At 41.2% G+C, this 72,089-nt stretch overlaps 1 protein-coding gene across 1 annotated transcript; it reads left to right on the top strand.

Moving 5' to 3' along the window:
• The first annotated feature begins 20,959 nt into the window (after positions 1–20,959).
• LOC124006460 (zinc finger and BTB domain-containing protein 20-like) lies at positions 20,960–67,927 on the top strand. The gene is made up of 5 exons (XM_046316487.1): positions 20,960–21,124; positions 23,800–23,906; positions 57,272–57,447; positions 59,350–60,894; positions 62,055–67,927. Exons 4-5 carry the CDS (start codon positions 59,370–59,372, stop codon positions 62,582–62,584), a joined length of 2,055 nt encoding a protein of 684 aa, XP_046172443.1. The 5' UTR covers positions 20,960–21,124; positions 23,800–23,906; positions 57,272–57,447; positions 59,350–59,369; the 3' UTR covers positions 62,585–67,927.
• The last annotated feature ends 4,162 nt before the right edge of the window (positions 67,928–72,089 follow it).

The raw sequence follows: 72,089 nt of genomic DNA, 5'->3' as shown, positions 1-72,089 counted from the left end.
TTGACTGTTCCTATAGAAGCCATAGGAACTGCAATATGGGAGGTAATTCCTTTGAATCTCCCATAAACAAGCATTTGAATGGGCTGTGACCTCAAAAAAAAATTTCCGGATAGATTCTCCTCGGGTTTTCGCCTGCCATATCAGTTCTGTTATACTCACAGACATTATTTTAACAGTTTTAGAAACTTCAGAGTGTTTTCTATCCAATACTACCATGCATATCCTAGATTCAGGGCCTGAGTAACTGGCAGTTTACTTTGGGCACGTCATTCATCAGAATTTCTGAATACTGCCCGCTAGCCCTAAAAAGTAAAAGAAAAACACAGAGTCCACCTAGCTTGGCAAGTGTTCAACCTCTTGGCTTCTTGAACGGAGACCAAGTTCTTATGGACCGTCCAGACTACGAAATGATTAGGTGACTCCTCCAACCAGTGTCTCCACCCCTCAAGAGCCCACTTAAATGCTAAGAGTTCCCGATTGCCTATATCATAGTTGTGTTCCACTGGCGAGAACCGCTTGGAGAGAAAGGTGCATGGGTGCCGTTTCTTGTCCTCCTCGTTCCGCTGTGAAAGGACTGCCCCTGCTCCGGTGTCCGAGGCGTCCAACTCCAAAACAAAGAGATGAGTCGGATCAGGATGAACGAGGATGGGTCCAGAGGTGAAACATCCCTTGAGCTCCATGATTGCCCTGTCACTCTCGGGATCCAGCCAAAAAATGGGTCTGGGTTTGGACCGTGAGAGGCGCTGCCACCACACCAAAGTTAAGTATATAACGCCTGTCAAAATGGGCAAACCTGAGGAACCGCTGGACTTACTTGTGGGACGGGGCCAGTCGGCGACTGCCTCAATCTTTACAGGGACAATTTGGATGCCTGTGGTAGAGATAATGTGACTCAGGAAGGAAACCTGGGATTATGTGGAACTCACACTTCTCTATCTTGACATATACCTGACTTTGCAGAAGCGTCTCAGGACTTGGCGGACGTGCAGTATGTGTTCTGGAAGGGTCTTGGAGAAGATCAAGATGTCGTTGAGGTAAATAAAGATGAACCGATTCAACATATCCCTCAGGGTGTCACTGACCAATGCTTGAAAAACTACCGGTGAGTTCAATAATCCAAAGGGCATGACTAAATACTCATTGTGGCCATTAGGGGTGTTAATGTGTGTTACCCATTAAGAAGAAGCCTGTACCAGCAGGGGATGTAGAGTGGCGAATGAAACCTGCCTTCAGCGACTCCTGGAAGTAACTGTCCATGACTTCTGCGTCAGTGGTCGAAAGGGAATACAGATGACCCGGGGAGGTGTGGCGCCAGGTAGGAGTTCTAAGGCACAGTCGTAAAGACGATGAAGGGGCAGGGTGGTGGCCTACCTCTTACTGAAGGCATCCCAGAAGTCGAAGCATTCGGGAGGGAGAGCAGAAAAGTCTTGGTCTTCAAGGGATGCAGGAGGTCATGGCAAGGCTCTTGGTGAGGGTCTTAGAGATTTAGTCTGGCAGTCCCTACCCCAGTCTAGTAGGTGTCCCGTGGACCAAGAAACTAGTGGGTTATGTAGCGCTAGCCAAGGGTACCCTAGGATAAGGGGGTTCTCGGGAGTCTCACATGGAACCCAAATTGGCTGTGCGAGTGCGCCATCGTGCGCCATCATGCATACATTTATTTTGTCCCCCCACACCAAACGTGATCACGACACGCAGGCTAATATATCAAAACAAACTCTGAACCAATTACATTAATTTGGGGACAGGTCAAAAAGCATTAAACATTCATGGCAATTTAGCTAGCTAGCTTGCACTTGCTAACTAATTTGTCCTATTTAGATAGCTTGCTGTTGCTAGCTAATTTATCCTGGGATATAAACATTGAGTTGTTATTTTACCTGAAATGCACAAGGTCCTCTACTCCGACAATTAATCCACACATAAAACGGTCAACCGAATAGTTTTTAGTCATCTCTCCTGCTTCCAGGCCTTTTCTTCTCTGGACTTTATATTGCGATTGGCAATTCATAAATTAGGTCTATTACAGCCACTGACCTCGTTCGTCTTTCAGTCACCCACGTGGGTATAACCAATGAGGAGATGGCATGTGGGTACCTGCTTCTATAAACCAATGAGGAGATGAGGAGACAGGACTTGCAGCGAGATCTGCGTCACGAATAGAACTGACTTCTTCTATTTTAGCCCTTGGCAATGCAGACAGACGCTCGTTGGCGCATGCGGTGTAGTCATCCTGTCAGAGTGGTTCACCCCAACCTGCAGTAGAATGATCTTGGTCTGATATTCCACCTGACCGGAGGGTTTGAATCTGCAGAGGGGTGGTACATTTCATGCAGGGGATCTGTAGCTCTGGCGAAGTCTTAATCAATGAAATTATCAGCGGCCCCAGAGTCCACAAAGGCTTGAATATGGTGCTGACGGATGTCACAGTGGAGGGTTGAGATGGTGACTGGGTCGCCGGGAGGTAACTGCACAGCTCATCAGGGTCTCCACCTGTCCTGGCGAGCCCTGGAATTTTCCGTAGGTAGCACGGAGATGGCCAAGACCTCCGCCGTAGCCTTCGTGCATGCGCATATCACTCTCCTGTGGACTCAGATGTGTGCAACCCACCTGCATGGGATCCTACATGCTGGGCCCAGTGGTCTTGGGGTGCTCAGGAAACCGTAATGCTGGAGTGGTGTCTCACTCGTTCCCGGATGTGGTTGTCGGTCCTGATTTTCCAGCATTATCAGGGACTCAAGGTCCTCTCCCAGTTCCTAACCGGCCAGTTCATCTTTCATGGAGTTAGACAGACCCTGGTGTAAAGCGGTCATCAGTGCCTCTGTATTCCACTCACTTTCGGGGGCGAGGGTACAGAACTCAATGGCGAAGTCAGCCGCTGGTCTGGCCCCTTGGCGAAGGTTGAACAGTCGGCTGACCACTTCTCGTCCACTGGGTGGTCGAAGACTCGTCGCAGCTCGTTGCAGACTTGTCGCAGCAGTAATATGGAGCTACAGGACGGTGGCCGCTGTTCCCACACCGCATTTGCCCATGTCAAGACCTTGCCCGAGAGTAGAGAGATGATGTAGGCAATTATGACCTGATCGGTGTGGAACGAAGAACCCCTTGAATCCTCCCGGGTAGCCGTCATGCCGTCATACCGCTCGGGGGCTGGGATCTTGGGTTCCCGGTGCAGGTTCCCGGGAGGAACCACTATGATGTCTGTAGCTCTGGACGCTGAGACCTGGGCATTGGCTCCTCCTGGGTTGGGGGCGTGCCGTGGTTGGAGGGACTCGGCAAGCACCAGAAGGGTCCTGGAGATTTGAGAGAGCTGTCCTTGCTGCCGTCCTAAGAGTGCTCCTTGATGGGCTACCACATTCCGGATCTGGATGATATATGCTGGGTTCATGTTGTGGCAGAAGCTTGCTGTAACGTGGTAAGGTTGGACTCAGGTGCAGAGAAGAGACCAGATGAAGAATCAGTGGTTAAGGATAAACATAATACTTTACTGAGAAACAGTAGTCATAGGATCGCAGTACACTTTAAAAAAAACACCAAGTCTCGAAAACTCACTCAGGAAACGCACACGGTATACAATTCAAGCTTCTTCAAAGGACCACAGAAAACACACCTCAAAACACAACAGGGACACAATCATGAAATAATAAGATACACCTGAGGCCTATAAAAGTCTCCATGACGGTCTCTGTCGCCCTCTGGTGTCATGAGGAACCATGACAGTCCCTATGAGTGACAGAACACGGAGCCAATCACAACACAACTAGAGAACATTACCAACCCCTACGCTCTATTTTCCAATGGCTTCCTCACCACCACAGAAAGCACTGAGCTGGGTTGAAACACCTGCATTTTGAAGCTACCTTACTCAATTAAGCAAAACAGAGACCATGTTTGTATGCAGCTTTATTAACTCAATGATTTGTATTTTTTTTTACATTGTTTGCAAACTGATTGTGACATGCAAAACAGGCATCCCCCCTCAAAAACAATAAAAATATATGTATGTACACTACCGTTCAAATGTTTGGGGTCACTTAGAAATGTCCTTGTTTTTGAAAGAAAAGCACATTTTTGGTCCATTAAAATAACATCAAATTGATCAGAAATACAGTGTAGACATGGTTAATGTTGTAAATGACTACTGTAGCTGGAAATGGCTGATTTTGAATGGAATATCTACATAGGCGTACAGAGGCCCATTATAAGCAACCTGATATCCAATGGCATGTTGTGTTAGCTAATCCAAGTTTATAATTTTAAAAGGCTAATTGGTCAATAGAAAACCCTTTTGCAATTATGTTAGCACAGCTGAAAACTGTTGTCCTGTTTAAAAATAAAAATAAAACTGGCCTTCTTTAGACTAGTTGAGTATCTGGAGCATCAGCATTTGTGGGTTCGATTACAGAATCAAAAGGCCCAGAAACAAAGTACTTTCTTCTGAAACTCGTCAGTCTATTCTTGTTCTGAGAAATGCGATAATTGCCAAGAAATTGAAGATCTCGTACAAAGCTGTGTACTACTCCCTTCACAGAACAGCACAAACTGGCTCTAACCAGAATAGAAAGAGGAGTGGGAGGCCCCGGTGCACAACTGAGCAAGATGACAAGTACATTAGAGTGTCAGGTTTGAGAAACAGATGCCTCACAAGTCCTCAACTGGCAGCTTCATTAAATAGTACCTGCAAACACCAGTCTCAACGTCAACAGTAAAGAGGCGACTCTGGGATGCTGGCCTTCTAGGCAGAGTTGCAAAGAAAAAGCCATATCTCAGACTGGCCAATAAAAAGAGAAGAATAAGATGGGCAAAAGAACACAGACACTGGACAGAGAAAGATTGGAATAAAGTGTTATGGACAGACAAATCTAAGTTTGAGGTGTTCGGATCACAAAGAAGAACATTCGTGGGACGCTGAAAAGATGATGGAGGAGTGCTTGACACCATCTGTCAAGCATGGTGGAGGCAATGTAATGGTCTGGGGGTGCTTTGGTGGTGGTAAAGTGGGAGATTTGTACAGGGTAAAAGGGATCTTGAAGAAGGAAGGCTATCACCCCATTTTGCAACGCCATGCCATACCCCGTGGAAGGCGTTAAATTGGAGCCAATTTCCTCCTACGAGAGGACAATGACCCAAAGTACAGCTCCAAACGATGCAAGAACTATTTAGGGAACAAGCAATCAGCTGGTATTGTGTCTATAATGGAGTGGCACGCACAGTCATCAGATTTCAAATCTATTGAGCTGTTGTGGGAGCAGCTTTACCATATGCTATGTAAGAAGGGCCCATCAAGCCAATCCAATTTGTGGGAGGTGCTTCAGGAAGCATGGGGTGAAATCTCTTCAGATTACCTCAGCAAATTGACAACTACAATGCCAAAGGTCTGCAAGGCTATAATTGCTGCAAATGGAGGATTCATTGACGAATGCAAAACAATCATTATTATTAACCTTGTCAAGGTCTTGACTATATTTCTATTCATCTTGCAACTAATTTCATGTATGTTTTCATGGAAAACAAGGATGTTTCTAAGTGACCCCAAACTTTTGAACGGTAGTGTATATATTTATTTATTTTGCCCTGAAAGGTTCTGCCCCACCTGCCCTGAATGACGGGTCACCACTGTAGTTACACCACAATACTAACCTAATTGTCAAAATAAAATGTTTCAAAATATGCATCCTGTTTGCAAACAAGGCCCTAAATACTGCAAAAAAAATGTGGCTAAGCAATTCACTTTTTGTCCTGAATACAAAGAGTTATGTTTAGGGCAAATTCAATACAACACATTACTGAGTCATGTTATGGGTATGCTTGTAATTGTTAAGGACTGAGGAGCTTTTCAGTATAAAAAAGAAACAGATTGGAGCTAACCGCAGGCAAAATCCTAGAGGAAAACCTGGTTCAGTCTGCTTTCCACCAAACACTGGAAGATGAAATCACCTTTCAGCAGGGCAATAACCTAAAACACAATGCCAAATCTACACTGGAGTTGGTTACCAAGAAGACAGTGAATGTTCCTGAGTGGCAGAGTTACAGTTTTGACTTAAATCTGCTTCAAAATCTATGCAAACTTAAAAATGGCTGTCTAGCAATAATCAACAACCAATTTTATCGAGCTTGAAGACTTTTCAAAAGAATAATGGGAAAATATTGTACCATCCAGCTCTTAGAGACTTACCAAGAAAGACTCACTGCTGTAATTGCTGCCAAATGTGACTCCTAACATGTATTGACTCAGGGGCGTGAATACTTATTTAAATGAGATATTTCTGTATTTAATTTTCAATAAAAATGTCAATAAACAGGTTTTCACTTAGTCATTAAGGTGTATTGTGTGAGAGATATGTTTTTTTTATCCGTTTTGATTTCAGGCTGTGGAACTGTCGGTTTCACCTTTGGGTCATAATAGGGGCTATACCAAATGTTTGATGTATTATAATAATTGCCTATGCTTATGTTGTATTAATATAAGGGGAGGGGTTATAAGACCCCTCCCTCCTTACATTTATAGGGTCCTAGACTACAGATTAACAATATATATATATTCATTACAAAGGTTTAGTATTGTTCCACAGTTTTTTCTATTCTCTGCCTCTTATAAAGAAACGGTCTGAGAAACGTGTGACTGTGAGACAGAATTCTGCAGGGGATTGTAAGTGATAAGAGACTAGTCAGACATTCCACTATAAATCAACTTGGGGAGTGGACATTTACTGCTGAGCTTTTAAATAACATTGAAACTCTTATTTCTATAGCTGTGTAGGCATGGGTTTGTTCTCATGAGTATAAGGTAATGACGTAGGCAGTGACATCACTAAGATATATGACTGTAGGCATAATAAAACACCTTGGACCCTTTTCTATTTTGCAGAACTCACTCGGAAAGATGCGTGCTATGTTCCTGTTGTCAACTTCTGTCTGCAATTGCATTAATAAAGGTTTTTGAATGATTTAATTAAAGATATTGTCTGAATGCTAATTTCACCAATAAGCCAATGATTGACAAGGAACGAACGAACCCCAACATAACGGAAATGCAGGGAGTCAGGAAGCAGGTGCAGATGGTGAGTTTAATAATAACGAACATGGAGCATTACAAAACAAGAGAAGTGTCTGGACATGAAAACAGAACCAATACTGCCTGACGACTGTCTTTTTCTTCGATAAGATTTAATGGTGGTTGGCATCCAATAAATGTTGTATTACCGCCACCTACTAGACTGGAGTACAACTCCATTATATTTTGCTTGGAAAAAAAAATTAATAAACAAATACGCTACCATCTAACACAACACAACACACACACACAAAAAACTTCTAATAATAAAAAAGAACACCACCCTCTCTCGCACAGGACATTTCTGATCCCCAGCCCCATGGGCAGCCCTACAATTAACACATACCACTACTTTCCCCAATGGTACACATTCCTTTGTCTCATGCCCTTCTGCACACATCTCACACCTAGGAGCCTTCCCCCAACACACTGCTGCCACATGCCCATAAGCTTGACACCTGTAACAATGTAATGTATTCGGGTCAAAGGCTCATACAGGATAACTTATATATCCTAACATCACTTTGTCGGGCAAAGAATCAACATTAAAATTCAAAAGAACAATGACTTTTCCTTTTCACCACTAACGCCGCCCCGTCTGCGTCACACCAAACGACGAGCATCACAAACACCAGGAATCTTCCCTTCAGTTGGTCAACTTTTACTGGTATCCCAGTAATCACTCCTTTCAATGGCACCCTTTTCTTGAGAACAAAACAATTCACATGTCTTGTCCCCATTTGTTTAACGCAGAGTGTGTCGTGGAGAATCATTTCAAAATATAACACTTACAAGAACTTGTGATTTCAATATAGGCTTTTAATACAAACATATCAGAAGCCTAGACGGTCCGCGGAACACACACTTTCCCAGAGCACTGGCTCTGTATTTATACACACACAGTATATGAGTCCATTCCATATGTTAATGAAGTTTCTTCCCTCAGGTCATCGGCCACCATTATCTTTCAGTCCAGGCTTCCTCCATGTTCATGCCTAATAACGCCTGTGTCCGCTCTTGATTAGATTACAATGGTGGCAGGACCCTCTCGTGTCCTAAAATTAATGTATATCTATTTTACCCTAAGCACTTATGGCCTTTAATCTAAGCACTTATGTCCTTTACCCTCTCTATCTAATCTTTATAATGATGTCCTGCTCCTTCCATAATAGATCATGTATTTAAGGGTCACCTCCTCCTCTGCTCTAAGCCCTTATGCACAGTAAAGCACGTATGGCTTCGGCCATTACACTTATGTCTGTTTAATCTTTGGTTTCCTGTCCGCTTTCTGTTTGTGGTCTAATGTATACCTATCTTTGCTCAATAGTGTCATATCTGTCTCTATATGTAACAATAACTACAACAAGTGCCTTCTCCCTCTGTCCAGCAGAGAAACAAACAATTATCACAAGACCACTTCTGGTTACCCTCACCGATTCCACAGCACCCAACTCTGTTTTCACCCACCCCGAATCCACAAATGGATCAGACAATAGGCAAGGGTCCACTTTTTCCAAAAACTTCACTCCTACTGTCACAGACTCCTGGCCGTCAGTGCAAGCCTTGGACTCTGAGAACTTCACCACACCTACCACCACCGATAGCTTTTCTTTAAAAAATAGAATATTAGGCATATAGTGCATTCAGAAAGTATTCAGATCCCTCACTTTTCCACATTTTGTTACGTTACAGCCTTATTTTTAAATGTATTAAATAATTTTTATTCCTCATCAATCCACATACAATACCCCATAACGACAAAGTGAAAACAGATTTTTTATTTTTTTATTTGGGAAAATGTATTTGAAAGAAACCCAGACATACCTTAGTTACACAAGTATTCAGACCCTTTGCTATGAGACTTGAAATTGAGCTCAGGTGTATCCTGTTTCCATTGATCATCCTTGAGATGGTTCTACAACTTGATTGGAGTCCACCTGTGGTAAATTCAACTGGACCCTGTTTAGAAAGGCACACACCTGCCTTTATAGGTCCCACAGTTGACAGTGCTTGTCAGAGCAAAAACCAAACTATGAGGTTTAAGGAATTGTCTGTAGAGCTCCGAGACAGGCTCAGATCTGGGGAAGATTACCAAAAAATTGCTACAGCATTGAAGGTCCTGAAGAACACAGTGGCCTCCATGATTCTTAAATGGAAGAAGTTTGGAACCACCAATACTCTTCCGAGAGCTAGCTGCCTGGCCAAACTGAGCAATTGGGGGAAAAGGGCTGTGGTCAGGAGGTGACCAAGAACCCGATGGTCATTCTGACAGTGCTCTAGAGTTCCTTCCAGAAGTATAACCATCTCTGCCGCACTCCACCATTCAGGCCTTTATGGTAGAGTGGCCAGATGGAAGCCACTCCTCATTAAAAGGCACATGACAGCCTGCACCTATAAACTCTCAGACCATGAGAAACAAGATTCACTGGTCTGATGAAACTAAGACTGAACTCTCTGGCCTGAATGCCTGTCATGCAGGTGAAAGAGGACCCAAAAGCGACTTAACAGAAACAGAGTTTATTCAAGTCCAAACAGGGAATAACAGAAATCCTCTAGTCTGTAGAGGGGAATAACAGGAGAAGCGGCCACAGACTGCAGGTCGCTTCGGGTAGGCGCAGGCCGTAGCAGACAGAGACACCTGCTCACACGCAGCATCTGATGAAGGCAAAAACACGACAGGACAGGGCGATACACAATCAAAGCACGGTGAATACTAAACAAGGAACCGACGGGACAGGAACGGAACACAAAGGAATAAATAGGGACTCCAATCAGGGAAAGGATCGGGAACAGGTGTGGGAAGACTAAATGATGATTAGGGGAATAGGAACAGCTGGGAGCAGGAACGGAACGATAGAGAGAAGAGAGAGCGAGAGAGTGAGAGAGGGAGGGGGAGAGAGAGGGATAGAAAGAGGGAAAGAACCTAATAAGACCAGCAGAGGGAAACGAATAGAATGGGGAGCACAGGGACAAGACATGATAATAAATGACAAACATGACAGTACCCCCCACTCACCGAGCGCCTCCTGGCGCACTCGAGGAGGAATCCTGGCGGCAACGGAGGAAATCATCGATGAGTGAACGGTCCAGCACGTCCCGAGACGGAACCCAACTCCTCTCCTCAGGACCGTAACCCTCCCAATCCACTAAGTATTGGTGACCCCGTCCCCGAGAACGCATGTCCATGATCTTATGTACCTTGTAAATAGGTGCGCTCTCGACAAGGACGGGAGGGGGAGGGAAGACGAACGGGGTGCGAAGAAAGGGCTTAACACAGGAGACATGGAAGACAGGATGGACGCGACGAAGATGTCGCGGAAGAAGCAGTCGCACAGCGACAGGATTGACGACCTGGGAGACACGGAACGGACCAATGAACCGCGGAGTCAACTTACGAGAAGCCGTCGTAAGAGGAAGGTTGCGAGTGGAAAGCCACACTCTCTGGCCGCAACAATACCTTGGACTCTTAATCCTGCGTTTATTGGCGGCTCTCACCGTCTGTGCCCTGTAACGGCAAAGTGCAGACCTCACCCTCCTCCAGGTGCGCTCACAACGTTGGACAAACGCTTGAGCGGAGGGAACGCTGGACTCGGCAAGCTGGGATGAGAACAGAGGAGGCTGGTAACCCAGACTACTCTGAAACGGAGATAACCCGGTAGCAGACGAAGGAAGCGAATTGTGAGCGTATTCTGCCCAGGGGAGCTGTTCTGCCCAAGACGCAGGGTTTCTGAAAGAAAGGCTGCGTAGTATGCGACCAATCGTCTGATTGGCCCTCTCTGCTTGACCGTTAGACTGGGGATGAAACCCGGAAGAGAGACTGACGGACGCACCAATCAAACGACAGAACTCCCTCCAAAACTGTGACGTGAATTGCGGGCCTCTGTCTGAAACGGCGTCTAACGGGAGGCCATGAATTCTGAATACATTCTCAATAATGATTTGTGCCGTCTCCTTAGCGGAAGGAAGTTTAGCGAGGGAATGAAATGTGCCGCCTTAGAGAACCTATCGACAACCGTAAGAATCACAGTCTTCCCCGCAGACAAAGGCAGACCGGTAATGAAGTCTAAGGCGATGTGAGACCATGGTCGAGAAGGAATGGGGAGCGGTCTGAGACGACCGGCAGGAGGAGAGTTACCCGACTTAGTCTGCGCGCAGTCCGAACAAGCAGCCACGAAACGGCGCGTGTCACGCTCCTGAGTCGGCCACCAAAAGCGCTGGCGAATAGACGCAAGAGTGCCTCGAACACCGGGATGACCAGCTAACTTGGCAGAGTGAGCCCACTGAAGAACAGCCAGACGAGTGGAAACAGGAACGAAAAGGAGGTTACTAGGACAAGCGCGCGGCGACGCAGTGTGCGTGAGTGCTTGCTTAACCTGTCTTTCAATTCCCAGACTGTTAACCCGACAACACGCCCATAAGGAAGAATCCCCTCGGGATCAGTAGAAGCCACAGAAGAACTAAACAGACGGGATAAGGCATCAGGCTTGGTGTTCTTGCTACCCGGACGGTAAGAAATCACAAACTCGAAACGAGCGAAAAACAACGCCCAACGAGCTTGACGGGCATTAAGTCGTTTGGCAGAACGGATGTACTCAAGGTTCTTATGGTCTGTCCAAACGACAAAAGGAACGGTCGCCCCCTCCAACCACTGTCGCCATTCGCCTAGGGCTAAGCGGATGGCGAGCAGTTCACGGTTACCCACATCATAGTTGCGCTCAGATGGCGACAGGCGATGAGAAAAATAAGCGCAAGGATGAACCTTATCGTCAGACTGGAAGCGCTGGGATAGAATGGCTCCCACGCCTACCTCTGAAGCGTCAACCTCGACAATGAATTGTCTAGTGACGTCAGAGTAACGAGGATAGGAGCGGACGTAAAACGTTCTTTAAGAAGATCAAAAGCTCCCTGGGCGGAACCGGACCACTTAAAACACGTCTTGACAGAAGTAAGAGCTGTGAGAGGGGCAGCAACTTGACCGAAATTACGAATGAAACGCCGATAGAAATTAGCGAAACCTAAAAAGCGCTGCAACTCGACACGTGACCTTGGAACGGGCCAATCACTGACAGCTTGGACCTTAGCGGAATCCATCTGAATGCCTTCAGCGGAAATAACGGAACCGAGAAAAGTAACGGAGGAGACATGAAAAGAGCACTTCTCAGCCTTTACGTAGAGACAATTCTCTAAAAGGCGCTGTAGAACACGTCGAACGTGCTGAACATGAATCTCGAGTGACGGAGAAAAAATCAGGATATCGTCAAGATAGACAAAAACAAAGATGTTCAGCATGTCTCTCAGAACATCATTAACTAATGCCTGAAAAACAGCTGGCGCATTGGCGAGACCGAACGGCAGAACCCGGTACTCAAAATGCCCTAACGGAGTGTTAAACGCCGTTTTCCACTCGTCCCCCTCTCTGATGCGCACGAGATGGTAAGCGTTACGAAGGTCCAACTTAGTAAAGCACCTGGCTCCCTGCAGAATCTCGAAGGCTGATGACATAAGGGGAAGCGGATAACGATTCTTAACCGTTATGTCATTCAGCCCTCGATAATCCACGCAGGGGCGCAGAGTACCGTCCTTCTTCTTAACAAAAAGAACCCCGCCCCGGCCGGAGAAGAAGAAGGCACTATGGTACCGGCGTCAAGAGACACAGACAAATAATCCTCGAGAGCCTTACGTTCGGGAGCCGACAGAGAGTATAGTCTACCTCGAGGAGGAGTGGTCCCCGGAAGGAGATCAATACTACAATCATACGACCGGTGAGGAGGAAGGGAGTTGGCTCGGGACCGACTGAAGACCGTGCGCAGATCATGATATTCCTCCGGCACTCCTGTCAAATCGCCAGGTTCCTCCTGAGAAGTAGGGACAGAAGAAACGGGAGGAATGGCAGACATTAAACACTTCACATGACAAGAAACGTTCCAGGATAGGATAGAATTACTAGACCAATTAATAGAAGGATTATGACATACTAGCCAGGGATGACCCAAAACAACAGGTGTAAACGGTGAACGGAAAATCAAAAAAGAAATAGTCTCACTGTGGTTACCAGATACAGTGAGAGTTAAAGGTAGTGTCTCAAATTTGATACTGGGAAGATGACTACCATCTAAGGCAAACATGGGCGTAGGCTTGTCTAACGGTCTGAAAGGAATGTTATGTTTCCGAACCCATGCTTCGTCCATGAAACAACCCTCAGCCCCAGAGTCAATCAAGGCACTGCATGTAGCACCCGAACCGGTCCAGCGTAGATGGACCGACATAGTAGTACAAGATCTAGATGAAGGGACCTGAGTAGTAGCGCTCACCAGTAGCCCTCCGCTTACTGATGGGCTCTGGCCTCTTACTGGACATGAATTAACAAAATGTCCAGCAACTCCGCAATAGAGGCACAGGCGGTTGGTGATCCTCCGTTCCCTCTCCTTAGTCGAGATGCGAATCCCTCCCAGCTGCATGGGCTCAGTCTCAAAGCCAGAGGAGGGAGATGGTTGCGATGCGGAGCAGGGAAACACCGTTGATGCGAGCTCTCTTCCACGAGCCCGGTGACGAAGATCTACCCGTCGTTCTATGCGGATGGCGAGAGCAATCAAAGAGTCCACATCTGATGGAACCTCCCGGGAGAGAATCTCATCCTTAACCACTGCGTGAGTCCCTCCAGAAAACGAGCGAGCAGCGCCGGCTCGTTCCACTTACTAGAGGCAGCAAGAGTGCGAAACTCAATAGAATAATCCGTTATGGACCGTTCACCTTGGCATAAGGAAGCCAGGGCCCTAGAAGCCTCCCTACCAAAAACTGAACGGTCAAAAACCCGAATCATCTCCTCTTTAAAGTTCTGGAACTTGTTAGAGCAAACAGCCCTTGCCTCCCAGATAGCTGTGCCCCATTCTCGAGCCCGGCCAGTAAGGAGTGAAATGACGTAAGCAACCCGAGCTCTCTCTCTAGAGTATGTGTTGGGTTGGAGAGAGAACACAATCTCACACTGCGTGAGAAAGGAGCGGCACTCAGTGGGCTGCCCGGAGTAGCAAGGTGGGTTATTAACCCTAGGTTCTGGAGGCTCGGCAGGCCAGGAAGTAACAGGTGGCACGAGACGTAGACTCTGGAACTGTCCAGAGAGGTCGGAAACCTGAGCGGCCAGGTTCTCCACGGCATGGCGAGCAGCAGACAATTCCTGCTCGTGTCTGCCGAGCATGGCTCCTTGGATCTCGACGGCAGTGTAACGAGCGTCTGAAGTCGCTGGGTCCATTCCTTGGTCGGTTCCTTCTGTCATGCAGGTGAAAGAGGACCCAAAAGCGACTTAACAGAAACAGAGTTTATTCAAGTCCAAACAGGGAATAACAGAAATCCTCTAGTCTGTAGAGGGGAATAACAGGAGAAGCGGCCACAGACTGCAGGTCGCTTCGGGTAGGCGCAGGCCGTAGCAGACAGAGACACCTGCTCACACGCAGCATCTGATGAAGGCAAAAACACGACAGGACAGGGCGATACACAATCAAAGCACGGTGAATACTAAACAAGGAACCGACGGGACAGGAACGGAACACAAAGGAATAAATAGGGACTCCAATCAGGGGAAAGGATCGGGAACAGGTGTGGGAAGACTAAATGATGATTAGGGGAATAGGAACAGCTGGGAGCAGGAACGGAACGATAGAGAGAAGAGAGAGCGAGAGAGTGAGAGAGGGAGGGGGAGAGAGAGGGATAGAAAGAGGGAAAGAACCTAATAAGACCAGCAGAGGGAAACGAATAGAATGGGGAGCACAGGGACAAGACATGATAATAAATGACAAACATGACAATGCCAAGCGTCACGTCTGGAGGAAACCTGGCACCATCCCTACGGTGAAGCATGGGGTTGGCAGCATCATTCTGTGGGGATGTTTTTCAGCAGCAAGGACTGGGAGACTAGTCAGGATCGAGGGAAAGATAAACGGAACAAAGTACAGAGAGATCCTTGATGAAAACCTGCTCCAGAGCACTCAGGACCTAACACTGGGGCGAAGGTTCACCTTCTAACAGGACAATGACCCTAAGCACACAGCCAAGACAATGCAGGAGTGGCTTCGGGACAAATCTATTAATGTCCTTGAGTGGCCCAGCCAGAGCCTTGAATTGAACCAGATCAAACATCTCTGGAGAGACATGAAAATAGCATTGCAACGAAGATCCCCATCCAACATGACAGAGCTTGAGAAGATCTGCTGAGAAGAATGGGAGAAACTCCCCAAATACAGGTGTGCCAAGCTTGTAGCATCATACCCAAGAAGATTCAAGCCTGTAATCGCTGCCAAAGGTGCTTCAACAAAGTACTGAGTTAAGGGTCTGAACAATTACGTAAATGTGATAGATCTTTTTTTTTTTAATACATTTTCTAAAAAACTGTTTTTGCTTTGTCATTATGCGGTATTGTGTGTAGATGGATGAGGGGAAAAAACAATTGAATACATTTTTGAATAAGGCTGTAACGTAACAGAATGTGGAATAAGTGAAGGGGTCTGAATACTTTCCGAATGCACTGCATGTGTTAATACACACAGGGTAAAAAAGAGTGATGAAAGGACTCAAGAAGGTTCAGATTACTGTGACAGTATTGTGGCCTTGATGCCCAGAAGCTAGGCGAAACATGCAATAGGCCTAGTTATTCTACCTGTATGGTCTCTAGGCCTATATCTAAAAACATAAAGGAGTCTAACCTGTTCTAACATGAACTGAAGTGGCTCCTCTGGCCTGTCAAAAAACAGGTTTTTAATCATCTCCTGTAGAGAGATCACAAAAAAAGACTGCAAACACTGCATGCCTATGTTTCATGATCACCAACTTTTGTTTCACCTCAGAAGGTGCTGAAAGATCTGAAGAAAGTTATGGCTTTCCATGTATTTTACAGAGCGCTCAGATAGGTTCATGTAGGATGGCACAGAATGAAAAGACAGATCAGCAGTATCGATTATAAGCACTTTGTTGTTTCTGGATCTGCCATCTGAGCAGAGAAGTTATTACATTTCCATTTTGCAATACTGCATATGACACTCCAAAAAGTGTATTGTTTACAGTGATGCAATTGGCATGAACAATGACCTCTGGGGAATGAAAGAGTAAAATGGTCTGGCAAATTGTCCATAACCTATTTTTCCACTGGTGGTCGATATGCATTTGAAAGTGACAGGTTCTGGAAGAAAAAAATAATAGGTCTATATTTTTGTCTTCTCTCATTAGCCTACCTGCCGAACACCTGCCCTCACCTTCCTTAACAGAACTGCAGGAAAACAGTGCCCGACAGGCGGGGGTGAAGGACACTGTCTACTGGTCACCCCCGCCTCCCACTAGCACAGTAGGCGGAAGGTTGGGGTGACACCATGTGCTAGCTAACTAGCGTGTTTGCGACACCGTGTCATGTTCTAGCTTGCTAGTTAACCTATACTACCGCTAGCACAGCAGGTGGAAGGAGGGGGGGAGCATGTGCTAGCTTGCTATTGTGCATTAACCCCACCTACAGTACTGGTGCGCCACTGCCTCCCGCCTGTCCTAACTTAAAAAGTTACAAATAGAATTATGAAGAGGGCTTCCCAAATTCAGGAATGTCCACATGCAGGATCTCCCCCGAATTGCACTCTTCGCGACACCTAGCAAGTGTGGGTAGCTGCAGCCCAACATGGCGACCAGAGTAAGAGTGAGTGGGTGTATCGAAAGGAGTGGGTTTATGAAAAGCGAATCAGCTAATTGGGCAAATTTGTTGGCACTCCAGACTATTTTGCGTGGCGGATTGGACTGCACAGGTCCACATGAAGTGCTTCCTACTCTCTATAACGGTCCTGTCACCGGCGGTAACTAACGTGGCATTTTTTCTCTCACATGATTTTATTTTGAGTAGGACAGCAGCCTACACAAGAAATAACTAATATTGATAACCATCTAGATGTCACCTTGATGCATACAGTACCAGTCAAATGTTTAGACACACCTACACATTCCTGGGTTTTTCTGCAGAATAATAGTGAAGACATCAAAACTACCAAAGGTATTAAACAAATCAAAATACAGTATATTTAATATTTTAGATTCTTCAAAGTAGCCACCCTTTGCCTTTGATGACAGCTTTGCACACTCTTGGCATTCTCTCAACACGCTTCATGAGGAATGCTTTCCGGCATATGCTGAGCACTTGTTGGCTGCTTTTCCTTCACTCTGCAGTCCAACTCATCCCAAACCATCTCAATTGCGTTGAGGTCGGGTGATTGTAGAGGCCAGGTCATCTGATGCAGCACTCCACCACTCCTTGGTCAAATATCTCTTACACAGCCTAGAGGTGGGTTTTGGGTCTTTGTCCTGTTGAAAAACACATGATAGTCCCACTAAGCAAAAACCAGATGAGATGGCGTATCGCTGCTGAATGTTGTGGTAACCATATGCTGGTTAAGTGTGCCTTGAGTTCTAAATAAATCACAGAGTGTCACCTGCAAAGCCCCATCACACCTCCTCCTCCATGCTTCATGGTGGGAACCATGCATGCAAAGATAATCCGTTCACCTACTCTCACAAAGACACGGAGGTTGGAACCAAAAATGTCACATTTGGACTCCACCGGTCTAATGTCCATTGTTTGTGTGTTTTGGCCCAGGCAAGTCTCTTCTTCTTATTGGTGTCCTTTATTCGTGGTTTCTTTGCGGCAATTAGACCATGAAGGCCTGATTCACACAGTCTCCTCTGAACAGTTGATGTTGAGATGTGTCTGTTACTTGAACTCTGTGAAGCATTTAATTGCGCTTCAGTCTGAGGTGCTCTAACTCTAATGAACTTATCCTCTGCAGCAGAGGTAACTCTGGGTCTTCCTTTCCTGTGGCGGTCCTCCTGAGAACCAGTTTCATCATAGCGCTTGATGGTTTTTACGACGGCACTTGAAGAAACTTTCAAAGTTGTTACCGAGTGACTGACCTTCATGTCTTAAAATAATGTTGAATTGTCATTTCTCTTTGCTTATTTGAGCTGTTCTTTTTTAACAAGGCACACCTGTTAATTGAAATGCATTCCAGGTGAATACCGCATGAAGCTGGTTGAGAGAATGACAAGAGTGTGCACAACTGTCATCGAGGCAAAGGGTGGCTACTTTGAAGAATCTAAAATGTAAAATATATTATGATTTGTTGAACACTTTTCTGGTTACTACATGATTCCATATGTGTTATTTAATAGTTTTGATGTCCTCCCTATTATTCTACAATGTAAAAATAAATAAAAACCCTTGAATGAGTAGGTTTGTCTAAACTTTTGACTGGTACTGTATATTTCGTCTACTACGCAATTGGGAGGGCATGAACAGCAACAAGAATGGGACACAGTGCCCTTAGCTCTGCATGACAAGCACTACTGTTCGGCCCTTGGGAAGTAGCTACCTAGTAACCAATATCAGGGTGACAGCTGCACACGCACAGAACGCATTAAGTACACCCGCCATCAATACTTTTAATAAAAAATAAACAATTGCCAGTTTTATAACTTAAAATGAACAATTATTTGTGTAAACCAAACAGTGAAATACGACTCAGACTCATCCTCTGGCTTAAAAAAAAAAGGTCCAAACTCTCACGGTAAGGTAGGGCAATGTATGGCAGTTGCATGGTAAGAAACTGAAGAAAAAAACACTGATCAATGAAAACCATCAAACCTATAGCAGAGCACTTTTGACTCACACACTTTTTTCCACACGCCCACTAATTTCCTTTCGACACACCCACTCGCCCATAATCCAGTTGCCATATTGGGATGCAGCATCCAAAGATGTTTATAACTAACCCAAGATACACCACAGCCTGTCGTTTCCAACGGGAACAAATGAGTCATAGTGGGCAGAACAAGCAAGAATTGAGGGAGGGGGGCAAGCACGAGCTAGCGAGATCCTATTGGCTTAGTTATATCATTGATATGCGTATTTCCGTTAGGGAACATCTACTCTGTGAGATGAACCCAATTCACCATTGCACTCCTGAACAACGCAATTTCTTAAAACTTTGGCAAAGGGTAAAATCTACAAAACCTAGTCCACTCGTGTTCGTATAAGAATGTAGTTTTGGGAACATTGTATTGAGATTAAACTTTTACTCGATTAGAAAATGTGCATGCTTTCGGCCAAAATCCATTTCGCTCTATCTTCTCCCACTGCCTCCCATATTTGTTGGTGAGCGGGAAAGCCCAACCCGATGCTTCACACGTAATACATCTGGTGAAATGTTTGGCTCATTGTTTTATCTGTGGCTACCCCTTCTCACGCCGCGGGTGTCCTCCCCTTAACCCGCAATGAAATTACATTTAAAAAAAAATATCCGCCAGATGGCGCTCATAATCAACCAAATGCACATGTCTCACAAAATCCGGAAATCTACAATTCGGGATGAAAGTTTTACCATGAGAAATGGCAATTGTTTGAGTACATTGTAGCTATGAGATGTGTCTTGCGGGACTAAGCAAAATAGGAAATACGCGTATTTAATGTTAATGAACTACGTTTGCTCAATGGTTCCCGTCATGTTGTCTTTCTTAGTCTAATTTCATAGTAGGCCGAAGCACGCGTATTATTTCGGCTACGAGTCACACCTAATTATCCTACAACAGAGCATTATGCATGAAACAGAACCCCCTGATAAGCATCATTCCAAGAGAGAACGTGATAGCCTACTTCGGGTTCTGCAGATATGTTCGACATCTCATGGTGTTGCCGATAACGAAAATCCCATGATGTTTAGAATATTTAATAAACATTAACTTCAGCTTTAATTAAGGCTGATTATTCAAGTCTAGACATCAGACAAGCGCGCTCGCACACACACACACACACACACACACACACACACACACACACACACACACACACACACACACACACACACACACACACACACACACACACACACACACACACACACACACACACACACACACACACACACACACACACACACACACACACACCTGTCATTGTCTAGACAGGGAGGGGGCATGAAGGCCGGAGGGGGGTGTGGGGACTTGAAAGATCCACACTATTGCTATATTTTATGCCAGTCAGAACATATCTGTGAACGCATTGGAGAACAAAACAATTTAATATTGCATTACTCAATCTGATTGGCCAGCTAAACCGTCAGCATTTTTAAAAAAAAATCTTGGCTTGAGGTCAGCTAGGGACGTTAAAAAATAAATAAATGAGAAAATAGAAATGCGTAGAAAGTAAAAGACACCGCAGCCAATCTAGCTTGTTGGTACTAAAAATGATAGGCAGCAACGTCATCCAATGTGAAGCTGCAAACCAATCGGTAGCAGTTACTGACAACGACTTTGTCCAATGCAAAGTACAGACACATGAGAGACATAGTTCTTCAAATGACTGCCCTTTTGATCAATGGAATATTGAAACTAGAGTTATTCTCTTTACATTATAAACCAAGCGTCCTGATTCCAATATAGGCCTATATAATTATATATATATAATTATTTTTTATAAAAGCGTGCAAGAGGAAATGAACCCTTGATGACTTGAATGAAAATTATTTCCTTAAATAACATTCTGCGAAGACGTACATTCTGCATGGATGAACATTTCAAGACACAGAGAGTGGAATTTCATTAAAACTACGGTCTTCGGTTGTTCATATTGGTTCAAACAACCCTGTCTGCGTAAGAGGACATGTACTATTTCGGAGCCACAATGCCATGGAGACAGTTTCACCGGCCCACTGCACTCCGTAGAGAGGGTGTACGGCTCAATGATTGGGGCAAAACCACGTTGACCGATTTATGTTCCAACCTACATCGCTCAAGAGAGGCTCTGTTCCAATCGTAAGTGAAAAGGCGTGCCTGTCCAAAATATTCAACGTATAGTTAAAAAATGGGAGGGCGCACTTGAACTCGTTGAAGTCCTTTATGAAGGTAGGCTGCAGCGTGTGTTTATTGATGAGATGAAAGAAGATGGAAGTGAGAAATGAAATAAAGTAAGGGAAAATATTAAACAATTCGAAGCCTTGCCGGGGAAAAACCGGGGAAGCTGTGAATCGCTGTCGCCATTGGAAAAAAAGCTTAGGACAGCAGGTAAGAAATAGGAAAAGTGAGTCAAGGGGCTGGTGTTAAAACGGTCTATGTTAGGCTATTTATAAGAATATATTACAGTTATTCCCTACATATGATATATACTAAACTTAAGTAAGTGAAGTAAGTGAATCTTAAAACATACAGACAATTTTACGCTTGGTTCCATTGCCTCCATTTCTGGATTTCCCAACCAGATTTACAGCAGAATCAGTAAAACTTTATTTCCTTCCAGCATTCCAGAGCCTCATTGAATTAGACCGTAAATGCAGAATGATATATGATATTTTGGGGTCTATTTTGATTACAGATAGTATGGATTTACAATAGTCAGTTTACGTTACACCCGACAAAAAAGACGCTCTGCTCACTTTCATGACGTCCTAGGTTGCCCATCTGTCATTATTCTCAACATCAATGCTTATTTCCTTAGTTTTACTCCTTCCTATTCTGGACAGAGCTAAGAATTGTGTTGACTGTTCTACTTCGGACCGTCACGTTATTATGAATGGGGCTCCATGGTTAAGACTGTATAACACAAATTAGACAACATAAGGATCATTTACAATGAACATCTGGAGTTTAGTGCATGCGGTGTGGTGCGTAAGGCGGAATAAACTGATATATAAGGGTCAATCATTTGGGAATGAGAAGGAGCAGGCATACAATTTAAAACCACTATGTTGTATCTCCGTCTGTTGGCTGTTTTCTCGGACTATGTCCAAATGTGTCCAGCCCCCTACCAAGTCAACACTTGTTGGACCGAACAATGGGCGAAATAGAACTAAAATTGCAATAAAGCCCTCAAATATTTTAGTTTGGCACATGCTGTACCCAAATTAAAACGAGGATGCAAGGTGTCAGACGTTTGTCAAATTAAATGATACATTAACATCTGCCTGACACAGAGAGGTAGCCTACATATTCAGCCACTATCCTAGGCTAAAACTATGAAAGACACTGCGGATTTAGTTTCACCGATAGAATAAAAACTGTCCATCTGCTCTGGATTTTGGTGCCATGTTTTACAAAATGAATGCCCTCTTTTATTGTCACGATCTTTGTTGCGCAATTCCAGCTATATTGACGTACATGACCGTATAGGAAATTAGAAGGATATCATATAGAAGAATATCATATAGAAATATGATATCATTAGGCATAGGTCTATAGTCCTATGGGAGACAGTCCGGTTAGTTTGATAAATGACGGCACAGGGGTGCTTGAAGCAGTGCATTGGCTCATCAAGATGTTGGTTTCTCCAACTTCAAACAGTTTCATTAGTTTTAACAATTTTATTGACGGTTGATTTGACAGTTGATCAGTGGGGCAAAACGTCCTATCCATCTCTCAAAGTTGTTGAGACTATTGCCTCTGCACCGCATGTTGGATGTCAGCACCAGATTTGGTCAACAAGGTTAGGAGTAGCCACAGCCTATATAGTCTATTAGAATGAAACATTGTACAAATGTTGCAGGTTGAAGAGATTTATGGGTGAATAACAAACTTTATTGAATCAGTCAGAGATGGTTCACAATGTCCTTTTCGGATAATTACATTTTTAAATATAACTGTTTCGGTTTGGCTTGTTTCCCATTCACCCCCCCCCTATAACAGTCTTCTAATGGTCATAGACTACTGTGGAGGCATGTCTGCCCTATATAGAATAGGCTTACTATATATAGCTGGAATATACCGGTAACTCCACAACAGAAACCTTGCTTGGCACTGTGAGTTGTAATGGATAACCAGCCGCACGTTTTTAAGCACATGTGCACTGGCTGCTGCAGGCATGAGTGTGTTGAGTTGCGCATCTTATCCTAAATGATCTCGTGAATCATAGGCTGTAGACATAATGAAGAATAGTGTTGAACTGTAGGATAGCGAACACGCATCGAAGAATCCACCCCCCCCCCCCCCCCAAATGCCTGTTGACAAGTAGCCTATGTTTACTGTTCAATACACATCTTGAGCTAAGATAAAACTCATAACTGAAATGCACATTATAAAGTTTATAGCCTACAAGTATGTTCCCTCCCATTTTTGATATCCATTTCCCTTTTGATGATGAGATTGAGATATGCAGTTTTATGTTAAGTACACTGGTTTGATATGGAAAGTTTTCATTTAACACATCCACCATTGTAGTGATTGAGGCTGTATGGAGAGTGGGCCTATGCTATGATGGATGAAATTATAATTATTGTAATGAGTGCAGTATCACACATGAAGTATTGCAATTCAAGCCTGTTGGTTGGACATTTAGGCCTAGTCTTTAGAGCGATTTTGGCATCCAACAGCCTTTTCTGCTCTTCGGTTTCAAGTTAAATCCAATTTTCTTACAGAGTTCATTAATTCAACCACAACACGTAGTAAACAGGCCCAGGTGTCCATAATTGTCACATTTTCATTGTAATCCCAATAATAGTGTAACTACATACACATCGTTACATAGTACTTACAACTATTACAACACATTTTCAGGTTGTGAAGAAAAACCTCACTGGTTATTCAGGCTACAATTCAGCAGAGTTGAAGGGGTTTGCAAGCAGAGTTGAAGGGGTTTGTTTGTTAACTACGTCTTACAAGAACTCTTCATATGAGCAATCACAAAACAAATATTTTAAATGCAAAAAATGTTTCGATTCATGATAATTGATTCAGTACTTTGTCCATAGCGATACGTCTGGATTGGCTCACGAAGACACTGCCAGGACATCAAATGTGATCTGTGATGTCATTGCAAGGTGGGGAGGTTTTGGAGGTGTCCAGTTTAAATTGAAAGGTAAGCCATGTGCCTATTTGTGCTCACAGAACAAAAGTTTGATGAAAATGTAATGGCATACCCTTCGGCTCTCAAGGGAACCACCTGATTGCTTTGTGTGGCTAATTCCATAATCATGCAATGGGTACCACATCTTGATTAGATATACATTTTTGAAAGAATTGTAACTATCACAAAGCCAGAGGAAGACATTGTATTTTCCGTTTTAATATTGCTTCCTGTCCTCTTTTGCTCAGGCACATAGTAGAATGGTTTCAGGCTCTCAGTTTTTGTAGTTCCAGCTTCCAACCAACTTAGGCCTGCTGTTCAATCAAAGCTGCCCCCTATGCAAATACTGTAGTATGTTCTACAGTGTTAGCAAGCCCAGCTGTCAGCTCTCTGGCAAATGGTCACTAAAATATTGACATATTGAGACATTTGTAAATGCATCCTCTCCACAGAATGCATCCACAGAAGGCCTCCCTTTCTCTTCAACACAGCAAGCTTTTAAACTGAAGACGTAGAAAACTGTAAATTAGCTAAGCAACAGCTGTGTTGTTCTCATTTGCTGAATAAATCAGTAAGTGGCAAACTAATGCTCCCTGACACATTATGTAATGATATTTTAGCATTGGGCTATACTCAGAAACATATATTGGTGTGGTATCTAGGGCACAGATTACAATATTGTGCATTTTTTGAAAGCCCATTAAAGGCTTTTCAGGAGCACGCTGTAAGATGTCCTGCTGCTAATAGCTCCTTTTAGCCCTGAAATATATCCTGAAAATGTGATGAAGAGTTCACATTACTATGTCATGTCCTCTAGTCTACATGGGGGGGGGGGGGCAAGCATAAGATATTCAGTAGTAATTGTCTGAGCATATATGTAACATGATTTAAGCTTAATAGTGCTGTTGTGCCCAAATTGTGTAACAGATTTCTCTTACAGCTTTGAAAGGGATACTTCGATATTTTGTTAATGAGGCTCTTTATCTACTTCCCCAGAGTCAGATGAACTCATTGATGCAATTTGTATGGCTCTGTGTCCAGTATGAAGGAAGTTAGAGCTAGCAGATACCCATAGACGTCCAGTCATTGTGCTAATGCTCGTTAGCATTGGTTCGTAAAAACAACTCTAACTTCCTTCATACTGGACACAGAGACATACAAATGGTATCCACAAGTTCATCATTGACAACATCTCAAAGTATCCATTTAAGGCCGAGCCTACATGCAGAAATGTGGTCACACTGTTACATATGAGTTTGTGGATTGTATATATGAGTTGTAATTATTTGGAAATTCATATTTTAGTATTTGCTGTTTAATATACTTCAACCTTACTTTGCGTATTGTAGCTACCTAGGCATTAGAAACCATTCATCGACTACTGCCAAGGACATATGCCTAGTAGGCCAAGGAAGTATTGAGGCCATGGAAAGAAAGTTGAGGAGGGGTAGAGTGCAGTGTGCCTTCCATTGCTAAGTGTACCACAATCACTGCTAAGAGGTGGGTTCTCTTTCAATTATTCGTTTTGACATCCCATTCACCAGAATTTCCTAAGTAACTCGAAGAACCAATCATACATGTCTGTCGGAGACAGACAGGTCGAGTGGCGAATGAAGGAGCCCCTCCCCTGATATTAAAGAGCCACTCGCCTGACCTCTGATCATTCTCACTTCTTTTCCTCACAGAAGACTTCTATTTAGTTTTCTTCAGCACAACTTGATCTGTTTTCCTGCTTAACTGTTCACCGGTGTGCAGTCAAGGTTGCACCATCCAGCACAGGGTTATCAGATCTCATCTTTTGTCCTGGGTGACTTTCCTGAAAGGATACTTTCTACTTCGGGTAAGAATTAGCTTCACCGCTTTTCTTCCTTCAAATCAAATCAAATCAAATGTATTTATATAGCCCTTCGTACATCAGCTGATATCTCAAAGTGCTGTACAGAAACCCAGCCTAAAACCCCAAACAGCAAGCAATGCAGGTGTAGAAGCACGGTGGCTAGGAAAAACTCCCTAGAAAGGCCAAAATCTAGCAAGAAACCTAGAGAGGAACCAGGCTATGTGGGGTGGCCAGTCCTCTTCTGGCTGTGCCGGGTGGAGATTATAACAGAACATGGCCAAGATGTTCAAATGTTCATAAATGACCAGCATGGTCGAATAATAATAAGGCAGAACAGTTGAAACTGGAGCAGCAGCACGGCCAAGTGGACTGGGGACAACAAGGAGTCATCATGTCAGGTAGTCCTGGGGCATGGTCCTAGGGCTCAGGTCCTTCGAGAGAGAGAAAGAAAGAGAGAAGGAGAGAATTAGAGAACACACACTCAGATTCACACAGGACACCGAATAGGACAGGAGAAGTACTCCAGATATAACAAACTGACCCTAGCCCCCCGACACATAAACTACTGCAGCATAAATACTGGAGGCTGAGACAGGAGGGGTCAGGAGACACTGTGGCCCCATCCGAGGACACCCCCGGACAGGGCCAAACATCTCCTGTTCTAGCTAGTGTCACACGGCTAGCTACGGAGACTTGGCTAGCTTAGCTGCAAGGCTTAGCTAACCTGGCTTTCTCACCGCAAGGCTAACTATCCTACCGACTAGGTTTTATACCTGCAATGGTAGAATTACTAGTTCGCTCTCTTGTTTAGTTTAACCCACTACCAGCTGTGACTAGATCGACCGTCCTGCTTATCAGTCGAGAAGCCATGCTTTTCTCTGTCGCAAGACGAACATAGCGCTAGCTTCATTTGGCTAACTTTGTGCTAATTAGTTAGGCTACTTGCCCACTTGGTGAACACTAGCTACGTTCACATTGTTATATGATTAGCTTCTCCGACCAGCACTGTGTTAACTAGGTAGGCTACTAGACCACACCTGTATTTGGGGAGTTTCTCCCATTCTTTTCTGCTGATCCTCACAAGCTCTGTCAGGTTGGATGAGGAGCATCGCTGCACAGCTATTTTAAGGTCTCTCCAGAGATGTTGGATCGGGTTCAAGTCGGGCTCTGGCTGGGCCACTCAAGGACTAGTCAGAGACATGTCACAAACACCACTCCTGCGTTGTCTTGGCTGTGTGCTTAGTGTCGTTGTCCGGTTGGAAGGTGAACCTTCGTCCCAGTCTAAGGTCCTGAGCACTCTGGAGCAGGTTTTCATCAAGAATCTCTGTACTTTGTACTTTTCTGTAATATCGGGTTCTTGTTCACCTCCTTGACCAAGGCTCTTCTCCCCCGATTGCGCAGTTTGGCCAGGCGGCCAGCTATAGGAAGAGGCTTGGTGGTTCCAAACTTATTCCACTTATTCCATTTTGGTACCCTTCCCCAGGTCTGTGCCTTGACACAATCCCGTCTCTGAGCTCTACAGACAATTCCTTTGACCTCATGACTTGGTTTCTGCTCTGACATGCACGGTCAACTGTGGGACCTTACAGTATATAGACAGGTTTGTGCCTTTCCAAATCATGTCCAATCAATTGAAAGTACCACAGGTGGACTCCAATCAAATTGTAGAAACATCTCAAGGATAATCAGTGGAAACAGGATGCACCTGTGCTCTATGGACAATTCCTTTGACCTCATGGCTTGATTTCTGCTCTGACATGCATTGTCAACTGTGGGACCTTATAGATAGGTTTGTGCCTTTCCAAATCATGTCCAATCAATTGAATTTACCACAGGTGGACTCCAATCAAGTTGTAAAAACATCTCAAGGATGATCAATGGAAACAGGATGCACCTGAGCTCAATTTCGAGTTTTAAAGCAAATGGTCTGAATACTTATGTAAATTTTTTAACTTCTTTTAATTTACCTTTATTTAACTAGGCAAGTCAGTTAAGAACACATTCTTATTTTCAATGAAGTCCTACCAGAAGGCATAAGGCCTCCTGTGGGGACAGAACAGTGGGTTAACTGCCTTGTTCAGGGGCAGAACAACAGATTTTTACCTTGTCAGCTCGGGCATTCGATCTTGCAATCTTTCAGTTACTAGTCCAACGCTCTAATTACTAGGCTACCCGCAGGGATTGCTTTTTTAAATACATTTGCAAAAATGTCTAAAAACCTGTTTTCACTTTGTCATTATGGTGGAATTGTGTATACATTAATGAGAATTGAAAAATATATATATTTTAAAGAAGACTGTAACGTAACAAAATGCACTGTATTCCCGGTTCTTTGATATTATCTCACCTAGGGTTGCACATTTTGGGGAATATTCAGAGGTGGAGTCTTTCCGTGGGAATTAACGGGAATACATGGGAATTAACAGGAATATATGGGAATTAATGGTAATATATGCACATTAATACAATTTAAATGTAGATGTTTTTTTGCATTGGATATGTTTACCATATCATATGGAGACAGAAATATAAACATTTTACCTTATCATAAGTAGACATAATTGCAAATGGTTAAATCCTTCCAATAGAAAAAAAAAAAACAATTTAGTTACGAATTGAACTTTAATTAAATTGGTTGACTCTTCACATGGGATGATTTCACTGAACAACAGAAGAAAGGGAATATTGAATTATCCCCAATGATCCATCGCATTTCCCAAAAACATTTTCAACATACATCTGTAAAAAGATAGTCTAGATACTAAAGCTTTGGCTGTCTCCCTCTCAGGCTTCCATGTCTTCTCCCTGGACCTCCTCAATGTCCACCTCTTGAACATCAGACTCTGAGGCCTCATCTTCACTGTCACTTTCCAACCTTGTTGAGGATGGCTCATTGTCAGGCTCAAAAAGCCTCAAATTTGCCTAGATGGCCACCATCTGCAAGCAGAGTCTGAATATCAGACAGGATGGCATTGTCTCCCTCAATACTTGCAATGGATACTGCTATAGGTTTCAGGAGTTTCGGGCTGCTTACCACTCTCTCCCAAAATATATCATCCAGGAGGATCCTCTTGATGGGGCTGTCCATATCGGCAGACTGTGAAATGGCCATTTCTTGGGAGAGACTCCTTCCCCTCCAGGAGACTGTCACACATGATGACAACATCACCCCCAATGGGTGTTGCTGGCAGCTTCAATGTGGTGCTCTTATTCTTCTCACTTTGCTTGGTGAGGTAGATTTATGCTATAACTTGATGACCCTTCACATACCTAACCATTTCTTGGCTCTCTTGTAGAGTGTATCCATTGTTTTCAGTGCAATGATGTCCTTGAGGAGCAGATTCAATGCATGAGCAGCACAACCAAATGGGTGTGATGTGAGGGTAGGACTCCTCCACTTTAGACCTTCATGTTTGCAGCATTGTCTGTCACCAGTGCAAATACCTTCTGTGGTCCAAGGTCATTGATGACTGCCTTCAGCTCATCTGCAATGTAGAGAGCGGTGTGTCTGTTGTCCCTTGTGTCTGTGCTTGTAGAATACTGGTTGAGGGGTGGAGATGATTTAGTTAATTATTCTTGCCCACGAACATTCGACCACCCATCAGAAATGATTGCAATAGGGTCTGCTTTCTCTATGATTTGCTTGACCTTCACTTGAACTCTGTTGAACTCTGAATCTTGCAAATGAGTAGATAAAGCATGTCTGGTTGGAGGGATGTATGCTGGGTGAAGAACATTCAGAAATCTCTTCCAATACACATTGCATTTGAGCATCAGAGGTGAACCAGTTGCATACACAGCTCGAGCAAGACATTCCTCAGCATTTCTATGACTACGTTCCTCCATTGAATCAACAAAAACATATGATTCCTGAAGGACCATGAGCTGTTGCTATTGATAAGGTGTCTGATTCATCATTTTCCCCTCGAATAGAAGTAGAGGGACTTTTATCAGAGGTTGCTTGTTGTGAGCGCTGAGGGAACTTTATGCACTTGGCCAGATGATTCCGCATCTTTGTTGCATTCTTCACATTTGGCACAGTATTTGCAAATGCACACAGCTTTTCCATCTACATTAGCTGCAGTGAAATGTCTCCACACAATTCAGATAGTGCCCGTGGCATTTTCCTGTAAAGAGTAAGAAGCACCCAAGTACAATTCCATGTATGTACAGATAAATAGTTAAGCAGTTAGATTAAACAACTCCTTTGTAAGATACATGTTTTAAAATGAAACATGTATGGAAACAGGTGAATTAACACTCCTCAGTTAGCAGGCTCAAGCAAGCTAAAACTCACATGGGTTAGTTAGAAATTATTTTAACACACTTTGCTGTAGGCTACTATTTACTAGTTAACAAAAAATCATGTATGTCATATAAAATATATTTACCCCACCCAGTATTGTAATCAAAACTTACCAGAAAGCATGTGGTCCTTGGCTCAGACAGTGTAGTAGTGTGGGCTCAATAGCATCTCATTAGTGTGCAATACCTTGAGAATCAGCTGTACATGTGATGGAATAATGCACTGTGCATGCAGAGGGTTGCAATTCCATTGAATTGGGGAAAGTTTAACCAAAATATGCCACAAGATCTAGAATTGCCTTATGTGTATCCCCCCCCCCAAAAAAAAATCACAAATCACTGTTATAAGCAAACTTTTAAAAAATGAATTTAAGAAATATTCCCGGGCTTAACTTCCCATGGAAAAGTTTTCCGGAAAGTTTCCGACCCTTTGCAATCCTAATCTTACCACATTCCCATACTCACAAGAATGTGAGGAAGTTTGGCATGCTTGAGAATGATCAGAGGGCAGGATCTTTAGTATGAGGGGAGGGTCTCACTCATTCGCCACTCTCTCACAGACAAACAGTGCATTCGGAAAGTATTCAGACCCCTTGACATTTTCCACAATTTGTTACATTACAGCCTAATTATAAAATGGATACACATTTTCTCCCCCTCATCAATCTGCACACAATACCCCATAATTACAAAGTGAAAACAGGCTTTTAGAAATGTTTGTAAATATTTAAAAAAAAAAATTTAAAAAACAGAAATACCTTATTTACATATGTATTCAGACTCTTTGCTGTGACACTCAAAATTGATGTCGGCTGCATCCTGTTTCCATTGATCATCCTTGAGATGTTTCTGCAAGTTGACTGGAGTCCACCTGTGGTACATTCAATTGATTGGACATGATTTGGAAAGGCACACACTTGGAAAGGCACACACATTCACAGTTGACAGTGAATGTTAGAGCAAAAACCAAGCCATGAAGTGGAGGGAATTTTCCGTAGAGCTCCGAGACAGGATTCTGTCGAGGCACAGATCTGGGGAAGAGTACCAAAACAGTTCTACAGCGTTGAAGGTCCCCAAGAACACAGTGGTCTCTATCATTCTTAAATGGAAGCAGTTTGGAACCACTAAGACTCTTCCTAGAGCTGGCTGCCGGTCCAAACTGAGCAATCGGTAGAGAAGGGCTTTGGTCAGGGAGGTGACCAAGAACCATATGGTCACTCTGACAGAGCTCAAGAGTTCCCCTGTGGAGATGGGAGAACCTTCCAGAAGGACAACCATTTCTGCAGCACTCCACCAATCAGGCCTTTATGGTAGAGTGGCCAGACAGAAGCCACTCCTCAGTAAAAGGCACATGACAGCCTGCACCTAAAAGACTCTCAGACTATGATAAACAAAATTCTCTGCTCTGATGAAACCAAGATTGAACTCTTTGGCCTGAATGCCAAGCATAACGTCTGTAGGAAACCTGGCACAATCACTATGGTGAAGCATATGCTGTGGGGATGTTTTTCAGCAGCAGGGACTGGGAGACTAGTCAGGATCGAGGGAAAGATGAACGGAGCAAAGTACAGCGAGATCCTTGATGAAAACCTGCTCCAGCGTGCTCAGGACCTCAGACTGGGGGAGAATGTTAACCTTCCAACATGACAATGACCGCAAGCACACAGCCAAGACAACGCACTAGTGCCTTCGGGACAAGTCTCTGAATATCCTTGAGTGGCCCAGCCAGAGCCCGGACTTGAACCCAATCGAACATCTCTGGAGAGACCTGAAAATAGCTGTGCATCGACTCTACTCATCCAACCTGACAGAGCTTGAGAGGATCACAGAGAAGAATGGGAGAAACTCCACAAATACAGTTGTGCCAAGCTTGTAGCATCATACCCAAGAAGACTTGAGGCTGTTATCGCTGCCTAAGGTGCTTCAACTTATTAAAGGGTATGAATACTTACTAAATGTGATATTTCTGTTTATAATTGTTTATACATTTGTAAAAATGTATAAAAAACATTTTTTTACTTTGTCATTATGGGGTATTGTGTGTAGATTGACAAGGGGGGGAAACAATTTCATCCATTTTAGAATAAGGCTGTAACGTAACAAAATGTGGAAAAAGTCAAGGGGTCTGAATATTTTCCCAATACTCTGTGTTGCATTGGTTCTTCAAGCTACTTAGGAGAATCTCACAAATGAGATGTCGAACTTAACAGTGATTGTACTACAGAGAACTGGGGTTACGCAAGTAACCTTAAGTTACCCTATTATCAGATGAAGAAGAGTTGTTAACACATTTTACTACCAAAAGAATTTACAGTGTCAAACCACAATGATATTGATCACTAGGCTATATTGTTTATTTGATAAACTATCAAACTTCACAATAGTGATACGCTTGAAAACGACCAAACTCTGGCAGCTGACTCGCAAGTTGGAGAGCACGCTATCTGAGCAGATCACTGGATAGTGTTAACATTCTTGCCCAGTGACAGTCACTTCTGACTTGTGAAATATGCATATAACTCAAGTAATGCTTGAGATGGCAAACCTGACTGGTTCACCGGGGCTATGTTTTAGCACAAAGGTACACAGTGTATGCTTATAGGCCTACCTCTAATAGTCATGAACCGTGTGAATAGATTGCCACTCCCTTTCCAATGTTTAGATTGCAGTTATTAAAAGTAAAAAAAGAACCAAAAGTCCAACAGGAGACTTTGTTGAAAGGCTTTTCTATATGGTGTCAAGCAGTAGGCCTATATTATCTCTCGTGTCTAGGCTTATTTCGTTGACAGTACAATGTAAGTCGGTTTTCTGTGCCAGATCTAACGTGACTACTTCTTACAATGTAGAGTGAATCAGCTGGATCGTCAGATAATAAGGCTGAATTTACAATCAAACCCACACCGCAGCCAAGGGGCACAATGGAAAATAATATTGTTACCATGTTTATGTATTTGGGATTTATTAGACAATGTTTGAGTTAAATAAAGTGAAACAAAGCCATTATTATTCAAACCATGCATTTTTCTCAGCACACTCAAAAGAAAATACCTCCGTGGGGGTATGATGGAGTAGAACAAGTAAGCACTAACACATATTTAGTGATCTTTATGGTAGATTGCCATCGATCGAAAGGACTTTGTAACCTACAGTAGTTGATTGTTTTAGAATCTCTTTTAGCCTTTACGGTAGTGTCTGTATGTTCTTGCCGTGCTGTTCTTGAGTTCCTTAAAAACGGATTTGATTTAGGCAAAAGACATGGTCATGTAATGACTTTTTTCTCCGTCTTACTCTTTAAACACATCCACGAGGACTCGGGCATTTCACTGATGTGAGAAATGTATCTTGGATTCTAATAGGGAAGTTGTATGTTTGCCAAGGTGCATGTGTGTCCTCAGCTCACCCCGCCAACCATATGGTTTTCTACAAGTCATGGTGAGATCACTGTGTATTCAAAAGGGAAAGTTTCTGAAGATGGTTTTTAGAAAATAAATAAAATGGTTTCTTCAGGAAAATGTGTGGATTATCCCATCGTAAGTTTAGACCTATATTCTACTTGTTTACACCTAGACCTCCTGAAAAGCCTTTTAGACCCCATGCTAGTGAACAACACTTGTAGCCAAAGCTGTAAGACGGACTGTATCCCATTAAAAAACACACAGTGACATTGGTGTGCAATGGAAAAAACGGAGACGTATAATCTGCACAACAGCATTTGTGTTATAAAACCAGAGTTGACCCACAAAGTAAATGCTATTTGGACTTTCTACACCTTGTTACTTTTTATTAATAGGGTAACAATTATTTTTCAGGAAATAGTTGGCAGTCATATCTTTAGATGTTTTGCTTTGCCTATGAAAAGAGTTAGGCCCTATTTCTTTTACGAAATAATTTTGGTTTATGCACAAACAAATCTATTTTTGCTTTATGAATATCCACTGAAGAAACAGACACTCCGCTCTTGCATTCTTTCTCTAGCCGAACACTTGCATGAAATGGATCAGGATTGTCAAATGATACTACTCATAATATACTCTTTACATAAGCTAGCTTCTCAGTATTATTTTTAGAAAGTGTGCTGACTGATTCAGAGTATTTAACAGCTAGGTAGCGAACCTTCTTTTTTTTTTTTAGAGAGATTGTGGCAAGTGTGCTTTCTTGTAGGGGTAAGAGAAAACAGGTCACAATGGGGATATGACCTAGTGATCCAGACACATTGTTATTATTCTTCTTTCAGGAATTTCTAATCATTTCTGCTCTCTACTTGCTTCTACATGTTGCATCAGCTTGCATGTCAAACATAGTAAAACTAGCTTGTCTCACGTGTCGTTTAGTCTCTGTTCAATTGTTATACTGTGTGAAATAATACATGACTGTAACCTATGTTCGTGCAAGCTTTGGTGGTCTACTGCAGGCCATTCTAAAGGACAATTATCGAGGTATCACAATTACGTTTTGACAAATTAAATATTTGCTAGAAGGACTTGTACATTCTAGCAACATTGCTGGTCAAGGTTTTTATTTGGTTTGTCGTCGTACCATCTGTGTCTGCAACAGCCTTACACATTAGCCAGTGGTTGTGCAAATTATTGTTTTGTCCAAAGCCTAAATTGTGCCCGTCAAAGAGGATATAGATCACTCAAACGTATTGTCATGGAATGTATTGATTTAAGAAATATATTTTATGTAACCTTGTGAAGACGATAGCAGGCGTTTACCTATTTCATGATTTGGTTGTTGCACTTTCCTTGACAACGTTTCTGTTGAGCAACAACAAAATATTTGTTATCACGATTAGCTGACATAGCTCTTATTTCATTTTTTTTAAGAGTCCCTCTGTCATTACAAATTGAAATATTGAGACAATGCCAAATGGTTTATGGTTTTAATGGATTACTAAACTTTTAATACAACACCGTAGTCGTCACAGTTCACTCCAGCCTAAATCACATTGCTATTATTTTCTGAAACAGGAAAAACAACAGCGAGCTTCTGGCCCGTTGCTTCATTCTTGTGAAATGGCTGGCTTTCTTAACTAGTTCTCCTTGCAACACCATTATTAATCTATGGGTCAAGTTTATAAAGACCTTACATTTTCAGGTTGGCAGTTTGCGTCTACCCCTTCTGGATTAACAACAAACAATACTTTGTGTGTGTGTGTGTGTGTGTGTGTGTGTGTGTGTGTGTGTGTGTGTGTGTGTGTGTGTGTGTGTGTGTGTGTGTGTGTGTGTGTGTGTGTGTGTGTGTGTGTGTGTGTGTGTGTGTGTGTGTGTGTGTGTGTGTGTGTGTGTGTGTGTGTGTGTGTGTGTGTGTGTGTGTGTGTGTCTTTGAAATGTTCTCTATCTCTGATGCAATGTGTAAGTTTTTGTAGCTAGTTACAGTAGCTGGATGAGAAGCTGGCCAGCAGGCCATTGGCACCGAAGTAAGATGAGTCTGCCAGCATAACTATTATAGAGAGGTCAAAGGTTATAAGAGCTAACAAGACACAATATGACTGTATCTTTTATACAACATACCCTTATTCAGAAGTATGTGTTGAGTTTGGCTTTGGAGTGTGGTATGGTATAAAGCAATGACAGAACGCTTTGTTTGTAAAATCTATGACTGTTTTTCTCAGAGATTCCTTATTACATCCTATAGGTCAAGTGTTTATACTGTTTCTCTTGAATTAAATATTTTTCTTCCTTTTTTTCTTCTTCCAAATGTGGCAGTTGCCATGGACACCTGCTGTGCCAAAATAATGAGACTGCAATTGTGCAAATATCTGCTTCAGGGTTAAAGCATTTTAAAGACGGTCACATGAGTGGTCAAATGGTTTGTTTTCTGAATGGCTTTGTGAAACACGAAACCCACTAAAATGCATATCAAAAGGCAACCAAGCCCGAGATTCAAACAGCATCCTGATATTGACTGCTTTTACAAGTACTGTTTGTAGTCTACTGCAAGATGAACTTGATCAATGGTTTGAGAATAATTTATGGTTGAGCCTCAACTTTGTTTTGAGTTCCTGTCTTGATTAATGTTAAGATATTCAAGATACTTTAGCCATTTGTACAGATGTAGGATTTTGAGCCAGTTTGAAATAATCCTGCAGCAACAGAAAATGTGAATGATTATTATTATGTTATAATTCATGGGCATTTTTGTAGGCGTTGATAGATTTTTCATGAGGAAAAATCCAGTCTGAAATTTCTTTAGAAGCCATTTTAAACCTGACATCCAAGTTTGAAATTGTTCTCCTGCAACAGGGTGATCCAATTTAAATCCAACATCTGTAAGTATTTATGATAAACATCATGAATGCAAAGTAAATCATGCTAGGAATTAAGTAGAAGGGGTGTTGGCTGGGAGTTCTTGACATGCAATGAATCAAGTGAACAAGTTGTTCAGCCAATTTTTGTTGTTGTTGCTATCGTTAGTGAGTGCTATAGTTAGTGTTAGTGCTATAGTTAGTGTTAGTGCTATAGTGAGTGCTATAGTGAGTGCTATAGTTAGTGTTAGTGCTATAGTTAGTGTTAGTGGTATAGTTAGTGTTAGTGCTATAGTGAGTGCTATAGTTAGTGTTAGTGCTATAGTTAGTGCTATAGTTAGTGTTAGTGCTATAGTTAGTGTTAGTGCTATAGTGAGTGCTATAGTTAGTGCTATAGTTAGTGCTATAGTTAGTGCTATAGTTAGTTAGTGCTATAGTTAGTGTTAGTGCTATAGTTAGTGCTATAGTTAGTGCTTTAGTTAGTGCTATAGTTAGTGTTAGTGCTATAGTTAGTGCTATAGTTAGTGCTATAGTTAGTTAGTGCTATAGTTAGTGTTAGTGCTATAGTTAGTGTTAGTGCTATAGTTAGTGCTATAGTTAGTGCTATAGTTAGTTAGTGCTATAGTTAGTGTTAGTGCTATAGTTAGTGTTAGTGGTATAGTTAGTGTTAGTGCTATAGTGAGTGCTATAGTTGGTGTTAGTGGTATAGTTAGTGTTAGTGCTATTGTTAGTGTTAGTGCTATAGTTAGTGTTAGTGCTATAGTTAGTGTTAGTGCTATAGTGAGTGCTATAGTTAGTTAGTGCTATTGTTAGTGTTAGTGCTATAGTTAGTGTTAGTGATATAGTTAGTGCTATAGTTAGTTAGTGCTATAGTTAGTGTTAGTGATATAGTTAGTGCTATAGTTAGTTAATGCTATAGTTAGTGTTAGTGCTATAGTTAGTGTTAGTGCTATAGTTAGTGTTAGTGCTATAGTTAGTGTTAGTGCTATAGTTAGTGTTAGTGCTATAGTTAGTGTTAGTGGTATAGTTAGTGTTAGTGCTATAGTGAGTGCTATAGTTAGTGTTAGTGGTATAGTTAGTGTTAGTGCTATAGTTAGTGTTAGTGCTATAGTGAGTGCTATAGTTAGTGTTAGTGGTATAGTTAGTGTTAGTGATATAGTGAGTGTTAGTGCTATAGTGAGTGCTATAGTTAGTGTTAGTGCTATAGTTAGTGTTAGTGCTATAGTGAGTGCTATAGTTAGTTAGTGCTATTGTTAGTGTTAGTGCTATAGTTAGTGTTAGTGATATAGTTAGTGTTAGTGCTATAGTGAGTGCTATTGTTAGTGTTAGTGCTATAGTTAGTGTTAGTGCTATAGTGAGTGCTATAGTTAGTTAGTGCTATTGTTAGTGTTAGTGCTATAGTTAGTGTTAGTGATATAGTTAGTGCTATAGTTAGTTAGTGCTATAGTGAGTGCTATAGTTAGTGTTAGTGCTATAGTGAGTGCTATAGTTAGTTAGTGCTATCGTTAGTGTTAGTGCTATAGTTAGTGTTAGTGATATAGTTAGTGCTATAGTTAGTTAGTGCTATAGTTAGTTAGTGCTATAGTTAGTTAGTGCTATAGTTAGTGATAGTGCTATAGTTAGTGTTAGTGCTATAGTTAGTTAGTGCTATAGTTAGTGAGTGCTATAATTAGTTAGTGCTATAGTTAGTTAGTGCTATAATTAGTTAGTGCTATAGTTAGTGAGTGCTATAGTGAGTGCTAGTGCTATAGTGAGTGCTATAGTTAGTTAGTGCTATCGTTAGTGTTAGTGCTATAGTTAGTGTTAGTGATATAGTTAGTGCTATAGTTAGTTAGTGCTATAGTTAGTTAGTGCTATAGTTAGTGTTAGTGCTATAGTTAGTGTTAGTGATATAGTTAGTGCTATAGTTAGTTAGTGCTATAGTTAGTTAGTGCTATAGTTAGTGCTATAATTAGTTAGTGCTATAGTTAGTGAGTGCTATAGTTAGTGTTAGTGCTATAGTAGTGCTATAGTTAGTTAGTGCTATCGTTAGTGTTAGTGCTATAGTTAGTGTTAGTGATATAGTTAGTGCTATAGTTAGTTAGTGCTATAGTTAGTTAGTGCTATAGTTAGTGTTAGTGCTATAGTTAGTGTTAGTGATATAGTTAGTGCTATAGTTAGTTAGTGCTATAGTTAGTTAGTGCTATAGTTAGTGCTATAATTAGTTAGTGCTATAGTTAGTGAGTGCTATAGTTAGTGTTAGTGCTATAGTAGTGCTATAGTTAGTTAGTGCTATCGTTAGTGTTAGTGCTATAGTTAGTGTTAGTGATATAGTTAGTGCTATAGTTAGTTAGTGCTATAGTTAGTTAGTGATATAGTTAGTGTTAGTGCTATAGTTAGTGTTAGTGATATAGTTAGTGCTATAGTTAGTTAGTGCTATAGTTAGTTAGTGATATAGTTAGTGCTATAGTTAGTTAGTGCTATAGTTAGTGTTAGTGCTATAGTGAGTGCTATAGATAGTTAGTGCTATAGTTAGTGTTAGTGCTATAGTTAGTGCTATAGTTAGTTAGTGCTATAGTTAGTTAGTGCTATAGTTAGTTAGTGCTATAGTTAGTGCTATAATTAGTTAGTGCTATAGTTAGTGAGTGCTATAGTTAGTGTTAGTGCTATAGTAGTGCTATAGTTAGTTAGTGCTATCGTTAGTGTTAGTGCTATAGTTAGTGTTAGTGATATAGTTAGTGCTATAGTTAGTTAGTGCTATAGTTAGTTAGTGATATAGTTAGTGTTAGTGCAATAGTTAGTGTTAGTGATATAGTTAGTACTATAGTTAGTTAGTGCTATAGTTAGTGCTATAGTTAGTGTTAGTGCTATAGTTAGTGTTAGTGCTATAGTTAGTTAGTGCTATAGTTAGTGTTAGTGCTATAGTTAGTTAGTGGTATAGTTAGTGTTAGTGCTATAGTTAGTTAGTGCTATAGTTAGTTAGTGCTATAGTTAGTGTTAGTGCTATAGTTAGTTAGTGGTATAGTTAGTGCTATAGTTAGTTAGTGCTATAGTTAGTTAGTGCTATAGTTAGTGTTAGTGCTATAGTTAGTGTTAGTCCTATAGTTAGTGTTAGTGCTATAGTTAGTGCTATAGTTAGTGCTATAGTTTGTGTTAGTGCTATAGTTAGTGTTAGTGCTATAGTTAGTGCTATAGTTAGTTAGTGCTATAGTTAGTGTTAGTGCTATAGTCAGTGTTAGTGCTATAGTTAGTGTTAGTGCTATAGTTAGTGCTAGTGCTATAGTTAGTGTTAGTGCTATAGTTAGTGTTAGTGCTATAGTTAGTTAGTGCTATAATTAGTTAGTGCTATAATTAGTTAGTGCTATAGTTAGTTAGTGCTATAGTTAGTATTAGTGCTATAGTTAGTGCTATAGTTAGTGTTAGTGCTATAGTTAGTTAGTGCAATAGTTAGTTAGTGCTATAGTTAGTGTTAGTGCTATAGTTAGTGTTAGTGCTATAGTTAGTGCTATAGTTAGTGTTAGTGCTATAGTTAGTGTTAGTGCTATAGTTAGTGCTATAGTTAGTGGTAGTGCTATAGTCAGTGTTAGTGATATAGTTAGTGTTAGTGCTATAGTTAGTGTTATAGTTAGTTAGTGCTATAGTTAGTGTTAGTGCTATAGTTAGTGTTAGTGCTATAGTTAGTTAGTGCTATAATTAGTTAGTGCTATAGTTAGTTAGTGCTATAGTTAGTGTTAGTGCTATAGTTAGTGCTATAGTTAGTGTTAGTGCTATAATTAGTGCTATAGTTAGTTAGTGCAATAGTTAGTTAGTGCTATAGTTAGTGTTAGTGCTATAGTTAGTGTTAGTGCTATAGTTAGTGCTATAGTTAGTGTTAGTGCTATAGTTAGTGCTATAGTTAGTGTTAGTGCTATAGTTAGTGTTAGTGCTATAGCTAGTGTTAGTGCTATAGTTAGTGTTAGTGCTATAGTTAGTGTTAGTGCTACAGTTAGTTAGTGCTATAGTTAGTGTTAGTGCTATAGTCAGTGTTAGTGATATAGTTAGTGTTAGTGCTATAGTTAGTGTTATAGTTAGTTAGTGCTATAGTTAGTGTTAGTGCTATAGTTAGTGTTAGTGCTATAGTTAGTTAGTGCTATAATTAGTTAGTGCTATAGTTAGTTAATGCTATATTTAGTTAGTGCTATAGTTAGTGTTAGTGCTATAGTTAGTGCTATAGTTAGTGTTAGTGCTATAATTAGTGCTATAGTTAGTTAGTGCAATAGTTAGTTAGTGCTATAGTTAGTGTTAGTGCTATAGTTAGTGTTAGTGCTATAGTTAGTGCTATAGTTAGTGTTAGTGCTATAGTTAGTGTTAGTGCTATAGTTAGTGCTATAGTTAGTGTTAGTGCTATAGTTGGTGTTAGTGCTATAGCTAGTGTTAGTGCTATAGTTAGTGTTAGTGCTATAGTTAGTGTTAGTGCTACAGTTAGTTAGTGCTATAGTTAGTGTTATAGTTAGTGTTAGTGCTATAGTTAGTGTTAGTGCTATAGTTAGTTAGTGCTATAGTTAGTTAGTGCTATAGTTAGTGCTATAGTTAGTGCTATAGTTAGTGTTAGTGCTATAGTTAGTGCTATAGTTAGTGTTAGTGCTATAGTTAGTGTTAGTGCTATAGTTAGTGTTAGTGCTATAGTTAGTGTTAGTGCTATAGTTAGTGTTAGTGCTATAGTTAGTGCTATAGTTAGTTAGTGCTATAGTTAGTGTTAGTGCTATAGTTAGTTAGTGCTATAGTTAGTTAGTGCTATAGTTAGTTAGTGCTATAGTTAGTTAGTGCTATAGTTAGTGTTAGTGCTATAGTTTGTTAGTGCTATAGTTAGTGCTATAGTTAGTTAGTGCTATAGTTAGTGTTAGTGCTATAGTTAGTTAGTGCTATAATTAGTTAGTGCTATATTTAGTTAGTGCTATAGTTAGTGTTAGTGCTATAGTTAGTACTATAGTTAGTGTTAGTGCTATAATTAGTGCTATAATTAGTTAGTGCTATAGTTAGTGTTAGTGCTATAGTTAGTGTTAGTGCTATAGTTAGTGCTATAGTTAGTTAGTGCTATAGTTAGTGTTAGTGCTATAGTTAGTGTTAGTGCTATAGCTAGTGTTAGTGCTATAGCTAGTGTTAGTGCTATAGTTAGTGTTAGTGCTATAGTTAGTGTTAGTGCTATAGCTAGTGTTAGTGCTATAGTTAGTGTTAGTGCTATAGTTAGTGTTAGTGCTACAGTTAGTTAGTGCTATAGTTAGTGTTATAGTTAGTGTTAGTGCTATAGTCAGTGTTAGTGCTATAGTTAGTTAATGCTATAGTTAGTTAGTGCTATAGTTACTGTTAGTGCTATAGTTCGTTAGTGCTATAGTTAGTGTTAGTGCTATAGTTAGTTAATGATATAGTTAGTTAGTGCTATAGTTACTGTTAGTGCTATAGTTCGTTAGTGCTATAGTTAGTGTTAGTGCTATAGTTAGTGCTATTGTTAGTTAGTGCTATAGTTAATGTTAGTGCTATAGTTAGTTAGTGCTATAGTTAGTGTTAGTGCTATAGTTAGTGCTATAGTTTTTTAGTGCTATAGTTAGTGTTAGTGCTATAGTTAGTTAGTGCTATAGTTAGTGATAGTGCTATAGTTAGTGCTATAGTTAGTTAGTGCTATAGTTAGTGCTATAGTTAGTTAGTGCTATCGTTAGTTAGTGCTATAGTTAGTGTTAGTGCTATAGTTAGTGTTAGTGCTATAGTTAGTGTTAGTGCTATAGTTAGTGTTAGTGCTATAGTTAGTGTTAGTGCTATAGTTAGTTAGTCTTAGTGCTATAGTTAGTTAGTGTTAGTGCTATAGTTAGTTAGTGCTATAGTTAGTTAGTGTTAGTGCTATAGTTAGTTAGTGCTATAGTTAGTTAGTGCTATAGTTAGTTAGTGTTAGTGCTATAGTTAGTTAGTGCTATAGTTAGTTAGTGCTATCGTTAGTTAGTGTTAGTGCTATAGTTAGTTAGTGATATAGTTAGTTAGTGTCAGTGCTATAGTTAGTTAGTGCTATAGTTAGTGCTATAGTTAGTGCTATAGTTAGTATTAGTGCTATAGTTAGTTAGTGCTATAGTTAGTGCTATAGTTAGTGTTAGTGCTATAGTTAGTGTTAGTGCTATAGTTAGTGTTAGTGCTATAGTTAGTTAGTGCTATAGTTAGTGTTAGTGCTATAGTTAGTTAGTGCTATCATTATTTAGTGCTATAGTTAGTGTTAGTGCTATAGTTAGTTAGTGCTATAGTTAGTGTTAGTGCTATAGTTAGTGTTAGTGCTATAGTTAATTAGTGCTATAGTTTGTTAGTGCTATAGTTAATGTTAGTGCTATAGTTAGTTAGTGCTATAGTTAGTGTTAGTGCTATAGTTAGTGTTAGTGCTATAGTTAGTGTTAGTGCTATAGTTAGTGTTAGTGATATAGTTAGTTAGTGCTATGGTTAGTTAGTGCTATAGTTAGTTAGTGCTATAGTTAGTTAGTGCTATAGTTAGTTCATGCTATAGTTAGTGTCAGTGTTATAGTTAGTTAGTGCTATAGTTAGTGTTAGTGCTATAGTTAGTGTTTGTGCTATATTTAGTTAGTGCTATAGTTAGTTAGTGCTATAGTTAGTTAGTGCTATAGTTAGTTAGTGCTATAGTTAGTGTTAGTGCTATAGATAGTGTTAGTGCTATAGTTAGTGTTAGGGCTATAGTTAGTGTTAGTGCTATAGTTAGTTAGTGCTATAGTTAGTTAGTGCTATAGTTAGTGTTAGTGCTATAGTCGTTGTTAGTGCTATAGTTAGTGTTAGTGCTAGGGTTAGTTAGTGCTATAGTTAGTGTTAGTGCTATAGTTAGTGTTAGTACTATAGTTAGTTAGTGCTATAGTTAGTTAGTGCTATAGTTAGTGTTAGTGCTATAGTTAGTTAGTGCTATAGTTAGTGTTAGTGCTATAGTTAGTTAGTGCTATAGTTAGTTAGTGCTATAGTTAGTGTTAGTGCTATAGTTAGTGTTAGTGCTATAGTTAGTTAGTGCTATAGTTAGTATTAGTGCTATAGTTAGTTAGTGCTATAGTTAGTGCTATAGTTAGTGTTAGTGCTATAGTTAGTGTTAGTGCTATAGTTAGTGTTAGTGCTATAGTTAGTTAGTGCTATAGTTAGTGTTAGTGCTATAGTTAGTTAGTGCTATCATTATTTAGTGCTATAGTTAGTGTTAGTGCTATAGTTAGTTAGTGCTATAGTTAGTGTTAGTGCTATAGTTAATTAGTGCTATAGTTAGTTAGTGCTATAGTTAATGTTAGTGCTATAGTTAGTTAGTGCTATAGTTAGTGTTAGTGCTATAGTTAGTGTTAGTGCTATAGTTAGTGTTAGTGCTATAGTTAGTGTTAGTGATATAGTTAGTTAGTGCTATGGTTAGTTAGTGCTATAGTTAGTTAGTGCTATAGTTAGTTAGTGCTATAGTTAGTTCATGCTATAGTTAGTGTCAGTGTTATAGTTAGTTAGTGCTATAGTTAGTGTTAGTGCTATAGTTAGTGTTTGTGCTATATTTAGTTAGTGCTATAGTTAGTTAGTGCTATAGTTAGTTAGTGCTATAGTTAGTGTTAGTGCTATAGATAGTGTTAGTGCTATAGTTAGTGTTAGGGCTATAGTTAGTGTTAGTGCTATAGTTAGTTAGTGCTATAGTTAGTTAGTGCTATAGTTAGTGTTAGTGCTATAGTCGTTGTTAGTGCTATAGTTAGTGTTAGTGCTAGGGTTAGTTAGTGCTATAGTTAGTGTTAGTGCTATAGTTAGTGTTAGTACTATAGTTAGTTAGTGCTATAGTTAGTTAGTGCTATAGTTAGTGTTAGTGCTATAGTTAGTTAGTGCTATAGTTAGTGTTAGTGCTATAGTTAGTTAGTGCTATAGTTAGTTAGTGCTATAGTTAGTGTTAGTGCTATAGTTAGTGTTAGTGCTATAGTTAGTTAGTGCTATAGTTATTAGTGCTATAGTTAGTGTTAGTGCTATAGTTAGTGTTGGTGCTATAGTTAGTGTTAGTGCTATAGTCAGTGTTAGTGCTATAGTTAGTGCTATAGTTAGTGTTAGTGCTATAGTTAGTGTTAGTGCTATAGTTAGTGTTGGTGCTATAGTTAGTGTTAGTGCTATAGTCAGTGTTAGTGCTATAGTTAGTTAGTGCTATAGTTAGTTAGTGCTATAGTTAGTGTTAGTGCTATAGTTAGTTCGTGCTATAGTTAGTTAGTGCTATAGTTAGTTAGTACTATAGTTAGTGTTAGTGCTATAGTTAGTGTTAGTGATATACTTAGTGTTAGTGCTATAGTTAGTGCTATAGTTAGTGTTAGTGCTATAGTTAGTTAGTGTTATAGTTAGTGTTAGTGCTATAGTTAGTGTTAGTGCTATAGTTAGTGTTAGTGCTATAGTTAGTTAGTGCTATAGTTAGTTAGTGCTATAGTTTGTGTTAGTGCTATAGTTAGTTAGTGCTATAGTTAGTGTTAGTGCTATAGTTAGTGGGTGCTATAGTTAGTGTTAGTGCTATAGTTAGTGCTATAGTTAGTGTTAGTGCTATAGTTAGTGTTAGTGCTATAGTTAGTGTTAGTGCTATAGTTAGTGTTAGTGCTATAGTTAGTGTTAGTGCTTTACTTAGTGATGGCATAATTGCCTCAAACTTTGATGAATTGTTTCCTCATTGCATGTTTTCAAGTAGCTCTAGTCTTTACTTTTGTTATCTCAAGATCCTGTGTCATGTTCTGGTCACACATTTCTCGTAATCTCAAGAAACTTTGTGTGCCTACGCCAACGTCACACTCATTACCAAGACGCTGGACTGTTAGCATTTCCCATAGGAAAACGTGCCCTAATAGATTCAGTAGTGCCATCGAAAGAAAAAGAACGAGGAAAAACTGCCCTTAACAAAGCATCTGGGCGCTCAGGGGTTTTCCCCCCGCTCTGAAAACGTTACTTTCCTCACAATGATGGTATTCAAATGTTAGATCGAAGGACTAGCTCTATGAGCTCACCCACAAACCCCTGCCCAGCTACTGATCTCCTGGTATACCACAACGCAACAGTTTTTCCCATTACGGCTAATGCTAACGAGTCGATTCTTTTGGTTTTACACCCTATTTGGCTTCCTTGCATACTTGCATAACTCAGCAAGTCTCAGAAGAAGGTTCACAAAATGTTTACAGAAGAATGCAAATATACAGAACCTTATTTTGTCATGTCTCAATTCAAAATAAAAACTGAAGTACAATGGTTGAACAGACCATAATGTTCCCATTACACCGTGTGTAGGCTATTTGCAAATAAGCACTTCATTTCATTTCATTTAAGTCATTTAGCAGACGCTCTTGTCAGTTAAGAACACATTCTTATTTTCAATGATGGCCTAGGAACAGTGGCTTAACTGCTTTGTTGAGGGGCAGAACGACAGATTTGTACCTTGTCAGCTCGAGGGATTCGATCTAGCAACCTTTGCAATTACTGGCCCAATGCTCTAACCACTAGGCTACCTGCCGCCCCGATCGTTCTACCTAATCATAAAATGTTCCCATTATATTTCCAGCTCATTCTGGAGATTAATTTTTTTTTCTTTAAAGCAATGCAGGCTACAGTTATGTCACAACCGACAACAACAAGCTTTTAACGCAACATCCCTTCTAATGTATTTGTTATAGATTGTTGCATAACGTTCAGTAGTGCTTTCATAACAATTCTGAGATGGTATGGCAACAGTGCTCTTACAGTCTTTAAACTAACATTTTGCTCTCATTTTACTGGAACCACAATGAGTAATTTCAACAGCCTGAGCCTGAAATGTAACCACTGTCAAATGCATCGATATGGATACAAGGACTGATCCGTTTGATCATTTAAAAAAATTAAAAAATTAAAGCTTATACATAGTTGGCAAAAACTCAAATGACCCCAAAACATTAAGAATGGAGAGAACTTCGATTTAGAACAGGGCAATGTTTATCATGTTATTTATCATTCATATGTGTTGAGTGGCGGTAATCGCTTTGACTTCAATGGCCTGTAGTATTGGCACATACCAATTACTGTACCTTTTTTAGAAACATGCCCACAGCGCATGTTTCAGCTTCGCTAAGTCCGACACATGTTTTGAAAATGAGAAAAAAGCTAGTAAGGGAGGTGTAGACAACTCAGCACATCACGTCATGACAACGTGACCTTTTTTTGTTTTTTGTTGGGGGGATTTTTAGATATTTGTAGCAGTGTGTATGTAGGTGGTTTTGTTCATTATGATTTTCAAACGTGATGGATTTTCTGCCAACAAAGTTCATTAGCAGAACAAATAGATACATCTATTAAAACCTGAGATTGAGCTTCCAGTCATTCTACTAGAGTGTTTGTGCGTTTTGGGTGCATTAAGCATGTTATCAGGTCATTTGTATGTTTATACTTAATAGCACAAGGGTTTGATTTTAAACCACTCAACTGTAATAAGAGATTTAGTCCTGTATATCGCTCATGAATTGAATTACCCAACAGAATGTTGATGGGAGAGAACTGAACAATCAATTGGCCAATAATGTATTCAGATCAGAGTGTCATTTGCAGTATTGTTCTATTTGCCTTCTGTTTATTTATGCAGTATCCAGATTTAGTATATACTTTTTGGTGAATTTATGTGCAATGTAGCTCCTTACTGTGCATGAATAGATGTGACCTATGTGTATTTGGCTATTCATGTTAGTCAAACAATTTAGAAAATTGTGTGAAATTATAGACATGCCTCGATGAAACCGTAGGGCAGCTGCTAATGGGTTTGATGTCTGTCTGACCAATACCTTAGTTTACATCAACGTTTTCCACTCTTGACATTTGTTTGTATTTATAATTATTTTGCCTGGTGTAAAAATGTTATATATATTTTTTTCAATATCGTCAGTGTGCAAATACCATACAATTTTGAACGCGGACCCATTGTCTTCGGCTTTATTTTCGGCACGGCAGTATGAATTACATGGCGATTAAATGGTTGAACCAGATTGATAGTACTCAGGTGCAACAACAAAAAAGAAGCAAAACACTATGTGCTGGCATTAATGGATAATAGCTATTAGCAGTAAATAAAATCAGAATAGGTCGGAATACTCCTGTGAATGGCACAGTATGCACAACACAATACACATCCCAGAGTATTCATCGCCCAAGGAAGCAAATGGGTTGGTTCATTTCCATGAAACCCCCCCCCCCCCCCCCCATGTAGGCTCACATGTATCAAGGAGAAAATATACGCTTGTTGTGTGTATTGAAGTCACATTTGCATATTCAAGATGTATATTATTCACATGGCTGACATCGTCTCCTTTCACAAACCCGCCTCTCATCTCTGTCCTCAACCCCATCCCCCACCTTTTCATCCCCCCCCAGATGAAACTGATTTCCAAATTCAGCACAGTATTTGTCACGAGGTTGCCAACTAGTTAAAGCAGCTCTGATTAACCTGAAGTCATACTGGTGATGCTGCTCTCTTCCCTCCTTTTTTTCTTTCCCTGTGGTCTTTGTTGTGGCAGCAGGGCATGGCACTGGCAGTCTGGAGCATTGTGTCTGATTTCTAGCAGACGAACTGACCTCTGGGGACTTATTGACAGCTAACTACAGAGGGAAACACAGTGCAGGGAGAGAGATAGAGAGAGAAAGGGAGAGCTGTGGGGAAGATCGATATCAGACAAAATAAATGCATTTCTGTTTTTAAGAACATATTTCGCAAGTATAGTTGGATTCCCCCTGAACGGGGATGAAAAGAAAAAGCTACAGATTTTGGCAGAGGCATAATGAGTGAAAGAAAATGGCTGCCTCCAAAAAGGATCTAATTAATTTTGAAGGATCATCAGCCCCTTTCGTCCAAGGCAGGGGAGGGAGGAGGGAAGGAGGCAGTGATACAGACCCCTGGACTGATTAGCATTCACTGCAGGTAGGAGCTGGCTGCTGCTCACCCACTGTGTCACAGCTAAAATGGAATCACTGTTGTGAGTGACAGTCTGAGCAGCTGAAGCCTTTGTTGCCCGTATTCACCTCACTTCACCCCTCAGGCAGGTGGCTTTACATGTCTAGATTGCAACTGAAGCCAGGGAGGAAATGTATATGCTCGTCTTGTCTAAATCTAGCCATGCAGAGGCCTTTGTCATCAGGTCATCATAGAATGTCCCTGACCGCACTATTACACCTGCATTGGCTGGCTTATTGTAAACTAGTGTAATTTCCCTCATGATTTCAGCACTTTGTCACTTTTCCAAAGCACTATGGTGAGAATAGAAAAAGGCCGCTTTATGTGCTTTCAAATGTGAGTGAGTGAGAGAGTGAGTGCATACTGTGTGTGCGCTTGCATGCGTGCATGATGATATGTACATTTTATGACTCTTCTTAATATAGAATGTACCATTGTACTTGAATTCAAATTCATACTGAGATATTTACCATAAATTATCTGATAGTAGGAATAGGAAGGTCTGACGTTTAGTCAGTGTTGGGCAATGGGCAGACTGGATAGGCAATAGAGAAGTCAAAGAGTGACTACTGTTCTGGCAAGTGTGCGTCCACATTCAACTTCATCAGGGGTCCACAAGTGTAGCTGCTGGGACCTTATTGTGATTGTATGGATTATTAGGGGTCACTAGACAATTGAGGATGTCCTATTGGTATTGGTGTGTTTCAGCTGTTGCCATGCATCACTCAACATCTTTTCAGCTACATAGCAATGGCTTGAGACTTGGTTCATGGCTTCAGACTTGGTTCATGGCTTCAGTCTTGGTTCATGGCTTCAGTCTTGGTTCATGGCTTCAAGCTTGGTCCATGGCTTCAGACTTGGTTCATGGCTTCAGACTTGGTTCATGGCTTCAGTCTTGGTTCATGGCTTCAGGCTTGGTTCATGGCTTCAAGCTTGGTCCATGGCTTCAGACTTGGTTCAGGGCTTCAGACTTGGTTCAGGGCTTCAGACTTGGTCCATGGCTTCAGGCTTGGTTCATGGCTTCAGGCTTGGTTCATGGCTTCAGACTTGGTTCATGGCATCATTGGAAGGTCTTTTGCAAAGTCCCTGTATCAAAATAATATGGCTGCCATGAGAGAATCATCAACATCTTAGCTGTGATTTTAACACAAAAAAAATGTCCATAATGTGTCTGAGCAATTGAATTATGATGTAATTTCTTGGATGGCTTAGTTGGCGAGGCTATCCAAGCTCGTTTCCTTTGAGCTGTTTGACCTAAAACCCTGTGATTTAGTACAAAGCCATGGCTTGTTATGGAACCATGGTGCCATTTTGTCCAACATAGAAAACAAACAACACAAGCTCACAGCTTTATTTACTGTGCCGCAAACTATAATTCAGTAAGACAATGGAGGTAAACATGATTAATGTTGTGGCACACAGCTATCGACTTAGAGGTGATGTTGCATGTCAATCTGCTGTATTGTAACCACCACAGGCATTTGGTTGTTAGTAAACAGGTTAATGAGGTCCACATGTATTCAGTAAAGTAATATTTTCAAGGAAATTAAAGCTTAATTAAGCCTACTATCACTCTATTTCGTTCAAACATCACACTAACATGCCTACTCCAAACCATGCCTTCTAAAATAAAAAATGATAAACAATGACTCTCTTCTGTAAAAAAATAAAAATAATAATAAAGTGTTATTTAGGATCTAAAAAGGTTCTTCAGCTGTCCCCGTTGGAGAACAGGATAACCCTTTGAAGAACCCTATTTGGTTCCAGGTGCAACCCTTTTGGTTTCAGGAAGAACCCTCTTGGTTTCCTTGTAGAACCCTTTACCCGGAAGGTTCCACAAGGAACGCAAAAGAGTTCTACCTGGAACGAAATGGGTTCTCCTATGGGGACACCCGAAGAACCCTTTTTGTACCCCTTTTTTGTGTTTTAACTAGTCGGGCATCACATTGTGTTCTCTTGGTTTATGATATTTTACTGTATTGTCAATTTCATTGTTTTCCCCCAAAGGTTGTCTTTGACTGCTGCTGTGCATCTACAAATCAGCGCTTAATCCTGTTCATCTGGCTGGTCTGCCAGGGGCATAGGCCTACTAATACAATGGAAAGTATGCAAGGATAAATAAAAAAACCTTTAAAAAAAAAAATAAATAAATATCTCAGCTCAGAGCAGACTGGGTAAGATAACCAAAAGCAAGGAAATAAAATCGGATGAAAAGATGAATTACATAAAGTATTTATAGAGACAATTCCGTATTCATTGCCGTCACATGTTATGTCTTCTTTGTCTGTTGCAGGCAGGAACGGAAGTTAATACAAGTTGTGTAACTTGATGCGAGTACATTTTCCCAGTCAAATAAATGTAAGGATTTGTTGGCGCCTTAGAATATTAAAACTGTCGTTGGTTACCCACATACCGTACACATCTACTGAAATGTAAGGGTTTTAATCAAGCTCAGGGCTTAACATAATACTCCTACTGTATACTGTATGATCCTATTCATGAAGACCAGAAGTATGATTACATTTTTTGAATGGGAAGACATTGACACATTTGGCTGAGTTGACGAGAATACATTTGCTTGTGTTGTACTATAAGCATATCAGTCGCAGCATCTAAACAAGAAGACCACAACAGAATGGTTCAAATGAACTATGAGTATTTATTTATCCTTCAGCGAACCTCATGATATGAATAGGTTTATTTTGAGTTTGACATATGGACATTTCCTCCATTCTGTGAACAGTAAAAACCCGAGGAGGCATAAACTGGCCGTAGTTTGTGGTCGTGCACATAGAGTATGATCCAAAATGATTCACACCCTTGATAAAAGATGAGCAGAAATGACTATAAAATAAATAATTGAAACACTGAGCTATATTGTATGGTCAAATGTGTTTCTACTAGTACAATTGCTCAGATAAATATTTGGTTTAACAGGTAACAATGTCTCTATAAACGCTAGGGGTCATGTTATTTCTTCTTCGTGTCACCCAACAAATGTACATCCCTCGAGTTGGCACTTGGATTGGAACCAGTGCTTGGGTCAGATGACATGAAAATAAAGGGCTTTGGCCACTAACACCACTGGTGGGTTTGGCGTCCAAATGAGAATTTATGAGCAGAAAAGAACCCCCATACCTACTGTAAAATATGGGTGTGGATCCTTGATGTTACGGTCAACGGCATCATGAACTTTACCCAGTACGTGGACATTTTAGCCCAAAAAAACCTGGTCGCCTCTGCTAGGAGGCTGAAACGTGGCCACAAGTGGATCCACAAAGAAATGCTTAATTTGGCCACAAAAATCGGCATTTTTGCAATTGCCATTTTAGTCTCCAGACTTGAAACCCATTAAAAGCATGTGGTTTGATATGAAGAGGGCAGTCCCTAAGCGCAGACAAAGGAGATCAAGGATCTAGAAAAATCCTGTATGGAACAATCGTCTACGATCCCACTCAATGTGACCAATGCGTTCTCTTTTAGAAAAAGGCTCAGTGTCGTTATCCTCGCAGGGTGAGCTAGTGAAAGGTAAGGAAAACAGAGGTGTCAATCATTTTGACACGTACCTTATTTTCATTTTATTTTAAAGTGTAATTTCTTGTTAACTGGTGGGAATTGGCCTATATGGATGGGGCTACATTGAAATGTTTCTTACTGAATAAATATAAAAGATATAACCATGGTAGCAGTTGAAAGGGAACAGTTTGGAGATTATGGGAATGATTAGACCAAAGGTGAGGCCAAAACAGTTCACCTGACACAAGACTGAACACAAAACATGACACTGTCGATTTGATGTGCATTTGACATTTACTGTACTTTTTGCCACATTTGTTGACAACGAAATCTGAAAATACTCTGGGATACATTCAGGAACATGGCAAGAACATTCCTGAAACACGTGTTGTAGGTGCAACATAAGACAAAAATCATTACAAGAGCTTGAGTGAGAGGCCTAACTGGTGTCACCAAGTGGCCACACACCTCTCCAAAGTGTGCACATTTCCCAAGTAATCTCAGAAAATGAGTCTTCACATGTAAGGTGTTTTTTTGGGGTTTGTTGAGCTCTCCTAGCTGTGCCGTTGAGGAACTCGAGCAAGAACACTTGCAGTCGTTTTGTTTGGAACACAACCCTGCATCAACCGCCGTCACACAATTACCGTTGTTGTTTTACGCAACCCCCTCCCAAAAACCGGTCCACTATTAAAACACAACATTGCGGTCTTAAGCTTTCACAATGCAATTGAGGGTAACAGATATAGGTGCTCATAGAAAGGAGTTATGGAGGCGTTCAAGTGCGCGTGACGCTGCAAATGTTCATCACAGTAGACAAACATAGGCTAATTCTGTTCAGCATAACCCTGGGTACAATAACATGTCATCGAACATAGTGATCGTAAACGTGGACACTGTATATGACACGAGTTTTATGACATGGAAATGTGAAGTGCACATTTGGACTTCCTTGTATGACATCAAAGCAGTATTTCCTTTTTAATATTTCAAACATACACCGAGTCCTCTTAATTTACAGAATTTCCCTCACTCGGTCAGTCCAATTTTTTTTTTGCGACAGTTGCCCATTAGCGGGAGGGATAGGGGGCAGTTTCTTGTCGTGCGCAATGCTCACGTTTTAGAGCGTCTTGTCAGTCAAAACCCATACAGAGCTGTGAAGCACAGAGGCCGAGCTCGGACGTTATGTAGAGCATGTAACTGTACCAATTTAGGCATTTATCAGTGCCTATGCCATTTTCAACTCCTATACAGAGACGAGTGTAAAGGGTTAAACAAAATATATTTCTGAGCAATTGTATTAGTATAAAATAATATCATTTCCAAAAATGTTTTGCGTGCAATATAGCTCAGAATTTCAATTATCTATTTTATTTTATACATTTTATTTTATACATTTTTGCTCATCATTTTCAAGGGTGTCAATAATTTCGTACTGCACTGTAAACTTGTATAGCTTTAGAGTCTCTGTAAACCTGAGAATCACATGCTGGGTGTAGCTGAATGCCTTTTTGTGTTTCTCCATGAATGCCTTATGTGTTATGGTATATATGATTTGACTGTTTATTTTTTATTGAACCTTTATTTAACTAGTCAAGTCAGTTGAGAACAAATTATTATTGACAATGACGGCCTACCAGAAGGCAAAAGGCCTCTTGTGGGGACGGGGGCTGGGATTAAAAATAAACTAACAATAAAATAAAATATAGAACTAAACACACATCACGACAAGAGAGACAACACAACACTACATATAAAGAGAGACCTAAGACAACATCATAGCATGGCAGCAACACATGACAACACAGCATGGTAGCAACACAACGTGACAACAACATGGTAGCAGCACAAAACATGGTACAAACATTATTGGGCACAGACAACAGCACGGAGGGCAAGAAGGTAGAGACATCACGCAAAGCAGCCACAACTGTCAGTAAGAGTGTCCATGATTGAGTCTTTGAATGAAGAGAACTGTTCCGTTTGAGTGTTTGTTGCAACTTGTTCCAGTCGCTAGCTACAGCGAACTGAAAAGACGAGCGACCCAGGGATGTGTGTGCTTTGGGGACCTTTAACAGAATGTGACTGGCAGAACAGGTGTTGTATGTGGAGGATGAGGGCTGCAGTAAATATCTCAGATAGGGGGAGTGAGGCCTAAGAGGGTTTTATAAATAAGCATCAACCAGTGAGTCTTGAGACGGGTATACAGAGATGACCAGTTTACAGAGGAGTATAGAGTGCAGTGATGTGTCCTATAAGGAGCATTGGTGGCAAATCTGATGGCGGAATGGTGAAGAACATCTAGCCGCTCGTGATCACCCTTACCTTCCGAAAGTTTTGTCAAGTGCTACTGATCATAAGCTCCTAATATGGTACGCCATAGTAACACCACTTTTGATATTTACAGTTGAAGTTGGAAGTTTACATACACCTTAGCCAAATACATTCAAACTCAGCTTTTCATAATTCCTGACATTTAATCCTAGTAAAAATTCCCCGTTTAAGGTCAGTTAGGATCACCACTTTATTTTAAGAATGTGAAATGTCAGAAAAATAGTTGAGAGAATGATTTATTTCAGCTTTTATTTATTTCATCACATTCCCAGTGGGTCAGAGGTTTACACACATTAGTATTTGGTAGCATTGCCTTTAAATTGTTTAACTTGGGTCAAACGTTTCGGATAGCCTTCCACAAGCTTCTCACAATAAGTTGGGTGAATTTTGGCCCATTCCTCCTGACAGAGCTGGTGTAACTGAATAAGGTTTGTAGGCCTCCTTGCAGTTCTGCCCACATATTGTCTATAGGATTGAGGTCAGGGCTTTGTGATGGCCACTCCAGTACTTTGACTTTGTTGTCCTTAAGCCATTTTGCCACAACTTTGGAAGTATGCTTGGGGTCATTGTCCATTTGGAAGACCCATTTGCGACCAAGCTTTAACTTCCTGACTGATATCTTGAGATATTGCTTCAATATATCCACCTAATTTTCCTTCCTCGTGATGCCATATATTTTGTGAAGTGCACCAGTCCCTCCTGCAGCAAAACACCCCCACAACATGATGCTGCCACCCCGTGCTTCACGGTTGGGATGGTGTTCTTCGGCTTGCAAGCCTCCATCTTTTTCCACCTAGCACAACGATGGTCACAGTTCTATTTTTGTTTCATCAGACCAGGGCACATTTCTCCAAAAAGTACGATCTTTGTCCCCATGTGCAGTTGCAAACCGTAGTCAGTTTTTTTTATGGTGGTTTTGGAGCAGTGGCTTCTTCCTTGCTGAGCGGCCTTTCAGGTTATGTCGATATAGGACTCGTTTTACTGTGGATATAGATACTTTTGTACCAGTTTCCTCCAGCATCTTCACAAGGTCGTTTGCTGTTGTTCTGGGATTGATTTGCACTTTTCGCACCAAAGTACGTGCATCTCTATGAGACATAGCGTGTCTCCTTCCTGAGCGGTAGGGCAGCTGCGTGCTCCCATGGTGTTTATACTTGCATACTATTGTTTGTACAGATTAACGTGGTACCGTCAGGCATTTGGAAATTGCTCCCAAGGGCAAACCAGACTTATGGAGGTCTACAATTTGTTTTCTGAGGTCTTGGCTGATTTCTTTTAATTTCCCCATGATGTCAAGCAAAGAAGCACTGAGTTTGAAGGTAGGCCTTGAAATACATCCATAGGTACACCTCCTATTGACTGAACTTATGTAAATTAGCCATCAGAAGCTTCTAAAGCCATGACATAATTTTATGGAATTTTCCAAGCTGTTTAAAGGCACAACTTAGTGTGTGTAAACTTTTGGCCCATTGGAATTGTGATACAGTGAATTTCAAGTTAAATAATCTGTCTGTAAACAATTGTTGGAAAAATTACTTGTGTCATGCACAAAGTAGATGTCCTAACCGACTTGCCAAAACTACAGTTTGTTATAACAAGACATTTGTGAGTGGTTGAGTGTCTGTACATTTCCCAACTTCAACTATATATATATATATTGCATCACCAAAAGTATTTAGACACCTTCTTGTCGAACATCTCATTCCAAAATCATGGGCATTAATATGGATTTGGTTCCCCCCTTTGCTGCTATAACAGCCTCCACTTTTCTGGGAAGGCTTTCCCCTAGATGTTGGAATTTTGCTACGGTGACTTGCTTCGATTCAGCCACGAGCATTAGTGATGTTGGGTGATTAGGCCTGGCTCGCAGTCAGTGTTCCAATTCATCCTGAAGGTGTTCAATGAGGTTGAGGTCAGGGCTCTGTGCAGGCCAGTCAAGTTCTTCCACACCGACCTCAACAAACCATTTCTGTATGGACCTTGCTTTGTGCCACAGGGGACATTGTCATGCTGAAACAGGAAAGGGCCTTCCCCAAACTGTTTCCACAAAGTTGGAAGCACAGAATCATCTAGAATGTCATTGTATGCTGTAGCATTAAGATTTCCCTTTACTAGCCCAAATGATTCCTCTTTACAGTTGGCACTATGCATAGGGGCAGGTAGCTTTCTCCTGGCAACCGCCAAACCCAGATTCATCCGTCAAGACTGCCAGATGGTGAAGCATGATTCATCACTCCAGAGAACGCGTTTCCACTGAGTCCAATGGCGGCGAGCTTTACACCACTTCAGCCGACGCTTGGCATTGCGCATGGAAACCCATTTCATGAAGCTCCCAATGAACAGTTCTTGTTCTGACATTGCTTCCAGAGGCAGTTTGGAACTTGGTAATGAGTGTTGCAACCTAGAGAGACGCAAGACATAGGGACTGGGAAAACCAGGGATTTGAAATCACGTTCAGTACGGCCTTGGTATGCACGCACGCACACACACACACACACACACACACACACACACACACACACACACACACACACACACACACACACACACACACACACACACACACACACACACACACACACACACACACACACACACACACACACACACACACACACACACACAATCCAGTTGGAGACTTTTATATTGGAGAGCAATCCTTTAGCGATTGTTGCAACCTTTTATTAAATTGATTCAAGCTCCTGTGTCCTCTGTAGGTCCGCTCGAGGCAGGTTGTAGACATTTCTGGTCTCTAAATGCTTTTCTGATAACGATCGGAACTGTGAGCATAACAGTATGTCTATAGCCTTTGACATTTTATTCAGAACTGACAAATACGATATGAGGAGATATAATATAATTGTGGGTACGTCAGACCGAAAGGTGGATGGATCTCCTTTGGCTGTGTGTGGTTCACTGTTTAGATAACGGCTGAAAAGAGACTTGGCCACGTGATTTCCAACCTTGACGTATAGTTGGCGGTTTACATGTCCACTAGAGTATTAGTCTAGAAGGTCCACTCACTCTTTACGTTGGAAAGTTGAACACATCCATTGCATTGCATCCAACGTCGCCACTTCAAAGTGTCCCCAGTCGTCTTTTGTAAGTTACGAGCTGGAGTCGGTCTCTACGTATCAAGGTCAGACACTTCTTCCTCAGAATGAGCATGTTGATTTCTGAATTGATTCTTGTTCCCTCTATAGGGCGGTATTGAAGAGACCACTGTGGCAGAGCGACCTGTGATAGAGGCAAGCAGAGAGGACGGAAGGTATTGCACTGGTCTTCTCTCAGCCACCTCCACCAGGAACCTGTAGCAGTGTGTCCTGTACCTCATCACCAGCCTCACACACATCTTCCCAACCAAGCGTCATCTGACTGTGTGAGTATATTTCTGTGGTCAGTCAGGGAGAGTGCCCCTCATAGTTAGGCTACACTAGCAGCATGGCTGTGTTTCGCATGTATTGAAACAGACATTGAATATGGTTTTATTCATATATGCCAAATCTGTCCTGCGTGTTGCGATCATTAACATTTTCTGTTTCTGGTTTGTTCTTTTGAATTCGTTGTTTTCTGTTTCATTTATTTATTTCGATTTACGATCATATGTGGTTTCCCAGAAACGAATAATAATAAGTAGTATTCATTAGTCCTTCCCTTGGTTTTTGATAGAATGTCTACCTTCTATAGTAAATAGTCACCTAGATACAAGGCTTTCACCTTCACTGACAGCTGGTCAAAGGTAATCACTTGAGAGCTCTCCTTTTGTTGACCTAAAAGCAAGGCGTGGCCATGAATATACATTATCTAGATAGATCTTGATGATCGTGTTTAACATCAAGGGGAGGTGGGTTTTTTTGTTTGTTCTGTCACCATGGTTGCATAGTAAAGTAGCCTAATTTCATTGTGGTTTTACTGCTAAGCATAAGATAATTACAAGGGTGATAGTAGTGAAGAGGGGTCAGGTGCTATATGAATAAACGTGTGTGTGTGTGTGTGTGATGTACAGTGCGTACCCAGTGAGTAAAGGGAGAGGCGTTGTATTATAGCAGTGGTTTTAAGAACCCTTGTGCTCCGGGTGTGGGTTATGTGGATGAATGAAAATATGTAAAACGTATACAGATTGTAGGGACAGGTGTTCAGTCTCACAGAGGAGCCATTTGTTTGTGTTGTTGTTGAGGAGAGTAATAATGAGGCTGTTTGCTGGAGGACTAATGCAAAATCATATTTCGTGGTTTGATACAGATGAGGTTAAGACAAATCGATGATGTTACGTTTAGATGAGATGTAATGGTAAAATAGTAGAACACCCCATTTACCCCACTCAATGAATCTAGCTTCCACGTGTGGAGGGACAAAGCGATTGGATGCCATTGATTGTCATTGTCATATCCAGTCTTGTTGAACTGATCTACAAATGTCCGGGGTAACAGTAAAACATTCAACAAGTAAGTCGTGTGTTGTTTATATCTAAGAAGAGCTTTAACAATGCGTGAATTGAGAGCAATACTGTAACGCGGGAAATATCATGAAGCCTATAGCTGAGCCATTTTTGTTTTTTAGATTTGTAGTTTATTATGTACAATTTGTGTTTAGGCCAGTCACCACTCCATTCGTGAGTTTGGCTTCTACATTTTAGCAAAGGAGACGGGCGCAAATACTACCTTAAACAGGGCTTAAGCCTAGCTGTGTAACGTCCTGACATCCGGAGAGTAGGGTAGTTAGGAACCACGTCACAGTGCACGCTGGCGGCTGATGAACGAGGCTTTTATAGTCTAAACCCACACCACCACCTACTGGGGGTTTGGAGTCTCATAGAAAATATATCACCAGACTTGTAAAGATAGGAACAAAACTAATTGGATGGGAACCGTCTTGGTTGTGTCGTTCCCGCTATTGCCCCACAGATCCTTTGTCGTGCTGTTTCGTGCAGACATTCATCCAACTAACGAACCAGCCAGTTGACCTCGACTGATAGGATTGTTTCGATATCAAATGCCAACATAAGATGAAAGAACATCAAATAAGATGACCACCGAAATGTGAGGAAATCACATGGGGTGGATGGGAAAGGTTATATGTTGAAGTGGATTCAATTAGGCATATCTGTGCTAAATATCGTGATTATGTCCCTACAACAGTGCAGCTGTGTTGCTTCTCAAAATGTATTTGATAATCAATTTCACATTTTTTTTTATTAGATTGTTGCTCATCATGTGGCCCACATTTGTAAAGATTGAGTCATCATTTGAAACGTTTGGTGTTTTCTTCTTCTTTTTTCCAGGTGACATCAGTTGCAAGGGGATGACCGAGCGCATTCATAACATCAATCTCCACAACTTCAGCAATTCTGTACTTGAGACCCTCAATGAGCAGCGCAACCGCGGGCACTTCTGTGACGTGACTGTTCGGATCCATGGAAGCATGCTGCGAGCCCACCGCTGCGTGCTGGCCGCTGGGAGCCCCTTCTTTCAGGACAAGCTGCTCCTGGGCTACAGTGACATTGAGGTCCCCTCGGTGGTCTCGGTGCAGTCCATCCAGAAGCTGATAGACTTCATGTACAGTGGGGTCCTGCGGGTTTCCCAATCGGAAGCTCTCCAGATCCTCACTGCTGCCAGCATACTGCAGATCAAAACGGTCATCGATGAGTGCACCCGCATCGTGTCCCAGAATGTGGGCCTGGCCGGGCCAGGGGGGTTCCCTGTCAACCCAGGAGACTCTGGGCAGGAGACGCCCCGGGGCACACCTGAGTCAGGCACCTCTGGGCCCAGCAGCGATGCAGAGTCAGTGTACATGCAGGCCACGTCCCAGCAGAACCTAGAGCGTGCGTACACATCGCATTACTCCTACTCCGGCCTTTCACTGCAGAATGGAACCCGTGAGCGCTCCCACTACGTAACCAGTATGACAACAAGCTACGACCCAGCCCTCGGCACGCAGAAGGACCAGCATGACCAGGACCCGCCGTGGATCACCCGCATCCATGAGAGGTCACAGCAGATGGAACGCTTCCTATCCACTCCTGAGACCACCCACTGCCGCAAGCAGCCCCGACCGGTACGCATACAGACAGGAGGCGTTCACATAAAGCAGGAGGCAGAGGACGAGTACAGCAGCTATGGTATGGATGAGTGCACAGAAGACACAGAACACGTTGAGGGTGTGGAGAGTGAGCCGAAGGGTGAAAGCTTTGACTCAGGGGTAAGCTCCTCCATCGGTACTGAGCCAGACTCCGTGGATCAGCAGCAGTACCTGCTTGGCTTTGGGAGGGAAGGGGTTGGAGAGGGGCAACAGTGCGAGGGGACCCCAGTGCAGATCGATGTCAATGACTCCTCCCCAGAGCAGATGCATGAGACGGAGGACAGGGGCACATCCCACGGCACTAGCGACAGTAACATGTTGCAGCCCCTGCCCAACCCAATCATGGCCCAGTCCCTGCCAAGTGCCCCACTCTATATGCGCCAGGCCGAATCCCACACCAGCAACCTGAGGATGCCGCTCACCATGACCAGCAACACCCAGGTAATGGGCACGGCCAGCAACTCCTACCTGCCCAACCTCTTTGCCACACAGTCGGCCAGCAACAACAAGCCCTTCCTCTTCAGCCTGCCACAGTCCATGGGAGGCCAACAGACCCAGTTTGTGGCCGTGCCGCCCCCTTGTATGCCCCCATTCTCTCAGCAGTTGATGGTACAGCAGCAGGCAGCGCGGGAACAGCAACAGGCGGCCCAGATGGGACAGGGGGAGAAGAAGCCCTATGAGTGCACTCTATGCACTAAAACCTTTACTGCTAAACAGAACTATGTCAAACACATGTTTGTGCACACTGGTGAGTACACTAGCTCCTCTTACCATTTTGCATGTAACACTAGTATATTGCCATGAGTGGTTTGTGGTTCAAATAATTTCCCTGTACATTTGCAAACATAAAATACACAAACGCAATGAATGGTTCTTTAAGTTAACATGTAGCAATGGATAAATATTTATTGTGTTTAATGGCTTGAAGTATGTAGGATATTTCTTGATGGATGACTAATAGCAAACAAATATTTTACTAGCATAAGGGAAATTACATAGGTTTTCTGTGCATGAAAGAACTATTCGTTTTAGGGATTGACATCAAGGGCATCAAAAAAAAACTGAAAACAACCAAACTGCAAATAATTCCAGTAGCTTAAATATGATCTTTTTTGATTCCTCCCCATGTTTTAAGTGAAAGACAGAACATTTCTGGCATTTTATGGCCCTAGTTTTTTTTTTACACAAAGAAATGCCATCAATTGTCTTCACTTAAACAATGGGGAGGAACCAGAAATATCAGTTTTAGGCTACCTTAATGTCAATCCCTGATTTTGATTCAGCTGAGCGGTACAAATGAGTTCTAAGGCTCTGTCACATTGAAAAATGAACTTTGGCAGCCTGCATCATAGCTGATATTTCTGTATTTGATTAATACAGTGAGCGATACTTAAGGTCCTGTATGGTTGCCAATGAAGCTAGTCCTGTAAAATATGACACATTGATTACTATTTGTAATTTAGAGTTTTATCAGTGGGTGGTGGTTGGTGCATAAATATGAAAAATGTTTTCAAAAAGAGGGATGGCAACTACCACTGAGCAGGAAGGAGTTCTAATTCTACCAGAATTCATAAACGGGCTCTTTATATTCCAGTTAAGAGCAGAATTCTGTTATTTTAAATATTTTCAAAAATATATTCAAGCCGATATACTTATTCGTAAACAGATGGAGGACGAGTGTGCAGATCAACAATGGCTGCTTGGCAGTGAGGTCAAACTTTGTTAGGGCATTGGTTTTAACTTGTTTTGTGACGGGCACAGTCCTCATTCATTTTCAAAATGACATTTTCAAGGCTACATTGGAAGAATCGAGTTGCGCTGTCGGTGTCCTTCGTTGTTTAGCACGGTTTTGTGTTTTTCTGTCTCCCATTTTTCCTCCTAATGACTGTGACTTCTGTGTATATCCAGGTGAGAAACCACATCAGTGCAGCATCTGCTGGCGCTCGTTCTCCCTGAAGGATTACCTAATCAAACACATGGTCACACACACAGGGGTGCGTGCCTACCAGTGCAGCATCTGCAACAAACGCTTCACCCAAAAGAGCTCCCTCAACGTCCACATGCGGCTGCACCGTGGAGAGAAGTCCTACGAGTGCTACATCTGCAAGAAGAAGTTCTCGCACAAGACCCTGCTGGAGAGACACATGGCTCTGCACAGCACAGCGGGCGCCGTCACAGGTCTGTCGGGGGCAGCAGGCGCCGGTGGTCCCGTCTCCATCCCCATGGCCGTGCCCGAACCCGGCGCCGGAGTGGTGGCCCTCGCCATGCCCGTCAGCGGAGGTGCCGGAATAGGGGGTGGGGTCGGAACAGGAGTGGGTGTGGCTGCGGAGGCAAGCTGCCAAGAAGGGACCACCTACGTGTGCTCCGTCTGTCCTGCCAAGTTCGACCAAATTGAGCACTTCAATGACCACATGCGAATGCATGTCTCCGACGGATAAGTACAAATAGATGCACTTCTTTTAAAAAAGAATGAAAAAGAAAAATGGCACTAGATTTTTTTATTTTGGGGCATGAAGAGTAATGAGTATAGACACTGGCACATTAAGTTTCCCAGAAAGGAGTTTTTTTTGTTGTTATTCTAAAAGAAAAACAAGATGGTGGCCTTAAGGCTTTGTAGTTTGATATTGATCCACTGGATGGATCCTTACTACAGGCCTCTAAATGTATGCTTTCCTAAAATTACTGATTTATGTGTTGAACACTACCGAAAGGCCTACGAAAGAAACACACACATACACAAATTCAAACTTACACACCTATATACAGTATAGATATATGTTTGTATGAGTGTATGTGTTCATGTGTGTATGTGTGTGCTTGTGTATTTGTATGTGTGCGTGACTGCTTGTGTGTGTGTGTGTGTGTGTGTGCGCGTGTGCAAACATTGCCATGGAATTTCTAACATGGTAAATGTGATCCCATATTGACCGTTTTGGGCACTATAGGCGTCCAAGCTTACTGTGGTATGATTTTCAAAAAAAAAAAAAAAAGATCTGGCTTGGGCTAAAGATTCCCTCTTAAAAAACATTGTTGGTCACAAGTTTGCCTTCTTATGTCGGATAAGAAAAGGAGAGTAATTCATTTGACACTGGGTTTTTATTTATTATTATGGTATCGAGGGATTAAAATGCAGCTGTTGTGGAGGTACAAGATGATTTGACTAATTGTACTGAAATGTAACTTCCTGTGAGTGGGCATAGGAATGGTTATTTGGTTACTGTTTTACTGTCCATGCAATTTGATGGTTCAGGTTAAGTTGACGAAATTAGCGTTGTTGATAAGACAGTATTTGAGCAACAAACAAACAAAAAGTAATTATTGTTAGGAGTTTATTTCGTTTGCATCCACTGCCACTAATATCTTAGAAGACTGTTCAGGCTATAACTTATTAACAGAAGACAGAAGAATGTTCTTCTTGACTTAATCTGTTTCTAAATTATGGGTTTAGTTCTATGAAGATGATTTGACATGTGCAGTTGTGGCAGGCTTGAGTATGTCACCAGACTTATCATGATTGCTGCTCCCACAACGTGTACCAGACTGTTATCAGCTGTAGATTACGACGCGATTCGTCATTATTACTATTATCGTTCAAATGATTTAAAAAAATATATATATATGATTTGATAATGGAATGATTTACCAAGGAAGTTTAAGACAGCCGTCAAATGGATTAACGGTGAATTGAGAATGATTCTGTGAACTTGCAGTGGACAGAAATATCATCCTATGACCTAAAACTCTTGTCTACCCTGTTCCTAAGGATATGACCCAGCTATTTGAGCAGGTGGAGAAAAATGAAATGCACTACTCCTGAAATCTTAGCTCCACCTGGTGGCCCAAATGACATGCAGACAAGCGAGACACGAGGCAAAATAAAGCATGATAACATATACCCGGGTCAATAATTAGCCTACTTCATAATATACCACAATTTGCAGATGGACTTTCCAGACAATAAGATACATTCCTGTTTTCACCGGATACCTAGACACAAGTGTGTACAGAATAGATTTGGGAGTAGGGAGTGGGGAGACCGTTCGAGTGTCACGTCACTCAAAGGCTCTGCTCTGATCTTTGTCTTGTTGTTCTTGCATTTTATCCAAAATAAGACAGACACGTCTGCCTGCAACTGCAATCTGACGTTTTTGCTCATTTCTTTTGAGTAGACACTTTTTTTTTTTTAGTTACAACGATGAGATCGTAACTAACCACAATTACAGTACAGTCTGAAAACAATATGTTGTAGATAGAAACAAAGTGCTGCATTGCAAATTTTCTTCAAATGCCTGTGCTTAATATTGAATTGTTTTACTTAAGAAATTAAATTCTATGATTTTCGTTTTTTTTTATTTTCTAAAGGAAAAAAAAAATAATCTTAAAAGCTTGATAAGAGGACTGCATTATTTTCTTGCATATGTGTTGCACTGCTTAAACCGATAAGTGCACTACTGTTACCAGAGATATTTTAGTTTTAGAGAATAATAATCATTTTTTATCGAATGTTTGGTTGTAGAATTCACGTATTAGAGTAGCTTTTGTTCTATTTTTCGATAAGGTAATTCAACGTTTCTTGGCTTTTGTTATTGCTTGCTACTCTATGTATTGACTTGTGCCGTGTTTGTGCAAGCATTTATTTTTTATTCAAATCCGAACCATCGTGTGAGCTTCTCTCTGTTTTTACCCTTTTTAAATGCATTCTTTTCAGGAATTAATCCCTTCTAACAGCAGTTATCACACTGCATACATTAGAACAGATGCTGAATTTTCATACAAAAAGCATTCATGCCAAATGATACACCCCCCCCCCCAAAAAACCTAACTTTTTTTTATATAAAGTGTGCGTGGACATAAATGATACACATAAATCATAGGCGTGTTTTAGACATTTCTTTGGGAATAAGAGGGTGGGTGGGAGATTGTACGAAGCTTATTTGCTATTTGTAAATTGTTTCACAAGTGTGTGTCTCTTGTGTTTTGTATGTCTGTGTGAGTGTTTGTGTGTGTTGTATAATCAAACTGTTGGTGTCCCAAGTGGACGTGTAATACCTGAACTGTAGGGCTTCCTTTGCAATATGCAGTGCAGGTACTATGAGAAGCAGCTTTTGCTAACCCTCATGGGCTAATAAACACATTTGTGATGCACATTTACGAAGACATCTATTGATCAAACATTGATACTGGTAAATACACTGCCCCTATTGGAAGAAGTATATGGCATTTTGTGCCTAGTGCTTTAGTTAGCTTCATTCAGCTGGTTGCTATTTGAAAAGGCAAGGTGTACCTGAGAAAAGTCTCCCACCAGCTTCACTGTGTTCTATCTTTGTCTCTTTCAAATGGGAAAAACAAGGACGTGATGAGGGACTGTAAATTAACATAGATCACAAAGTTGGGATCTCCTCATATCAGAAACAACGGACCTACTGCATGCATCAGAGCGGTGTCTTCATATTATGTCATAGTCTCCATCTGGTCACTGAATAGCATGTGGTTGTCAAAGCGAAGGAAACGATATGCACTCCCCTACGTGTTTTGTGGAACAGTGAATCTACATGTTTAATTTGTCTCTATACCCCAGCATATTATCATACATAACTGTTTTACCGTTTAGAAATGAAAGCACGTTATGTATGTAGTCCCCCCAGTTGAACGTATTAGAAGTATTTGGACGAATTCACTTACAGTGTATTATATTTAGTCGAAAGTTTATTACTTGGTCCCATATTCCTAACACACAATGAGTACATCAAGCTTGTGACTACAAACCTGTTGGATGCATTTGCAGTTCATATTGGTTGTGCTGTTGTGCTGTTGTGCTGTTGTGTTGTGCTGTTGTGCTGTTGTGCTATGCCCACTAGAAATGAATGTGTAGTGTATTTTGGAGACACCTTCATTGTAAATTACAATATCATATTTCTGAACGATTATAAATTAAGGTGGATGCTACCATGATTATGGATAATTATGAATGATGTGTGATAAAGTTACAGAGACATAAATATCATGCCCCCCCCCCCCAAAAAAAATGGTAACCTCCCTGTTATTGGTAATGGTGAGAGGATAGCATGTTTTGAGGGATCTTTGTGCATCTGTAACTTGGTACATTAATGTAAAAGTGTCCAGAAACATATTCTTTTCTAATTTACAATAAAAGCGACACCAAAATGGCACAATAAGTATTCACTATAAGTGAATTTGTCCAATATTTAAAATGGGGAGGACGAGATACATAAAGTGCTTTAATTTCTAAGCGGTAAATATTCTGTACTGGCGCTTCATAAGACAATATTAAACGTTTTAGCTTCGCTGTCCATATAAATACGTAGGTGAGTGTATGTGACTTGTGATTGGCCAGCAGTGTGTTATCCTCTGCTGCAGAGATCTCTAGGGGGAACATAAGCCTATACCTGCTTCTACTCTATAGCTTCAATTGCCACACTAAGTCAAGGAACACTGAATGGCTGCATGCAATGTTAATTTGTCTCTATTCTTGGAGGACTCTCTGTAGGCGTAGGTTTGCTGAGGCAATGTCCTTAACAGATGGCTACAGTATGTAAGGGACTGCTGTGATCTATTTTGATCACATGTTATTGCTCTGGCATACAGTTGTTGTTGTTGGTGTTGGTGGTAGTGTTCAGGGCCGTAAACCAGGGTCTTAGTCCGGACTGTTTTAAGAAAGCTGAAGCTCATTTACTGCATTTCGATACAGTTTTTAAAATATTTTTTGAAATGCTATTTGGAGAACAGCAAACGTGACCCCAGCCATTATCACACTGGTCGCTGTAGCTTCATTCACCTCAGTCCATCTCCAAACACACAGCCTACTGGCTATACAATTAGCCGCTACACATGAACTCAGAACTGGGATGAAAAACTGATTGAACGTACAGAGGGATATGTTGGCAGAAAAAAAGTATTTCATTAACGAAAAAGTAAACGACTGGGTTTGTTTTACAGAACAATTGTTTTTGCAGTTTTTACAGCTAATTTCCTGCCGTTCTCCACATGTTGCCATGACTTATTCCATGTGAATGATATCTGAGTGAGAGGGACTAACTAAATCAATTGGAATCCCCCTGGGGTGCCCTGCTTGCCCAGTCGGTAATTCAGCCACGATTACTACAAGTTTAGATAGCTGGCTAGACTAACTAGACTCATTTACCAATCTAAAAATGTGTTACTGACATGGGCTAATTGAGTGACTGTCAGTGAGTGACATATCACAACAGGAAAACTAGTGATGCGCAACTACGCTTTGAAATTGCACCTTGTGTATTCTACTATTCTAACTGTCAACAGTAAGTTGAGGCCCTGACAGAGTTCCATCTTTTGAATTTTTGTCCTACTATGTGGTTTACTGCCTTGGTGGTTGTCTGCCTTATGGAATAATATAGAAATGGTCAACCGTCTAGGCAGAGCAGTACAGTCACCAAATGAGTCCCAGTAAACACAGTGTGTGCCATGCACCGTGGAAAGCAAGTCCAACCTTCAGTTTCACAAAACCAGAATAATGAATGCACTCTATGATAGCCATGGAGCCATCACTTATTTATAATGAAACCAAGACCAGACAACAGTTGCTTCCAAGTATATTACCAGTGAGATAATCTAGCATTATTTTGTGATTATCAAGATTATCAAGTGATATCAAGTTTGGTTTACTTGGCAGTCTCATACAGTCAGCCCAAATGATATTTATGTAACACATGAATCAAATGCACTATTGACTGTAGATGTCTTTCTTAAAGTGCGTCATTTTCTCGTTGTCACAGGTTGTTTAAAAAGACAATAGCGATGTAGATGTTGGTTTTTAATAGAATAATAAATCAATAATAATGAGAGGTTCAATGGATATATGACATGACATTGACAGTACTGAGATAACGGCCTGTTGGTTACCCATAGGCGGTTGACCTCACTCATACGTGTGTTTTAAGGCAAACTTGACTTACAAGCAGAAGCTTAGCATTAGTATCGTCTTATGATACTATACATTGACATGGCTGATGAACTACCTAGGATTTGTTTTCCAACGGCGCCATTGTCCCCTCTCCCTGGCCTTACTTATAACAGCTCTCTTTTTGTTTCATTCACTTATTGTACCCGTGGCTGATGTCCCATTTATTGTGTTCAATGAATAGTCAGAAAGTAGTGAAAACATGCAATGCAACCCTGAAATACACCCCTGTCGTAATTGTCCCATTTATATGTTTGTAAGATTGCTGTAACGTAATGTGTTTTTTCAACTATACAATATACTCACAGGTATAGAGTTATGCAGAATTAAGCCCATAGCTCTTCGTTCGGTGTTTTATAACGGTCACTTTCTTATATTTCACATTTTTACTTAAGGGTAGAGACACAGGATCAGTTTTTCAGTGTTTGAATCATCTGTGTGCTTTACTTTGACCTTTTATCTGGCAACCATTGTCTACCGGTGTGTTTGTAATTCATTTTTAGTTAGTGGGCAAACAGGATAGACAGCCATTGAAGGCATCACAGCTTGCCAGAAGCACATATCTTCTGGGTGGATACAAACCTCTTTTCAAATGAGAGAGAGTGTGTGTGGGGGGGGGTATAAGAACTAAAGTAGTGATATGCATGAATGCCACCGCACGCACATGAGATATACACTCCTAGAAAAAAAAGGTGCTATGTAGACCCCCCCAAAAAGAGGTTGTCAGCTGTCCACATAGAATAACCGTTTGAAGAACCCTTTTTGGTTCCAGGTAGAGCCCTTTCTACAGAGGTTTCTATATGGAACCCAAAAGTGTTCTGCCCGGAACTAAAAAGCGAGAAAAAAGCGTTCTCCTATGGGGACAGCCGAAGAAACCTTTTGGAACTCCCCCTTTTGGAACCCCTAGAAGGCTTAGAAATACTCATGCTATTTGTCTAACAGCTTACATCAGTGTCCTCACATTCATTTCATGTGCTTCCACAGTATCTTGCATAGTAACTCCGATAGTAACGAACAGTTACCCTGACAGTAAACCTGCTGGCATACATTATATAGATCAATTACAACGCTATGGTATCAGTTGAATCTAATGGATATACAGTACATGCACCTCTTCATTAACAACACGTATAATATAAACTTTTTGAGATACAGACAGAACTGCAGCTAAATGAATGTGCTTTGAGGGATATAAGGAGTGTGCCTATCTATCAAGTGCCTATTTGTACAGTACTATACGAAATCTTCATAAAGTAGTTTTGCTCTCCTACAGTACATTTTCCAAATATATACAGTATATACACATGATAATCTATACACAAATGATAACAATATTTATACTCCTAAAACAACAATGTTGGTCATAGTCATAACACAGTGCATCCTAAGAAAGCCTTTTAAAATATCTTTATCCGCCTCAAATCTTCTATTTATATACAGATAGATTTGTGTTTTTATTTCCTGCTGTCATACATAGCTTTGTAACTAATACATAAAGAGAAAACCGCTATGATAAACAACTGGAGTTAATTTACTGTAAAACAGTAAGGGTCATAGCCCACCCAACTCTTCATCATTAAAACAATGAGTAAGCATGTACAATAATATGATATAGTAGCTGGTCCCTATCTTCATATTTGCCATTACACACACACACACACAATTGTTTTGTTTGTCTAAAACGATGTAATCTCAAAGAGTTTGCCCAGGTTTGTAAGCACACCTAAATTGTCATGACTTTTGGCTTATCAGCTTTAGCTATCATTCTTCTGCCATTCTGAACGTCCATAATTACATTTTTTTGGGAGGGGGGGGGGGGTTTGCTCTTAGTATTAGCTCTACAGTGGTCACTAAAACCCTTTTCACATTTTCTTTTGATGCAAAATTCCTACCGCAATCAAATGTTGTCCTTAAACATAGCCTAGCTGTTCTCCCAGAATTCAATGATCACGATCTCACTTCAGACTTCCCAGTCAGTTGAGCACATACCGTGCGTTTGTTCCCTGCTTGTAGTTCATATCAATGGATTGCGTGTATACTTGTGTCTTTGTGCTGGTTTGGGCAATGATAGGCAGTCGAAATCCGTTTCTGACCTAGCAATCAACTATGCTTCTCTGTCCCTGCACATAGCTACACGTGCACCTGCATTTCTGTGCATGATCAGTCACACAGATGCAGTACTATATTTGATTCAGCTACTCCAGTCCACAACACCACAGCAATACCAGTTAGAAGTGCAAACACGTTTTACGCGAAGAGTAGCAAGCCTTTGTCCGAGTGTCGACTGTAATAAGTGTCCTTACGAACCAGAATCGGACAGCTGTCCCATATATCAGCCTCTCTTCAGCATTCTTCTCTTTGCTATCGTTGTATAAGAGTGTTACTCTCTAGAATATGATTTGGAGATCAATCGTCATCTTTTATTGTTTGCGTATCTCTAACTTGAATTGATAGGGAAAAGTTCATGCTGTACATTATCCGAGCCCAATTCCCGCCGCATATTTGAAATATTGACATTCCTGTATTGTCCAGAACATTCCTAACTAGTCTGGCATCACTTTACGTGACTATGTTGTCACAGACAACGTGACCCCCAACAGCCTTACTAGGACACCAGATCATTTACTTTCTTTTCACTATTCGCTGGTCTGCTGGTTAATCTGTCCTGGGACATTTTCCCCTCGATGTTGGTTTATGTTTAGCTGAATATCCGCAATAAATCCCACTCGTATTGATGTTTCATTTAAATGTCACTGGCTAGCTCAAATTTAGATGATTTACAGGTCAAGTCTCAGAAAAGCACTTGCTTAGCATCTCATGCATTGATGATTCCATCATTGTATTTGCTATAGCTTCTAAACCCAGGGCAGAATATGCCCCCTGCGTACACGACAATGGTTTGCTTGCTACCATGGCGTTCTCTTCTGGACCATGGCGTTCTCTTCTGGACCATGGCGTGCTCTGGTGCCTGTCTGATTGGGTTTCATATGCAATATCTCAACCCCCCCCCCCCCCCCCCCACGGTAAATGTTGTCTTTTAGTTTTAGAGAATACTGACTCATCCAGAAGCTGTGGCGTTTGAAAGGTGCTGAATAAAAGAGCCTCAACAGTAGCTTGCTTAGCACCTTCGGATGTCTTGGGGCTTCCGGCAGGTCTCTTGAACTTCTAACATGTCCAGAGGATAGTTTATGTCTATGGTAAGATTAAGCAACATGCACTGCACTGTGTTACCCATATGTTTTTCTAAGATGTCACCTAGTAGGTTCGGTTAACACTTTCTGTCCACTTTCGGCTGTGTGCCCCCCCCCCCCCCCCATACTTGTGGTCTCAAGTCAGCATGCAATCATATATAATTAGTTTGAACTTCCATGACAATACGTTGCTTTGTGTTGTTGTTGAAGGTGTGTTGTTGAAGGTGTGTTGTTGTTGAAGGTGTGTTGTTGAAGGTGTGTTGTTGAACCATTAGGGGTTTATTGAACATGTTGGATGACATGGTTTTTTTATGTTCTTGCCGTAAACACCAAAGAATCATAAGAATATCACAGTGTCTTGAGTTTCAAGCAGAACGAACATAATCTGTTGTGTAAGCGATAACAAAGACTACCAAGATGTACGTTCCTGTACATTTGTACGCGTTCAAATCTGGCTAGATGGCTACCGTTCTATTTTATTTTGATACTAATGACAGGGTGCTTGTGAAAATGCGTTACTGCGTTTTATACTCTGATCACGATCGGTAGACTGTAGTTGAATAGTTGTGTTGATGTGCCTACTGTAGACCAAAAATAGCTTTTCTAAAGAAATTCAGCAAAACAGAAAAAATAAATCTGACACGTAGTAGCTGGGATGTAAAACTATAGCATGTTATTACATGAATACGATTTTAAATGTTGCATTGTTCCTCTGCTTAAAAGTAATACCCAATATCTATTAGTTATTTTTCTCTACATACTCTCAGCTAATTGATTTAGGCCTTTCCAATTCGC

Source organism: Oncorhynchus gorbuscha, linkage group LG02 (genome assembly GCF_021184085.1).
Source record: "Oncorhynchus gorbuscha isolate QuinsamMale2020 ecotype Even-year linkage group LG02, OgorEven_v1.0, whole genome shotgun sequence".
Lineage (NCBI taxonomy): Eukaryota > Metazoa > Chordata > Actinopteri > Salmoniformes > Salmonidae > Oncorhynchus > Oncorhynchus gorbuscha.
Note: the sequence above shows the minus strand (reverse complement) of the source record. Positions and strands in the feature narration are given on the sequence as shown.

Bases quoted from the DNA above. Each gene is read 5' to 3' on its own strand.
- LOC124006460 (XM_046316487.1), top strand. From the start codon at position 59,370: ATGACCGAGCGCATTCATAACATCAATCTCCACAACTTCAGCAATTCT. The intron at 60,895-62,054 runs GTGAGTACACTA...GTGTATATCCAG, and splicing joins ACACATGTTTGTGCACACTG to GTGAGAAACCACATCAGTGC.